Source organism: Lathyrus oleraceus, chromosome 1 (genome assembly GCF_024323335.1).
Source record: "Lathyrus oleraceus cultivar Zhongwan6 chromosome 1, CAAS_Psat_ZW6_1.0, whole genome shotgun sequence".
In the NCBI taxonomy this organism is placed as follows: Eukaryota; Viridiplantae; Streptophyta; class Magnoliopsida; order Fabales; family Fabaceae; genus Lathyrus; species Lathyrus oleraceus.
This window is the reverse complement of record NC_066579.1, coordinates 438240839-438312927: the sequence shown is the minus strand read 5'-3', so window position 1 is coordinate 438312927 and position 72089 is coordinate 438240839. Positions and strand designations below refer to the sequence as shown.

The 72089-nt window shown below is 37.1% G+C and overlaps 4 protein-coding genes across 4 annotated transcripts in view; 2 read left to right on the top strand and 2 right to left on the bottom strand.

Annotated features, from left to right (window-relative positions):
- The first annotated feature begins 18541 nt into the window (after positions 1-18541).
- LOC127115173 (ervatamin-B) lies at positions 18542-20299 on the top strand. The gene is made up of 4 exons (XM_051046779.1): positions 18542-19082; positions 19171-19400; positions 19504-19644; positions 19897-20299. The coding sequence occupies exons 1-4, from the start codon at positions 18542-18544 to the stop codon at positions 20119-20121; spliced, it is 1137 nt and encodes a 378-aa protein (XP_050902736.1). The 3' UTR covers positions 20122-20299.
- A 9991-nt stretch (positions 20300-30290) lies between these two features.
- Positions 30291-32103, top strand: LOC127080929 (ervatamin-B). The gene is made up of 4 exons (XM_051021219.1): positions 30291-30906; positions 30998-31227; positions 31320-31460; positions 31707-32103. The coding sequence occupies exons 1-4, from the start codon at positions 30378-30380 to the stop codon at positions 31929-31931; spliced, it is 1125 nt and encodes a 374-aa protein (XP_050877176.1). The 5' UTR covers positions 30291-30377; the 3' UTR covers positions 31932-32103.
- Positions 32104-39665: 7562 nt separating this feature from the next.
- Positions 39666-43081, bottom strand: LOC127115172 (uncharacterized mitochondrial protein AtMg00810-like). The gene is made up of 2 exons (XM_051046778.1): positions 42766-43081; positions 39666-40447 (listed from the first exon to the last, which is right to left on the bottom strand). Exons 1-2 carry the CDS (start codon positions 43079-43081, stop codon positions 39666-39668), a joined length of 1098 nt encoding a protein of 365 aa, XP_050902735.1.
- A 27686-nt stretch (positions 43082-70767) lies between these two features.
- LOC127080918 (zingipain-2) overlaps positions 70768-72089 on the bottom strand; it is a 2779-nt gene continuing 1457 nt past the window's right edge. The window contains exon 4 of the mRNA XM_051021210.1: positions 70768-71169. Coding sequence (XP_050877167.1) covers positions 70945-71169 — 225 coding nt within the window. The 3' untranslated portion in view covers positions 70768-70944. The remainder of the gene's footprint in view (positions 71170-72089) is intronic.

Sequence of the window (72089 nt, the reverse complement as noted above, 5' to 3'; positions counted from 1 at the left end):
CAGTTTGCTACTAATCTCACTCTCTAACAAATAATGTAGAAATCAAATAGATTCATACAATGTCTAACAATTAAAAATGGTACTGTGGAAGCATAAAGATCACTAAGGGCTTTTCGGTTGAAGCTTGGTTAGGTTAACAAACAAGGGTCATTTCTAAGGCCATTGAAACGAAAGTGCCGATGCAAAAGAGACATTCACAGTATTATTCACACTACTCGACTTTGTTTCATTTGTTTCTTATTTGAAACCTTCACAACACAAATTCCACAACTCAATTTTTATTTTTCACTATTTTTCTTCCAAGCAAGCACTCATTTTCATTTTTTTTCTATTTTTGTTCTTTTCTTTCACATCAAATATACAAAACAGATGTTTCTTTTCTATATTTTCTATACATATATTTTTCTATGCTTGCTCGGTTTTTCTTTTCTTTTTCAAGAGTTGTGGTACTTACCAATTCTTTTTCGTTCTCCCCAACTTATTTCTTCCACACCCTAAGTGAATGCTCTTAACTTTTTACGGCAAAAGAACAATAATCAAGATTTTCCGGGTTGTAAAAAAAAGATTTTTGAGATCTCGCTTTATTTCAAGCCGAGATTCAACTGTTTAGGCTCAAAGGGGTTAACAAATACTCTCTCTGCTCACAGGTAAGTTGTTTTTGGATGTAGTTGTGCTCGAAAGAAAACAAGTGCCTTGATCATTTCTAATTGCTTCCCCAATTTCACAATAATAAAAGACAAATAATGAATCACATGAATCAACAAAACTTATTAGAATCCAGCATTTAAGTGAACAATGGAGGTTTCCTCACAATTTGTGGTTTTAAGTTCTAGATGAAGCATTCATTCAATTATGTTGCAAAAAGACAATATTCAATTTACCAAAAAGAGTAAAGTTCCTAATGCATTCTAAAATTCTAGCCGACGGTAACCATGTACCTTAGCTTCATTCACTTGTTTATTCTTATCATTGCCATCCAAGCTCGGATGCACCTTCATTGGGTACTTCTTGAGGAGCAACCAATCTAGAAGGGTTTGCCACTCAATCAACCAAAAATTTATTAAACACACAACATTAAAACATAACTAAATAACATTAACTGAAAATATAAATTTGTTCATGGGGGACAAAACACCCCAATAGTACAACACCATGGTCAAAATACAAAATCCGAAGATACAAATAGAATTAACATAAAAACTGAAAAAATACAAAAACTTAACCCACTAAGGGCTCAGGACTCCTCCTCGCTACCGGCCTCAGAACCGGTAGCCTCATCATCATCATCAGCATCATCAGCATCAGCGTCCACCCCCTCACCATAGACTGGCCTGTCCACAGGCCAATTAGCGTTAAGCATAAACTGCTCACGCGCCAACAATGCTCGAGCACCGGAGGGGTCATTACCTTGCAGTTCCAACCTCTGCATACTGTTGTGCATATCAATCATAGCTCTCTAGGATGCCGCCATCCACTCAAAACTGTAGTCACACACCGCTCGTAGGTAGGGATCAAGCCCGGGAGTAGAAGCACTAGGACCATCAGAAGCCCGAGTACTTCCTGAGGCCGCATTGCCACCGGTAGTCTTTGGTCTACAATATTTAGCCACATACCGATCATCGATAGGTGCCGGGATCCTAACCTACCCACGAGACGGAAGTCTCACCCTTGCCTGAACGCATAAGCTCATGATCAAACACGGGAAAGCCAGGGGACAATTAACACGAGCCCCCGACTTAAGCCCGCTCTCGACCACCGTCTTCAGCTCATTGGCGATTATCCTCGCCACATCTATCTCAACATTTGTGAGGATGGAATGGACCAAATGTGCCACTGGGATCGGCACAGTAAAGGTGTATGATTTAGGCTGGATGTTGGTCAAAACCAAGAGCAGTATCATCTGAGCCATGGGAGTCATGTCCTCCCGGTGATACCTCACTGGAACCCCAGATGGGTTTGGCTCAACCGATTTCCCAGGTAAAAGCAGGTCGGCGGTAATGGCAGGGACATCTCGGTGAAGCCTTAGGTCGGTGTGGTATTGGTCTCTCTGGTCAGCTCCCAGCTGGAGCGGTTCCCCCAGGATTCGGTTGATAGCATCCCGGTCAAATGGAATTGCACGCCCGACAACTCTAGAAACCCAAGTAAAGGGCTCGTCGTCGTCGGGCAGTGCGTTAGCATAAAACTCCCGCACTGTCGCAATGTCGTAATGCTCTATGGGACTTATCAACCTATCCCACTTCTTTGCGTCTATCAACCTGGCGAAAGTTCTGTAAGTGCCCTGTGGGTTGATCAGAAATCGCTTCTCTGGAAGTATCTTTCGCTTCTCCAGAGCGATGTACCGTGCAGCCTGTTTTGGACCGACAAACTTGTCGGTATCGAATTGAATAGGCACGGTCCGGGAAGTAGCTGCTCCCTTTCTTTTCTTACCAGCTCCAGACCTTGACTCCATCTGCAAAATATACAAAGAAACAACACACACCAAACAACAGATTAGCCAACAAAGCATAATTTAAAATACTGCCTTGCTCGCTGCTGCTTCGCCTAGCGAAGTGGCAGCGAACGCTCGCCCCAGGTTCGCCTAGCGAGTGCTAGCGAACCTTACGGGTTTTGGGGTTTTCTGCATTTTCAAAGTTTTTTCCCCCAATACCCATACTCTAATGGTTCCCACATCAGAACCTAATGATTTCTCATGAAAATTAATCGTTCTATGCTATTGGGGATTGCCTAATTGCATGCAAAACCTAAAGTAACACTAAATCCCCAATTTGAAAACCTAAATCTCCAAAAATTGCAAACTCCAAAATACCACATGCAACCTAAATGTTCCCATACCACACTCATCTTATTTGCCATTCACATTTGGAAATTAAGAGTTCAAACAAAAAGAAAAATGTAGTAGGGCAAACCTTAGGTACACGGATTCGGAAATGTGAAGTGAGAAGAGTTCGCAATCGACCGAAACGAACAAGTGTTGGTGATAAAGATGCAAATGAAAGAGTTTGAGAAGCCTAGCACAAATTCCTCAGCAGAGCCGTTCAGAAATTTTTTTGAAGGTTTGGGGCAAAATGGCCCTGCTGAGATTTAAATAGTAAACAGTACTGCAGCGCTCGCTGCTGCCTCGCCTAGCGAGCTGCTAGCGAGCATGCTCGCTACTGTCTCGCCTAGCGAGCTGCAAGCGAGCATGACAGCAAGTGCATTGGCAAATGCAGCACTTGCAAGTCATCCAGCATGGGTTTAGCACAGTGTACTCAATACAACATAAAACATAAAGCAGTAAATACTTACAATGTTGGGGTGCCTCCCAACTAGCGCTTGTTTAACGTCGGCTAAGCTCGACGGTGCGATGCTCACAGAGGAGCATCGAGCGGCTGAGCACAACTCTCGCGATCCACATGACCGCCGAGATACACTTTCAATCGTTGACCATTCACGGTCCAACTATCTTTCTCGTCCATGTCTTCAATGACAATGGCCCCGTACTCTTTTACTTCTTTCACCTGAAATGGCCCTGACCATTTTGATTTCAACTTCCCGGGAAACAACTTCAACCGGGAGTTGAACAATAGGACCAATTGTCCGGGCACAAATTCTTTGTTACGGATCTTCTTGTCGTGATACTTCTTTGCTTTTTCCTTGTACAACCAACTTGAGTGGTATGCGGCATTGCGCATCTCCTCCAACTCAAGTAGTTGTACTTTCCTTTTGTTACCGGCCAACTCATGTTCAAAATTTAAAAACTTTAGGGCCCACAAGGCCTTGTGTTCCAATTCAACCGGCAAATGGCAAGTTTTACTAAATACCAATTGAAAGGGAGTTAGGCCAATTGGAGCTTTAAAGGCCGTACGGTAGGCCCATAATGCTTCGTCCAATTTTTGGGACCACTCTTTTTTAGAATTAGACACGGTTTTTTCTAGGATTCTCTTAATCTCTCGATTAGAGACCTCCGCTTGCCCGTTAGCCTGAGGGTGGTACGGAGTTGTCACCCTATGCGATACACCATAATGATTTAGAATTGTTTCCAAAGGTGCATTGCAAAAGTGTGACCCTCCGTCACTTATCAACACTCGGGGGGTTCCAAAACGGGAAAATATGTTTTTCTTTAAAAATTTTATCACCGTTTTGGCATCCGCCCGAGGTGAGGCAATCGCCTCAACCCACTTAGAGACATAATCAACAGCAACAAGCATGTACTCATTCCCATAAGAGGGTGGGAAAGGTCCTACGAAATCTATGCCCCAACAATCAAACACTTCCACTTCTTGGATATTTTGGAGAGGCATCTCATCTCTCTTACCTATCCCACCGCTTCTTTGGCAGCTGTCACAACTTTGCGCATGGATATGTGCGTCTTTGAAAATAGTTGGCCAATAAAATCCCGATTGAAGAATTTTAGTGGCCGTTCTAACCCCATTATAATGTCCGCCATAAGGCGAGTTGTGACAATGCCAAAGGATGCTCTGGGCTTCATCACCAGTTACGCATCTCCTTAACAGGTTATCGCTACCCAACTTAAACAAGTATGGGTCATCCCAAACATAATACTTCGCATCCGAAAGGAACTTCCTCTTTTGGTTCGAAGTTAGGTCGGCAGGCACAAAACCACTAGCCTTGTGGTTTGCAAAGTCTGCAAACCACGACCTAACTTGAACCTTAAACAGTTTTTCATCAGGAAATTCTTCCCGGATTTCCTTTTCAGATGCGGTAACCTCGACATTCACTAAGCGGGATAAATGATCCGCTACCAAGTTTTCCGACCCCTTCTTGTCTTTGATTTCGACATCGAATTCTTGTAACAAGAGGATCCAACAGATGAGCCTTTGCTTCGAATCCGACTTGGTTAGCAGATACTTAATCGCCGCATGGTCGGTATACACAAAGACTTTAGACCCTATAAGATAAGACCTAAACTTTTCTAGCGCATACACTATTGCGAGTAGTTCTTTTTCCGTTGTGGCATAATTTATTTGAGCCTCGTTAAGAACCTTACTCGCATAATGTATCGCATGAAAAGTTTTGTCTTTTCTTTGGCCAAGTACCGCTCCAACAGCATAGTCACTCGCGTCACACATTAGTTCAAAATTTTCATTCCAATCGGGAGCGACTATTATTGGAGCGGTAACCAATTTTTCTTTTAAAACCTTAAAAGCTTGCAAACAATCTTCGGTGAAGAGAAATACCTGGTCTTTGGCGAGCAAATTGCTCAAAGGTTTAGCCACCTTTGAGAAGTCCTTGATGAAGCGCCGGTAGAACCCCGCGTGCCCCAAAAAGCTACGGATGCCCTTCACATTCACCGGAGGGGGTAATTTTTCAATTACTTCAACCTTAGCTCTATCCACTTCAAGCCCCCTTTTAGAGACTTTGTGGCCTAGCACGATCCCCTCGGTCACCATGAAGTGACACTTTTCCCAATTTAGCACCAAATTGGTCTTCACACACCTTTCCAACACCGTCTTCAAATTTGCCAAGCATAGACTAAACGTCCCACCAAATACCGAGAAGTCATCCATGAAGACTTCCATTGTTTTCTCTATCAGATCGGCAAAAATGGCTTGGACACATCGTTGGAAGGTCACCGGTGCATTGCACAGCCCAAAGGGCATTTTTCTGTATGCGAACACTCCAAACGGACACGTGAAAGCCGTCTTCTCATGATCAACCGGGTCAACCGCAATTTGGTTGTACCCGGAGTAGCCGTCCAAAAAACAATAGTATTGTTGGCCTGATAGTCTTTCAAGCATTTGATCCATAAATGGGAGTGGGAAATGGTCCTTACGAGTCGCGGTATTCAACCGTCTATAATCTATACACATTCTCCACCCCGTGGCAACTTTAGTCGGGATCAATTCGTCTTTGTCATTTCGGATTACGGTCATTCCACCCTTCTTCGGAACCACGTGCACAGGACTAACCCACGGACTATCCGAGATCGGGTAAATCATTCCCGCATCCAATAGCTTCACCACTTCCTTTCTTACAACCTCCTTCATCGTAGGATTTAAGCGGCGTTGTAGTTGAGCCACCGGCTTAAAATCTTCCTCCATCAAAATCTTGTGCATACAATAGGATGGACTAATTCCTTTTAGATCGGAAAGAGTCCAACCCATAGCTTCTTGATTGGTTTTTAGCACAATGATTAGACGGGCTTCTTCTTCTTTTGTCAAGAGGTTGCTTATGATGACCGGCTTTGCCTCGGTCTCATCTAGAAACACATATTTCAAAGTCGAAGGTAACTCTTTTAATTCAATTGGCGCTTTCTCGTCAATGACCTCCTTCTTCAAGTTTTCTTCCTCTACTTCCCACGGTTGTATGTCTTCCAAACTATCAAGTTCCTTTAAGCATTCCTCAAGAGCTAGCTCCTCTTCAACAGTGAAAACCTCCAATGAGTCGTCAAGAGCTAACTCCATAGGAGATATCTCATGAATATGCTTTGAAACCTCTATAATAGCGTCTTCGATCACATCGATGCGAAAGCTATCATTTCTATCCTTGGAATGCTTCATCGCCTCGAATAGATCAAATGTGACTTCCTCATTTTGAACACGCACCTTCATTAAACCGTCATCAACATCTATCATCATTCTTGCGGTCTTCATGAATGGTCGGCCCAATATGAGCGGAGCATCATCATCTTCCTCCATATCAATTACAATAAAATCCACCGGGAAAAAGAATTTGTCGACCTTCACCAACACATCTTGGGCTACGCCATGAGGATGGGTCGTCGACTTATCCGCCAATTGCAATGTCATTCGGATGGACTTAATCTCAATGTTGCCAAGCCTCTTGATAATTGACAAAGGTATAAGATTAATGCTCGACCCCAAGTCAATAAGTCCCTTCCCGACATAAACGTCACCAATTTTAACCGGCAATGTAACTCTTCCCGGATCAACCTCTTTCTTAGGAAGCGTCCTTTGAATAATGGCACTACAGCTCGCATCAAGGACGATGGTCTCCGGTTCCGTATACCTCCGCTTTTTGGTTAGTATGTCCTTCATGAATTTGGCATACTTTGGCATTTGTTCCAAGGCTTCAGCAAACGGAATGTTGATTTGCAACTGTTTAAAAATATCCATGAACCGGGCGTAATGCCGTTCATTCTCCCTTTTGGAAGGAGCATGAGGATAAGGAAGATTTTGGACCGAAGTAGCGCTCACTACCTCCTTTCCCTTTGCAATTCTAGCACTTTTCCATCTAGGCTTCTTCACTACCTCCCTTATTACCTCATCACTTTTATTTTCCTCAATCTCCACACCTTTTTCTTTTTCAACTTCACCATTATTTTTATTCTTTTCAACTACTTCCTCATCACTCCACACTCCTATTTCACCATCAACATTTTCCTCCACTATTTCCTCCTCAATTTCTTTCTCTTTCTCTCTTTGTTCACTCTCAACTCTTTTTTCATTCTCACTACCCAACTCCCTCCCACTTCTCGTCATAATCGCCTTACAATGCTCCTTAGGATTTGTTTGCGTATTAGCCGAAAAAGAAGGACCGGTTTGTTGTTCAGCGAGTTGCTTGGCAAGTTGCCCAACTTGAGTTTCAAGATTTTTTATGGCCGCGTCATTACTCTTTTGATTGGCCATTGACATTTGCATGAATTGCGTCAATGTCTCTTCCAATTTAGAATTGACTACCGGCGGTTGTTGAGATTGATACGGATTTTGGGGAGGGTTTTGACGGCTAGAAGAACCACCCCCATAACCTTGGTTATGATAATAGTTGCTTCTAGGTTGGAACCCTTGGTTCCCTTGGAATTGTTGTTGTTGTTGTGGTAGAGGGTGCGGTTGATAAGGTTGTTGTTGTCTCGGTTGATAGTCCCGTTGATTGGCCATGTAGTTTACTTCGTCAAAACCGGGAGGTGGACAAAATCCGGTGTCATGTTCACCTTTACAAAGTTCACAACAAGCTATTTGTTTAGCTTTTGACGGTTCTCTTAACTCTTTGATTTGTTGCGTTAAGAGTTCCACTTGTTGTGAGATGAGCTTGTTTTGGGCAAGGATGGCATCATTCGTCCCTAACTCAAGCACTCCCACCTTCTTCAAAGAATTTCCACGACTTTGACTCTGAAGATCATTCAAAGCCATTCGATTGATAATGTTGGTTGCTTCTTCGGCACTTTTTGACATCAACGAGCCACCCGAAGTGGCATCCAACAACGTTTTGCAGTTTGGTTGAAGTCCATTTCTGAAGATATGGATTTGAGTTAATTCATCAAATCCATGCCCTTTACATTTCCTAAGCATGGACTTGAATCTCTCCCACGCTTCATTCAAAGATTCACTGGTTCCTTGAGAAAACACCGAGATGGCCGTCTTTGATTCCATGAATCGGTTATGGGAGAAAAATCTTTCAATGAATTTCTCTTCTAACACGTTCCAGTCTGTCATTACGGCTGGTGTTTGATCGAGATACCAATCCTTTGCTTTACCGAGCAAAGCGTGGGGAAATAATCGTCTGAACAACGGAAGCTCCTGAGCCTGATCCACTCCGGCAGCCAATGCTATCTCATAAAATTTTGTGAGAAAAGCAAATGGGTCTTCATGGTCCATTCCGGTGAATGGACTCCCATATAATAAATTCAGAGTTCCCGTCTTCATCTCAGCTTGCCTTCCTGTGTGGTTGGCAAACTGAGCGGTGTTCCTTGGACTATTGATACATGGAGTAGAAATAGGTGGTGGTGGTTGTGGCTCCATGTTTGGTATGAATGGGTGTGGATTTGTGGTTGAAGAACTTTCTCCTTGCTCTTGGCGTTGTCTAGCCTGTTGCCTCCTACGTCTCGTTTTGCTATTGAGCCTCCTTGCGGTTCTCTCGATCTCAGGATCAAAAAGAAGTTCGTCCACAGGGATTTGCCCTCGCATAAAACGTAAGCTGCACACTAAACCAAACAAATTACAAGCACAAGTCAAAAATTCACAAGCTAAAACTTAAACAACCATTGCGATGCTCGCAATATCAATTTACAATCCCCGGCAACGGCGCCATTTTGTTGAAATGTATATTTCGTGTCGGGTTTTTGTTATCGTATCCACAGGGATTGTAAGATATCACCGCCGTTCGATGGTTGTATTAATCTTAGCTCAATGTAACAATAGGGTTTTTGTTTTAATCAAGTTATCTTGCATAAAAAGTAATAAATTGCGGTAAAAGTTATGGTTTGATTAAATGAGAAATATTGTCAAAGTTAGGTTTCAATGATCACTTTGCATGTATTTGCTCGGTCAACAATCTTATAAACTCCTTTAGATGATAAATCATTTCACAAAGTCCTCTCAATATGTTTCTCTCGAACACATATTGTGAGTTTTGCCATTTTGATCCATTGTTTCTCTCGAACACAATCTATCAAAATGACAACTTTTTGGTTCAACCTTATGGTGAACAAAATCATTCGTTACTATCTCTAGCTAACAAACAAGTTTGGATGAAAACCTAGGTCAAGAGTCGGTAAACATCTCTCGATCATAAACCAACACAAAGAGTTTTAAATAGAAACAAAGTTTTCATCATATATTTACCGTTAAAGAGTTTACATATGAGGATCCTTACATTTACACACAAAGCTAGTAATCACCTACATCTAACCTTGACAAATGGATGACTTAGCTACTCATTTTCATGGTAGCTTGGTCGGCAAGTAAGGAAAGAAGGTTGATCAACATCCAAGTCGGATAATCGAAGTTGGATGGGAATCCACCTTCTTTTTGTAGAAGATGGTTCTAAGATGAAGAGAAATGAAAACTAGGGCATAAAAATCCCAAGAACAATGCTGCAAAAATATCTAGAAGAAAGTACAAAAGTGGAAAAAGTTGGTAAAAATGAGGTATGGTGCTCAAAAGTGGCACCTGCTACTTATAGACCACTGCTGGGCAGTCATGTTCGCTAGGCGAGCAGAATGGCTCGCCTAGCGAGGGTCTAAAATGTACACAAAAGGCCCCTGCGCCCAGAGAAAACAGGGCCTGTTGAACTGTCATGTTCGCCTAGCGAACATACCTTCGCCTAGCGAAGGACACGCTTCAACCTTCGCCCCAACGAGGTTGAGAGGTTTTGCTACTGGAATGCTCGCTGGGGACTCGCTAGAGCTTCGCCTAGCGAGTGAGTGCTGGCTGCGTTTTTCACCAAAACAGAATGAACTCGCTACCACCTTCGCCTAGAACTCGCCTAGCGAATTAATTTGACAATTTACTGGAGTTGTTCGCCTGGAACTCGCCTAGCGAACCAATGCTTCGCCACAGCCTCGCCTAGCGAGCAGGCTGATGAAATGCTTGTATTCTTTGGTTCCTTTGCCAATTTTCTTGTGTCTTCATTTTCAATTAGTTCATGTCTTTCCTGCACAATAACACACAAATCAAAGGCACCAAGCTTGTTTATCAATGTAATGCATTCCATGTAAAATAAATGTGGTTTTGACAGTTTTAGCAAGGAAAAAGAGTGAAAGATGCCCACATATGATAGCTCTAATAAGCACTTTTGGGCATCTAACATGGATATACTTTCTTTGAATTTTCCAGTGTCGTCAGGTTATGTATGAACTTGTTGATAAAACTCACTTTGATTTTTTCCAAGTTTCGTCAGGTCATGTTTGAACCTGTGAGTGAAAATTTATTTGAATATCCAAATGTTGAGGTCACATATGAACCTATTGATTAAAATTTCTTGGATTTTCTAATATTGTCAAGTCATGTCTAAACCTATTGTTGAAACGCTTTGAATTTTCCAATGATGTCAGGTCATGTATGAGCCTGTTGATGGAAATTTCTTTGTATGTTTTCCAGTATTGTCAGGTCATGTTTGAACCTATTTATGGAACCTTTTGAATCCCCCAGCATTGTCAAGTCGTGTTTGAACCTATTATTGAAACTCTTTATTCCACTGGTCAAGTCATGTATGAACCTATTGATAAAATTCTTTGATTTTTTCCAGTGTTTTCAGGTCATGTATGAACCTGTTGACTAAACTTCCCTTGATATTCAACCTGTCATCAGGTCATGTCTGAACCTCTTGTTCAAATTTCTTTGCATATTTCCCAGTTGTCTTTCCTCCAGCAGGATTATTATTCCTAGTTAATTTCTACCCTCATTTTCTATTTTATGTGGGCCACCTTTATTAAAGGCAATATTGGCATTAGAATAAAAATAAAACCCTACATATCTCACTATATATATTATGTAGTTGGCCAATGCAAAAGGCAGAAAAACCTAGCCAATCGATAGAGCTGGCGACACTCCCATATACCACGTCTCTCTCTCTCACTTTTTTTGTTTAAAAACACATTAGCCTCAGTTTGCTACTATTCAGGGATGTCACATCTCCTCTATTCATGTTCATACAAGAAAAGCCAATCTAACTCACTTCATTTCCTCTCAGTCACTTTCTAGCATTCATTCTACATGTAAAAACCATATAAAAATCACCAAATATATCCATCACCCCTTCAAAAATCATATACTTTATCACCATAAAAAAATTCATCTATGTTCCTCACACACAAACTCTAAACTTCATGATTTTTTTTTCTTTTCAAACACCATAGCCATCACATTGCAAGTATCACTAACATACTTCATCCTTATCTCACCATTTTTACTACTCCAACAACAATCACCAAGACAACTCTAGCAACACTCACCGGACCCTCACAACTCCGACAACCCCTTTTTCGATCTCAACTTGACCGTCGCTTTATATATATATATATATATATATATATATATTGTCGTAGCAGCTACAACAGAAGTATAAATTATTTTCTCTTTTTTGTTTGGATTTGAAGAGATTCATGGGCGGGCAAACGACGGGAATTGAACCCGCGCATGGTGGATTCACAATCCACTACCTTGATCCACTTGGCTACATTCGCCCTCTAACTATGTCTAAATTACATAACTTTTTATAGCTTTTCATTATTCTTTTCTTCTAATCTTCTAAAATATTAAAAAATAAGAAAACATTTATTTCTGTATATGTATACAGAAAAAGAATACTAACAAAAAGTAAGGGAGTAATATCCAAAATGTAGATATTACTCCTTTACAAAAAGTCGTATCTTTAAACCAAAATATTATCGACCCCATAGGTTTTCGCTATCGCGTCTCTCTAAAATTGCAGTCATGGTAAAATCTTGGGTTTATTGAAATTGAATTATCAGGGACTCCCAAGCACACGAATTCTCTATAACTATAGAATTAAGGGCTTGTTATAAAACAGTATAACATGACTTATATACGGGTGTCAACCAATACCAATATCCACCGTATCCTGTTATTGATCTAGATTCAGACAAATTTTATTTTTATACCTCATTTCACCATCCATTCAAAAAAAAAGAAAAAAAGTTTTCTATATTCTCTAGATATGACTTCGCTATGATATGTAATAGTGATCTATTCATTCTTTCGCTATATTAATTATAATATATAATTTATCTATTAATTAGACTGGGTTGCCCGGGACTCGAACCCATAAATAGTCGGATGGAGTAGAAAATTCCATGTTTAATCAAATAAAACAATAAAAAAAGAAGTGGGTATAGGAAGTCTTGTTGGCGAGATCTAGATCGTTCTAAATATACTTGATATTCCTTCATTTTCTAAATTCGATTTGGTCAAAGGATCAGAGATTCATTGGATTCTCAAATGATACATAGTGCGATACAGTCAAAACAAGGTATTCTATATTTATATATTCGAATTGAAATCAAAAACAAATATGAATAGATACCTAGAAAACGAGTTAAAACCGATTAATGGACTATCTCCTCTCGCTTGTTCCTTCTCATTTTAACAAGCTAGTTAGAAATCCTTTATTTTTTGGACCAATCGCTCTTTTGAATTTCGAAAAAAATATCTTTATCAATATACTCTTTCTTCTACATATTTCTTGCTATCCCATAACATAATGGGGTATAGCTAATAATTAGGACTCATAACAAAAATCCTTAATCCATTCGTGGGAAAAAGTTTTTCCACAGCAAACACTAATCTTTTTTTAACGTATAATTAGATGTGGTAATCATTCAAATAAAAAATGAAAGCTCGTTGCTTTTTGTTTCCCTATAATTGGAGCAGCTAAGCTCTATCCCTTTATTAATTCAACCCAACGTAATTCATTTGTTCCGAGTCAACAATTCAAAGAAAAATATTGGTCGGATCCAATATGAATGATTTTTTTTTAGAATTCACCGTTGATACGTCGTGGTCTTACAATCCATACCATCATATATATATATATATATATATATATATATATATATATATATATATATATATATATATATATATAATTTTGGGGCTTTTAATATATGTTCTTTAATTTTTTACAAGAATGTATAAATATCAAAATTTATTATATATTTTTTAATTTATTTTTAGTGCTTGTGTTAAATTCTTACAAAAGATTTAAATTTATTTTAGCATATTTCAACAAAATCCTTTTCAAATAAATTTGAAACTTGTGGCGGTTTATACAATGCTACTTTGACTAATATCATAAGTAAATTAGGACACTTAAAAATGGCGTAACTTGAAGATATTTGTTTATTATGTGAAACTTATGACGTTTAAAACCGCCAAAATTTTCAAATAAAGACCGCCAGGAGTATCATATGGAGGTTTGCACGACGTTTAAATATAAACTACCACTTTAAGGATACACGGGGTTTTAAAAAGGTCAGAATTGTTAATTATGGCGGTTTAAACCGCGACAATATTCTAGAATTAGCCACACAATTTACACACTTTTTTGTCGTGGAAAAAGGGGACGCATGTCATAGATGACCGCACAATGATTCTTCTTTCCCACTATGAATTTTTATCCTTCTTGGAACTGTAACCCACTTTAAGGATTATTTCTCTACGGAACTCTAACCTACTTTGAGGTTCACTTATTTATGACACTTTAACCCACTTTGAGGATACGAATCAATGACTCGTCTATCCCAGTAATTTACATATGAGTCAAACTCGTGATATACACATAAATTGTTTATTCCGAAATACTTATTTATTCGCGACAATCACTACGTGACTTAACTCATCAATTACTACGTGATTATACTCCTCAATCAGATTATCCAAATATGTTTCCACACATAACGCATTGACTCGCAACTAAAATATCATTCACCATCTATGATATTCGGACACTCTCTTAGATAGAACGATTCATATCAAGTGATTACTCGCTCATGTGTACACACCAAAATACCTTTCACAATCGAGCATCACAAGTTAAGTTATTTATCATAACCTAATTTTATCTTTTTTAATCATCATATAATACATCATACACCACCACCAAGAACAACGTAGTTCCATCACATGTTCACATGTAGGAATAATCATCAGACTGATATAAATCTATAACATTATAGCTTCATTTTAATGTTCATTAATGTGATATGATCTAGATCTATAAATATACTCCCTAAAAAGAAGTGGGTATAGGAAGTCTTGTTGGCGAGATCTAGATCGTTCTAAATATACTTGATATTCCTTAATTTTCTAAATTCGATTTGGTCAAAGGATCAGAGATTCATTAGATTCTCAAATGATACATAGTGCGATACAGTCAAAACAAGGTATTCTATATCTATATATTCGAATTGAAATCAAAAACAAATATGAATAGATACCTAGAAAACGAGTTAAAACCGATTAATGGACTATCTCCTCTCGCTTGTTCCTTCTCATTTTAACAAGCTAGTTAGAAATCCTTTATTTTTTGGACCAATCGCTCTTTTGAATTTCGAAAAAAATATCTTTATCAATATACTCTTTCTTCTACATATTTCTTGCTATCCCATAACATAATGGGGTATAGCTAATAATTAGGACTCATAACAAAAATCCTTAATCCATTCGTGGGAAAAAGTTTTTCCACAGCAAACACTAATATTTTTTTAACGTATAATTAGATGTGGTAATCATTCAAATAAAAAATAAAAGCTCGTTGCTTTTTGTTTCCCTATAATTGGAGCAACTAAGCTTTATCCCTTGATTAATTCAATCCAACGTAATTCATTTGTTCCCAGTCAACAATTCAAAGAAAAATATTGGTCGGATCCAATATGAATGAAATTTTTTTAGAATTCACCGTTGATACGTCATGGTCTTACAATCCATACCATCATATATATATATATATATATATATATATATATATATATATATATATATATATATATATATAATATATATAATATATATATATATATATATATATATATATATATATATATATAACTTTATATATATATATAATATATATATATATATATATATATATATATATATATATATATATATATATATATATATAAAACTTTTATATATATATATATATATATATATATATATATATATATATATATATATATATATATATATATATATATATATATATAGTATATATATAAAAGTTATATATATGTATATATATATATATATATATATATATATATATATATATATATATATATATATATATATAGTATTATTTTTGTATTTTATTTTTTTAGATTTATTTCAATCCTGTAGCAATGCGAATTTATCGTGGATAATATGTGTGTGTTGTGTTTAATTTTCTATTTTTTAATTATTTTGAGTTGATGTAAAGAAATGGTGATACTGTTATAATAATAATATATATTTTGTTGTTGTTATTATTTTATTTTGTTTTCATTACGTTGCGATCTCGGAGTTAAAATAGATTTTATTTTATTTCGCTTGGACGAATAGATTTTGTTGAATGACTTCTTATAGAGTGATTCCTACATGGATCCACTCTAAGTTAGCTTAGAACTAAATTCAGTCTGCTTTCGATTTCGATTGGCTTTCAGTCTCGTGGCTTACTCTTGAGCCTTCTTACAATGAACTCTTTTCTTTTTGCATGTTCGCATTCGCTTGTCTGCATTTCAATTACCCTTAAATCACTTCAAACCATTTTCATAACTAAATTTGAAGAAAAAGACTATTTGAATAAAATATCCAGTCGTAATCCCGAATATTAGACCCAAGTTGTAAGAGCTTGCAAGTCATAAGTATTCGTCTTCTCTTCAAAACGTTTCAATATTGAAATCATTTTCATAAGTAAGTTGGAAGAAAAAGATTACCTGGATAAAATATTTAGTCGTAATCCCGAATATTAGACCCAAGGTTTAAGAGTTTGCAAGCCATAAGTGTTCGTCTTCCCTAGAAACACTTGTAAATATTCAAACTTCTTTTCTCAATAAAATTGAAAGAAAAAAATTACCTAGGTGAAAGGTCCAGACGTAATCCTGAGTATTAGACCCAAGTTGTAAGAGCTTGCAAGTTATAAATACTCGTCTTTCAAGTCCAAAAATACATTCAACCAATCAAACTCTTTTTTCCACCGTGCGATTGATTAGGAAAACCTTTTCATAAACGAAAGACATTTTGTCTTAAGATGATGTAAAGCAATGCTTCGTCCACAATTGTTGAGTTGAGATAAGTGACGTTTTTCTGAATGTTGATTTGTAAATCCATTTGATGTGTGGTATACATCCGCTCCTCATCTGTTTTGGGTAAAATAATATTTTTCGTTAATTAATACAATATAGCTTTCGCTAAAATCGACCAACAAACAAACATTTTCTACCCAGAACTACGTAAGCCTTGAGTTCTCTATTGCACCCGGAGATACGTAGGAGCAGGATTTGAAAATCTTGTCCGACCCATTAATAAAAAACTTAGGTTTAGTCGCCTTTTTTACAAAATCCAAAAACATCTTCTCTTTCCTTTTGATCCTATTATTCTTTCCCTCATAATAACTTGAGAAGCCTAACATTTAAAGCTAACACTAACGTGCATAACTAACCTAACGGTTCCCGTTGAGTACAACGACCATAATCATTATCGTTCTTTCTTGGGTTTTATCGATATTTCCCATTTCCTTTTTAGGAATAAATAAAGTTCGGTGGCGACTCTGTTCAATCCATCATTGCGAGCGTACGATTGCGCTTCACTAGGTCGTGTTCTCATTTTTCGAGGTGCGACAATATCCATCGCACGTGCTGAGATGAATCACAAGCTGAATTCTGATGTTAAGGGTGATAATGTAGATGCTACAATTTTTAAACAATTGGTTGGTTCACTGAGATATATTTGTAACACTAGACCTGAAATTTGTTATGCAGTTGGAATGATAAGTATGTTTATGAACAAACCTAGTTTGTCACATTAACAAACGGTTGTCAGGATTATGAGGTATATTAAGGGGACTCTAAAATATGGAGTGTTACTTCCTTCTGGTGTTAAGTCTGAATCAGAATTGATGTGCTATTTAGATTCTGATTAGTGTGCAGACAGAGTTGACAAAAGAAGTACTTCTGGATATTTTTATAAGTATGTAGGAGGTCCAATCTCTTGGTGCTCCAAGAAGCAACTAATGGTTGCATTGTCAATCTATGAAGCCGAGTACATTGGAGGTGCTTTATCTACGTGTCAAGCTATTTGTCTTAGAAGTTATTGTAGGATCTAAATATCAAAGTGAACAAACCCGTAAAGTTGATGATTGACAACAAACCAGCCATAAGACTTGCCAAGAATCCATTGCTTCATGGAAGAAGCAAGCATATTGACATAGGTTCAGAATGGAGTGGTAGAAGTTGTACACTATATTACTCAGAAACAACTTGTAGATATGCTGACTAAAACTGTAAAGACTGAACAATTTATCCACCTGAGGGATGAAATTGGTGTTGTAGAGTTTATTAGCTGAATATGAAATAAGGGATGGTGTTAGAAGTAATCCATATTCGGCAGTTTTGTTAAACTTAACCTAGCTAGTGTAGGTTAACATTTCGCCTACGTGACAATATTGTTTGTGTATATACATCAAATATGTATCAAAATTTTATAATGAATCAATAGAGTTTCTCTCTCAAAAAAGTTAGTTAGATCTATTTTCTCTCTATTCTCTCGCTTCATCTTATGTTGTTACTGTTTAAGAAGTTATAAAAAAGATGGAAAAACCTAAATTTCTCTCCATAACGAGCTATTATGTCGTTACAATTATGCTATTACTATTTTATTTTTTAAAAATTAAATAAATTAAAGTATTTTAAAGAATAAAATGAATATGAAAATAAATCAGCACAAACTCCCCTATCCTTCTATCCTTCTTATCTATAGTTATGGATTATTATTATTATTATTATTATTATTATTATTATTATTATTATTATTATTATTATTATTATTATTATTTTATTATTATTATTATTATTATTATTATTATTATTATTATTAATTTAAAATGGAAAGAGGTGATCTTATGCTCTTTCTAATGTTCATATTATACAAATCCATTACTATATTCTATACATTACTTTTTTTCTTCCTGTTTTTATTAATTTTTTTACATTAGATCAATACATTGGCTAGCCATTGACTTTATGATACCAAAAAATATAATATGTGAAATAGAAGTTAACATCTCAACTTATATTCTATAAATATGTGGAACTGACATTTAAAGAATACACAAAGTTTTATCTTCAACTTACTTCTAACAAAAGATGAAGATTTCCTACACCTCAAACCGATTTCTCCTGTTCATCATCTTCACTGCATGCTTATGTTTATACTTTGCTATTCAAAAGAAAAATCCTGATGAAAATGAAGATATCTTAATTATACCTTCAAAATTTGAGATCCCAACGAGTAAGTACCCCACCACATCGGGTCTTATACTTGATAAGCTTCCTAATGAAGATGATGTTATAGAATTATTTCAAGTATGGAAGAAAGAAAATGGACGAGTCTACAAGGATCTAGCAGAGATGTCAAAGAAATTTGCGACTTTTGTTTCAAATTTGAAGTACATCGTAGAGAGTAATGCAGAGAGAGACTCACCTAATAGCGCTCATCTTGGTCTGACCAACTATGCTGATTTGAGCTCCACGGAGTTTGAAGAAACATACATGACCTTAAACACTGACGCCATGGATATTGTGAACGATGATGATGTTCAGGACGTAACATGTAGTGATCCACCTTTAACCTTGGACTGGAGGTCGAGTGGAGCTGTCTCTCCTGTTAATGCTCAAAACGGTTGTGGTAAGTTTGTTGTGTTTGCACGATATTTGTGTTTTATAATTCGCAGCACAATCTACTCTCACACTCAATAATAATTCCTTTTCCTTAGGTTGTTGCTGGGCATTCGCAGCTGTAGGCGCCATTGAAGGAATAGTTGCAATAAAGACAGGGAAGCTTACCCCCCTTTCAGTGCAAGAGGTTCTAGATTGTGAACCTTCTGGAAGTTGTTCTGGAGGATATTTGGAAAATGGATTCAGTTGGGTAAAAGGAAACAAAGGGATTGCAACACAAACATCTTATCGTTATACTGCAAAGAAGGGTGGTTGCAGATCCGCCAAGGTTCTTAATTTCTATTAAATTCATTACTATATAATTTCTATGATCACGCATTAAAAACTATTAATATTTCATCTCTTATTTTTTTTTTCTTCATGAAATGTAGATTAAAAACAGTGCAAATAGTGGTATTCATTCATATGAGGCCGCGGCGAGATCAGATAGGGGACTATTGTGTGCAGTTGCTAAGCAGCCTCTAGCTGTTATGATTTATGCCAGGTCACCAAAATTTCAACATTACAAGGGTGTAAGTGGTTATATAATGTAGAGTTATTAACTTATTCATTCACGTCCACTATTGACTTTGTTTAAACTCATTTAACACCTAACTATATCATCAAGATTTTAAAAAAGTTTTTGTTACCGCAAAATTGGCAACAACCGCAACGGCCGCATACACAACTGCGACCGCATCTGCAATTTAAGTATCTCCTACTCCTACAATTTTTTTGAAGTATTTTTACATTTGTTAATGGAGAACGTGTTTATCCATTGACAGAAAATATTTAAAGGTGAAGATTGCCCGTTGGATCCTATGAATGTAACTCACAGCATGCTAATAGTGGGTTATAATTCCGAAAACAATGAAGATTATTGGATTGTGAAGAACTCACATGGGACAAGATGGGGAATACATGGTTACATGTGGATCAAAAGGGACTATACTAAACAGTATGGAGTGTGTGCAATCAATAGACATGGTTATTTTCCAGTCAAAAATTAAAAGGCTACATTTGAAGAATAAGTTAAAGCAAGGTTTATGGTTTTCTTAGTCTAGACTTTGTTATGTGGTTATTCTTGATGTTGTTTTGAATATGTCAATTCTCTTGTTTATGATTGTTGTTTTTTTTTTTGTTGGTAATGTATGATTGTTATTCTTGATGTAACATAACAGTCATGATAATAAAATAGTTGGTATTTTGTGATTAGTAGTCTCTTGCTCCTTTACGGTGACTTAGAGAATTCTATTTACTTCGTTCTTCAAAAGAAAAGAGTCAGAGAATTCAATTCTCATCATTTTTGAAAATAAAATATTTGTGTCTTGTTGTTTATAAATAAATTATACTCACTACGCTAAAAATTGGAATAGACAGCGCACCTTAGAGGGCGCTTTATTACAAAAGCGCACTCTAAAGTGAAGCGAAAAAATAAGGAGCGAACAACTGGAATAGACAGCGCACTTTAGAGGGCGCTTTTGTAATAAAGCGCCCTCTAAGGTGAAGCGAAAAAATAAGGAGGAGATAGAGGGACAACAATACAGGGCGTTTTTTAGAAAGCGCCCTCTAAGGTTACCCTTAGAGGGTGCTTTTAAAAAAACGCTCTATAAGTCCATGTGCATTTCCAGTTTATAAAGCGCTTTTGGAAAGCCTTAGAGAGCGCTTTCATAAGCGCCCTCTTAGGCCCCCTTTAGAGGGCGCTTTTTTTCCACAAGCGCCCTCTAAGGTCCCCTTTAGTAAACATTAAAATTACAACATACTGCGCGTTTTGTTATTTCACTCTCTGTTATTTTCGTTCTTTTTCACGTTAGGGTTCTCACTGCTACGATTTTCGCTACTTCTAAGGCGTTCTCCTTCCACCTCTGTTAGATCTACGACGTTTCCTCCTTCTATTAATTCGTTGTTAGTTGTTCGATTTTGACACCATAGGTATTTTTCTAATCTTCATATTACTTGGTTTCTCTTCTGACGTTCGCTATTGTTCATTTTTGGTGTTGTTCAGGTTCGACCGAAAGGAAACTAAATTTGTAACGTTCCAAATTTATCAGACCATAATCTGAACAATATTTACATGTCATTTAGGTTCTTGCTACGATTTTAACTTTGTGGTTAGCAGACAAATCTGGTCACCGGCTTTTACTTATTGTGAGTCTGAGCTTTTTCGATAATTTTTGCATTCACATTACTATTTGTTTGGAGGGTAATAAGAGATTAATCAAAATCTCCTATTGCAGGTTTCTTCATCTGCAATGGCTTTGAGTCTTTTGGTTGTTTCAATATCATTCTACTTGAAGGTAATAATAATTTTTTTGTTTGTTATATTTTTTGAACATTTTTTTTTTTTATTTTTATATATACATAATACATTAACTAGATATTACACATGCATTCATGCATAAATGTTCAGAAATTTGTAACACAGATTCACAGGATTATATATCAGTAAATTCTTCTTTATATTTTTGGTTTTTTATATGGATAATATATTTTATGTTGAATTTGCTCTCAGGAATATATATCACCAGATTCTGATTTATATGCGACATTGAGCCTCGTATCGGTGGCTGGAGTTGTGGTGTGTAAATACAACTTTATTACACAAATGATGGTTTCTATTGTTTGTTTCCCTAACTTCATTATTATAAACTTTCAATTTCTTTCCGGTCATGGTTATTGCATTCTCTCTGGGATTAGGAGCAATGCCATGGATTATAATGTCTGAGGTACAATTTTCTTCAATAATAATATGCATGACAACCCTATATGAACAAACCTTTGTTGTAATATAATGTGATAGTTGATGTGTTGAATATATTTTACATAATAGATTCTTCCGATTAACATCAAAGGCCTAGCTGGAAGTTTTGCAACACTTGCCAATTGGTTCTTTTCCTGGTTGGTTACATTAACAGCAAATTTGCTCTTGGATTGGAGTTCGGGAGGTTTGTGTGCATTGCCTATGTTAATTTTCTATAAATATCTATTGTTTCTAACCAAAAGCTTTCTATGTTTTTATCAGGAACCTTCACAATATATACTGCAGTGTGTGTTTTCACAGCAGGATTTGTTGTCATTTGGGTCCCCGAGACAAAGGGAAAAACTCTTGAAGAAATACAACAGTTTTTTAGATGAAGTTTCCTTTCGAGTAGCACTTCAGCTAGTGTTCACTCATGTATTCACATTCATATTTTTTTTTCTGAATCAACTCAATTCATTTTTGTGCTCTTTGGTCTTGTTAAATATGAAAAATACCAAAACAGTGTGATTTTCTAATCTAGCAACATACTTGCATTTTTGTTGTAATTGATTGATTATAAACAAATAAATGAAAGAGAGTGGTTATTATACATTTCAATTAGAGTAGCAGTGGTTTCGGTTCATGACATTTCAAATAGCAAGAGGATCATATAAACAATAAGCATATATCAGTATTTGTATTTTAATATTATAAAAGCATAAAAAGAACCTTTAGTTGCTCTTGTGAATTATAACAAGCAGCTGTATGCCATTTTCTTCTGGTTACCTCTTGTGGCTGCAACATAACCTGAAATGAGAATATGGTCACAAAGACATGTGATGCATGTAAATGTTAAATAACCACCCACTTTAGAGGGCGCTTTCCAAAATAAGCGCCCTCTAAACCCTTTAAATTTCCACTTTAGAGGGCACTTTCCAGTAAAAGCGCCCTCTAAACCCTTAAAGGTTTCCACTTTAGAGGGCGCTTTCCAGTAAAAGCGCCCTCTAAACCCTTAAAAGTTTCCACTTTAGAGGGCGCTTTCTTTAAAAAGCGCCCTCTAAAGTGGCCCTTAAAGGGCTTAAAGAGCCACTTTAGAGAGCGCTTTCACCAGGAAAAAAAGCGCTGTCTTTACCTATGCCAGCGCCAGATTAGAGGGCGCTTTAAAGCGCTGTTATAGGCCAAAACAAGCGCTCTCTTTTCCCTTATTTGGCGTAGTGACTTTTAATTGAAACATTATTAATGAAAAATATTAGAGAGCCAAGCTCCAACCTCTCTCTAACTTTCATAAACCTAAAACCTAAAATCAAACACTAACCAATAACATCACTGATCAACACCGGTCTTCGACCAATTTCAACAAAACAATAAACAACAGGAATGGACATGAGTAATAAGAGAAAAACAAAATAAACATTACTACAAATAATGCATATATAAAATGTTTCACCTCCGCCAATAAACAAACGAGTTGTGAACCAAAGACACAACACATTTTTTATTTATTTTTTAAAATACACCTCACTCCCTTGATTGAGCTAAAGAGAGGGTGAAAATAATTATGAGACAGACATTCGAATTCCGAAAATTTTATTTTAGCAATTTTTATCTTATTTTAATATTTTTGTGTATGCTCTATTATCTCGTTTGAGCTGACAACCGAAGAAAAAAATATTCATGGGACACACATTTGAATCCTAAAAACTGTATTGCGGAGAATAATTTGATCCAAAATCACTTTGCTTCAAAGTATCTCCTAAGTTTTCATCAGAATAATTCAATCCAACATCACTTTAGTATAGGTGGAGGAACTGTATTACGGAGAATAATTCAATCCAAAATGCATATAAATAATTTGACCATTAGTCTCATCTTCTTAGATGTATTATGGACTTTCTCTCTAGCTAATCCTTTCGTCAAAGTATCTGCTAAGTTTTCATAGTGCGTACATGATCCACTCTTACAACTCCTTTAGAGATACAGTCTTTGATGGTGGTGTGCTTTCTTCTTATTTGACGTCTTTTACCATTATAATAACGGTTCTAATTTTTGAAATAGCCGCGGTACTATCGCAGTGGATCAACACAACCGTCATAGGTTTTTCCCATAAATGGATCACAACTAATAAGCATCTTAACCAACTTTCTTCTTCACTAGCTATGGCTAGTGTTATCGTCTCAGACTCCATTGTGGACTGAGCCAAGATAGTCTATTTCTTTGATTTCCAAGATACAATTCCTCCACCTATACTAAATATATAGCCACTAGTAGCTTTAGAATCATCCGATAAGATATTCCAATCGACATCATTGTACCCTTCTAGTACAACAAGAAATTTCTGATAATGTAGGCCGAGATCCATGGTTCTTTTAAGGTACGTACGTCATGAATCGCTCAATAGCTTGCCAGTGCTCTTACTCGGCCTACTCATAAACCTGCACAACAATCCTATGACATATGCAATGTCGGGTCTAGTACAATCAATGACATATCTAAGACTGCCAATGATGCTCGCATATTCTGTTTGTCTGAAACTTTCACCAGTGTTCTTAAACAATTTCACACTTGGATCATATGGTGTACACGTGGGTTTACAATCAAAGTATTTATATTTCTTTAACATCTTCTCCATATAATGTGATTGATTCAGAGAAATTCTTTGTTCGGATCTTGAGATCATGATACCAAGGATCACGCTTGCTTCTCCGGGATCTTTCATGTCAAAGTTGTTGCACAATATTGATTTCACATCATTAATGGTATGAATGTGTGATCCAAGTATGAGTATATTGTCAACATAGAGACATATGATAATGCATATGAGATTCTCAGATTTGTAATAAACGCATTTGTCACTTTAATTCACTTTGTACCCATTCGATATCATTAAGATATCAAGCTTTTCATGCCATTGCTTAGGAGCTTGTTTTAGTCCATACAGAGACTTGTCTAACTTACAGACCTTATTTTCTTGTCCATAGATCACAAACACTACTGGTTGTTCCATATAGATTTCTTCTTCTAAGTCACCATTTAAAAATTTTGTTTTAACATCCATTTGATGTACTATTAAGTTATAAATAACAACTATTGAAATAAGTAATCTAATGGATGTAATTCTAGTGACTGGAGAAAAGGTGTCAAAGAAATATTTTTTTTTCTCTTTGTCTAAAACCCTTGGCTATAAGGCGAGCCATGTATTTATTAATAGTTCCATCAGATTTTAATTTCTTTTTCAAAACCCATTTACAACCGATTCGTTTGAAATCAGGGGGCAAGTCTATTAAGTGTCAGGTCTTGTTAGTTTCTAGAGATTCTATCTCATTATTAATAGCCTCTTGCCATAAATCTGCATCCAAAGATGACAAGGCTTCTTGAATATTTATTGGATCTTCTTCTAAATTATAAGCCACATATTGGGCCCATAGTCTTTAGCAAGTCTTACTTTTTTCCTTCGTCGAAGTTCTGTTTCTATATTGTCGTTGCTTTCTGCGCTTCTAATCATGGGAATGTGACTCGATTGAATGCCCCATTATTTCTCGATTTGAAAGGAAATTTGTCTTCATAGAATTCACCATCATTTGATTCTATGATTACTTTTGCATTTAGGTCATAAAACCTATATGCCTTACTGTTTGCTGCATACCCAATGAATGCATATTCATAGGCTCTACTAGCGAGTTTAACTCGTTTTGGATCCGGAATTATGACATAAGCCAGACAACCCCAAGTTCTTAAATAAGACAAGTTTGGCTGTCTTTTCTTTAAAATCTCATAAGGAGAGATCTTACTTTTTGACTTGGGAACTTTATTCAGGACATAACAAACAGTCAATAAAATCTCCCCCCACCAATGAGGTGCAACACCAAAATTCATCATAATTGCAACAACAAGTTCAGTAAGATAATTCGCATATATCAAAGTGTATAAGATCTAGGGGATCAGGTTTTTAATAATTGAATTATGAGAAATATTAGTTATTTTAGCTTGACTAAAATATTCACATTTATTTGAATCATTGACATTTTATTTAGGGATTAGGCCTAAGTTGCTTGCATTAGAAATAATTCGCTTATTAACATGACAAAGTCTAGCATGCCAAATATTAAAATTACACAAAGAGTAAACAAAAGGAGAAAATTTATTCAATTCAACATTCAACTTAAACATGCCATTAGTGGCGTACACTTTCCTAACAAAAATACCATTCTTAGTGATGGTGTACAAATCGGCCCCAATAGATTGACTAAACCCTGCCTTATTCAAAAGAAAACTAGAAACAAGATTCTTCCTAATTTCAGGAGCATGCATGGCGTCCTACAAGATCAAAGTATTTCCTGAGGTGAAGTTCAACTCAACATCTCCAATTATAGCAACATCAGTGGTGTGAGCATCTCCCAACAACACTTTCTTATCTTCATCATTCGTGTATGTCTTGAACATAGAACGATCATAACAAACATGACGTGAGGCGCCTATGTCTATCCCCCAACCATCACTTCCACCAATCATGTTGATTTCAATGATATAACAATGAATCGCTCATCAGTCGGGTTAGCCTGTGCATTAGAGCCAACATGTTTAGGCCTGCTCTTACATTTTTTAGCCATATGACCTGGTTTTCCACAATTAAACCAAGTGAAAACCGGAGTGTGATTTCTCTAAGGTGGTGGTTGCTGTCTAGCAATCGGAGCATATGGGGCCCTTGAGGGATTCCAATTCTTTATTTCATTCATAACATTGTGGTTCTGATTCTTTAATGGTTTTCCCGTAGAATTCAGAACCTCACGGGAACTCTTTTTGTTGTTAGAAATAACTAAGACTTCATCTTTCTGATCTTGTCTCCTATCTTGGTTTTCAATTCACAGGTGTGTGATCAGACTCTTGATTGAAAACTCTTTTGTTTTGTGCCGAAGCAAATTTTTGAAATCTTTCCAACCAGGGGGCAGTTTGTCAATTATAACAACAATTTGAAATTGCTCATCGATGGGCATAGCTTCAGTTATGATTTCATGACGATATTTTGAATGTCGTGGCTTTGAGCTTCCACAGACCTTTCATCCACCATCTTATAGTTCAAGTATCGGCTGGCAACATATTTCTTTACACCTGCTTCTTCAGTATTATATTTCTTCTGTAGATCTTCCCATACATGTTTAGCAGTCTTATAATTAATGTAGTAATCATACATATCGTCAACAAGGTTGTTCAAAATGTGACTTTTGCATAGATAATCACTCTCATTCCATAAGGAGATTTCTTTCCTCAGTTGTAAATTATTCGCATTCATCCAATTGTAAATTACTCTCATTCCATTTTAGCAATTCTATATGAATCTGCCGAGTTCTTACCATTAGTTTGTTCGAGTGATCTAGAAAGAGAAACTGGGATATCCTCAGTCAGAACGTGGGAAACCTTCTTTAAACTTAACAAAAGTTTCATCTTAGCTTGCCAACTTTTGAAGTGAGAACCCTTAAACATGAATGGTTTGTCAGAGACAACAGCGGTCGCAGTAGTATCGATAATTTCCTAAGCAACTATGGCAGTTAAAGCAACGTCTTAAAATTGTTGTTTTTGGTTTTGAAAAATTTTCCAAAAGAAAATTATTGGGACGTGTCGCGTACTAGGTCGCTTTCTTTAAAATATTTCGTCGTACTGCCAATAATTATTCAATGCAGTTGAGTTTCGACGATATCTCTAGAATAAAATAGCCCGTTAAATGTAACGATTATCACTGACATTGTAATGAATCGGTCAAAGAATTACACCTTTAGATGGTGTTGAAACCACTCGCAGTATCTGGAAATAATCCAGTCGTAGATGGCGCGAAAAGCCACTAGAAAAAAAATCAAAAATGGAAAAATATACAAGATGAAGAGAATGAGAGGGAGAAGAGAGATTCCGAAATGTTCATGAATTTGAAGTGAGTTGTAAATGAAATCGATGAGCTCTATTTATAGGAAAATGACTCCACTGATTGGAGCGAAAAACGTGGGTGGGAGTTGAAAACGTCAGGCCTATTACTGGTCGTTTTAACTTGGTCAGCAAGTCAGTCTTTTACCCGATTTTGGAGGGAAAATCAAACTGAGTCAAAACTTAGGTTAAGACTAAGTTTTGATGAGTGACACGTCATAATTAATTAATTTTTACGAATTTTTACTATTAAAATTAATTAATTCGTAATTAATTAAATTCCACCAATTCTGATTCCAAAAAATTAATTCATCTAGACCGAACCGAACCGACCCGACCGGACATGGTTTATGTGTTGCAAATGTAGCGGATATATATATATATATATATATATATATATATATATATATATATATATATATATATATATATATATATATATATATATATATATATATATATATATATATATATATATATATATATATATATATATATATCACCACTAGTATCTAGTATTCTAAACCAACTAATTCATTTGAGAATTAATTTTGATATCAAGTGTTTCAAACCTCTTTTCAACTATAGTTGGGGGAAATGGAATCATAATTCTTCATATTAAATTTTACGTCAATCACCACATATGTGTGAAAAAAGAATCTGATCTTAACATATTTTTTTTCCATCTAAAATAAATAAATACAGTAATTACAAAATATAACATATAATAATACGTGATAAAATCAACCAATTTTATGCCAATTACGTAGTTTACAACTTGCGTACGTACGTCACATTTTAGCATTGTTCTTTTTGGAAGCTACCGTCTATTCGATTACAATGAACATTTATAGCATAATGAGTCACATTGACATTTAGAATAACAAATCAATGTTTGAATAAATTAAGATTTCTCAATAATCATCGTAAAATAAGACTACGCATTCTATTAGTAAAAAAAAAGACTATGCATTCTACATAAAAATAAATAAAAACGAGACTATGCAGAGGAAGCTCACTCCATACGTCTATTCTCTTGACTAGATTACCAAAAAATTATTTAAAAATTAGGGAATATAATTATTTATCCCAATGTAGTAGACAATATATAATTTTTAATGACAAATATGTATTGAAAATTAAAGGAAGATGCACTGGTAGCGGCCGTGTTCTAAACATAACATTAAAAAAAATCTAAAGCTTGGAATAAAAAACAACAACGGGATAGAATAATAGACAATACAAAAAGAACATAGAACACATTGACGATAACAAAAACCACCACTCTAAAAGGTAAATGAATTGGGAGTGCTTACGATTCCGTTCTGGAATTAGATGAATTTGCAATCTGCTGTGGTGGTTTAGAATTTCTAATACGTTGAAGAGATTGAAGATGGGGCTGATCTATAAGATTAATACTCTAACGTTTAAGTCAATAAGAGAGTGAGAAAAGATTTGAATACATCTGAAGTCACATATTTTTCTCTTTATAAAGGTGGAATGGTTGGTAATTACACGCATGGGGAACATCGTGGGATGTGGTCATTCATTTGATTCATTTAGAAGATTAGCATGGTATTCCCATGAGGGATACATCTGCGACACAGGAGAAAAAGGGTCTACTTGTCCTTCGTGAGGTAACTTCTTGCATCATAACCAGGCTTTCGTGAGGTAACTTCTTGCATTATAACCGGACATTCACCTCCTAGGTCTTACGAATGATCCATAACAGTTTCCCCCAAACCCTTGTCTCTATTTTGGAGGGAGAGGGTTTATGACACGCATTTTTATCCAACCACGAGAGATGTTAGAAGTCGCCACCGTTGATAGATCTAATGAAGGAGAGTTTGAATATGAACTTTGATAGAATTGATCAAGAAATAGAGATTTGTGCTTTGATCGAAGGATATTAAACCATTAGAACAAGATGACTATGTCTCTAAAAAAATCACGACATCTAAAAATTTCAAAATATCATAATTTCACAAATTCATTCTTTAAATTTAAATTCTAAACATAGTGATCACACACAATAAAATAGTATAAAATACAAATCCAAATAGATTTTGAACAAAGTTTAATTAAAATATAAACTGAATAATAAAATAAATGCACGGTCTAATAAATTTAATTTTAAAGACGAGAAGTTGTTCCTAATAAGTTTTGAATAAAATCTACTTATATTTTAATTTTATTTTTTAATAAGAATATCTAAAAGATGTCGTTTTATCTTAGAAAAAAAACAAATATTTAATCCGTTGATTTTTACCGATTTTAGTCGGTTCCCATTTATTCAATTGCTTATTCGGCCCAACAATTGGACTAGAACAATGACTCTTTCGATTCGATTTTTAAAACACGGGTCATAATTGTCATTGCGGACCATTCTTAATAATTTTAATAAAATATTAATCTTTTATTTTTTTTATTTTTTTTATTTAAAATGGTAAGAGGGCCCTTGGAATTATTTTATAAAGTCCATAATAAACAAATCCCACATGTTTATTTTATACTTTTTCGCATCTCAACTCATTCTATAAATACGTGGAACAATTTTGTAAGGAATACTCATCTTTTAATACAAAGTTTTTATCTTCAAGTTAGTTTTAATAAAAGATGAAGATTTCATACAACTCAAACCCATTTCGCTTCTTCGTCATCTTCACTGCTTGCTTATGTATATACTTTGCATTTCAGAAAAAGAAACCTGCACATTTAAATATATCCTCCAATTTTGAGATCCAGCCCAATAACTATTCCCCTATATCAGAGCCTATACTTGATAAGCTTCCGAATCAAGATGAAGTTTTAAGACTATTCCAACAATGGAAGAAAGAACATGGACGAGTCTACCATGATCTTGAAGAGATGTCAAAGAAATTTGCCACTTTTGTTTCAAATTTGAAATATATCACAGAGACTAATGCAAAGAGAGACTCACCTAATAGCGCTTTTCTTGGTCTGACCAACTATGCTGATTTGAGCTCCACGGAGTTCAGAGAAACATACATGACCTTAAACACCGACGCCATGGATTTTGCGAACGATGATGATGTTCAGGACGTAACATGTAGTGATCCACCTTCAACCTTGGACTGGAGGACAAGTGGAGCTGTTACTCCTGTCAAGGCTCAAAACGGTTGTGGTAAGTTTGTTGTATTTGCAAGATATTTGTGTTTTTATAATTCACATCACAATCTACTCTCACTCGCTAAATAATACTTCCATTTCCTTAGGTTGTTGTTGGGCATTCTCAGCTGTTGCCGCTATTGAAGGAATAGTTGCAATAAAGACAGGGACGCTTATTAGCCTTTCAGAGCAAGAGCTTCTAGATTGTGTACCAACTGGAAGTTGTTCTGGAGGACGTGTGTCCGACGCAATAAATTGGGTAATACGAAACAAAGGGATTGCATCACGAGCTGATTATCCTTATACGGCTAGCAAGGGTGATTGCAGAGCCTCCCAGGTTCTTAATTTCTATCAAATTCATTATTATATAGTTTCTATCATCACATTATAAACTATTAATATTTCATATCCTTTTTTCATGAAATGTAGATTCAAAACAGTGCAAATAGTAGTATTGATTCACGTCAGCCCGTGCAGAGATCAGACAGGGCACTATTGTGTGCAGTTGCTAAGCAGCCTGTTAGTGTTATTATTTATGCAGAGTCACCAAAATTTCAAAGTTACAAGGGTGTAAGTGGTTATATAATGTAGAGTTCTTAACTTATTCATTCATGTCCACTATTGGCTTTGTTTAAACTCATTTAACACCTAGCTATCTGATCAAGTTTTTAAAAAAGTTTTTGTTACCGCAAAAATGACTACAACCGCAATGATCGCATACACAACTGCGACCGCAACTGCAATTTAAGAATCTCCTACAGTTTTTTTAAAGTATTTTTACATTTGTTAATGAAGAACCTATTTATCCATTAACAGGGGTTATTTAAAGGTGAAGATTGTCCGGTGGATCCTAAGAACGTAACTCACGGCATGCTAGTAGTGGGTTATAATTCCTTAAACGGTGAAGATTACTGGATTGTGAAGAACTCACATGCGACAACATGGGGAATACAGGGTTATATGTGGATCAAAAGGGACTATAATAAACAGTATGGAGTGTGTGGAATCAATAGCTTTGCTTCTTATCCAGTCAAAAATTAAAAGGCTACGTTTGAAGAATATGTTAAAGCAAAGGTTTATAGTTTTGTGACTCTAGAGTTTGTTGTGTGGTTATTGTTGATGTTGTTTTAAACATGTCAATTCTCTTGTTCCTGATTGTTATTCCTCATGTAACATAGCAGTCATGATAATAAAAATAGTTGGTATTTACGGTGACTTAGAGAATTCAATTTTCCTCGTCTAGTAAGACAGAAATATGAATTTATATCCGTTTTTATACCTTTAACATTCATTATTAGAGAGTGTGACTTCAAAGAGTGAGAGATATCCGACGAATTTACACCCATTTTAAAATGGATGTAAATAAAAGGTATATTACACTGTTTTTTAACATGTGTAAATATTTACTATATTACACTCTATTTTATAAAAAACGGATGTAAATGGTTACATATAAATATTTAAATTAAACAAATTTACACTCTATTTGATAAAAATCGGATGTAAAATGAATAATATTTACTAAAAATGATGACAAATTTACATCCTATGTTCTTTAAATAAAGTATAAAAATATGATATATTACATCCTATTTTAATTATCACTTAAAGCATTTCATAATTATATTATCTTTAATTTCAACCTATAACATTCAGACTTATCAAATAGAAAATATATTAAGCTATAGCTGTATAGCATACTAAAGTTTAACAAACTATTATTCCACATGACATAATTAAATATGAAGACTTATTAAATAACTGTCATAACAATACTATAGGTCTGTAGTCGTTGGATAATAGGCCAAGTTGGACGGTTTTGGCCCAAAAACCTCATCCAACCCAACCTGCGATTGAGTCAATTTATGATCTATAGGTTCCCCTTCAAGGTACAAAGTAAGTTTAAAAGCAGTAAGCCTACACTAGATAAAGCCTCTAATCATTTTAGCTTCTCAAAAATGAACATGATATTGGCCTACACTTGAATAAGTAACAGCTAACAAATATTTAGATTTGAAAACTCAAGAAACACCTCACCGATTCAGTCATCAAATGAGTGAATCTAACACCAAACACAATGCTTACCTCAATTTCAAGTGTTAATTGTCATGAGAAAAACTCTAAAATTAACTGAATACGTTTATATATTAGATACGAATGTGATTCAAATAAGTGAAATGTGAAACTTAAAAAGAAGTGGAGCATGCTCCATCTACAACAACTCATTTTCTATGATAATTATTATGGATAGTTCCATGCTCCCAAATAATGCAATGAGGAACCACCATTATGGTACTATCTTATAAGTCGTGAGTCTACCATGCACATCCAATTTTATATTACTCATTGTTGTTCTGCTTTGTCTCAATATGTTTCTGCGAGCCAACAGGAAACTATGTCAGTGAGTTTCATGATAAGTCGAAAATAAATAAATCTATTATAAAGGCTTTGAGAGCAGCCTACCTTCCCTTAAACAATGCTACATGAGTGAGGGTTGTCGTGAACCTTGCGAAACCTGATACAATAGATAATGTTTAGAGTTTTGATCGATGAGTATTTAGGTTTTGGAGAGAACGAACGTGCGATGAGAGGATAATGAACTATGGAGATCTGGGTTTCAGAGAGAATGATGTGCAATGAGAGGATGAGAACAATTGTATTTTCATCAATGGAAATAAATTGTGGTAATTTGTTAATGTGTTTTTTTGATTATTTTATTTACGCAATATTAACTTAATAAATTTACACCCATTAATTTATTAGATTTTATTAGATTTAATTCATATTTAAATTGTATTATTTTCTTAGCCCCTAAGTTTGTTAGAGGGTATTTTAGTATTTTATCCTATTATAGTAACCCTAGTTTTAGCTTATAAATAGGGTGTCAATCATTGTAACTTTTAATCCTTTTTGTAGCCGTCATTCTCTTAATAGAATATTCATCTTTTATTCTACCTTTGCACCAACAATTGGTATCTAGAGCTCCGGTTCGGATTCATTGGGAAACACGGGAAACACGAGTGAACGTGAGGTCTTGTGTGCTTGATTTTGATTCTTAGATTCGTGTTGAATTTTGAACAAAATCTGATCAGAATTTTAATTCTGTGGGTTGGGAAACACTGTGTGAGAAATCTGAGTGTACTGTGCAAGGTAGAAAGATGAACGGAAACGGCAACATGAACACCAAACTTCCAGTATTTGACGGCAAAAACTGGAATCGTTGGATGATCCAAATGCGTGTACTGTTCGGTGCTCAAGATGTTCTAGATCTTGTCACTGATGGTTATGTTCAGGTAGCAGCAGATGCGACGGATGAACAGAAAAACGCACAGAAGGAAGTAAGGAAGAAGGATCAGAAAGCATTGTTCTTCATTCATCAATGTGTTGATGTAAATGTGTTTGAGAAGATTGCAGATTCAACGACAGCAAAGGCTGCGTGGGACACACTGGTTAGATGTTATGGTGGTGACGCATCAGTGAAGAAGGTGAAGCTTCAGTCCTTGAGAAAGCAATATGAGAATCTCAACATGAAGAATAATGAGAAAGTTTCTGAATACATCTCCAGAGTGATTCTGATCACTAATGAGATGAAAGCGTGTGGAGAAACTCTTTCTGAAGAAACAATCATGGAGAAGGTATTGAGATCCCTTACCTCTCAATTTGATTACATTGTGGTAGCAATAGAACATTCCAAAGATCTGAGCACCATGAGAATTGAAGAGCTGCAGAGCAGTCTAGAAGCGCAAGAGTTGCGTTTGACTGAGAGAACTTCTGAAAGGGAAGTAGAGCAGCAGGCTCTGAAAGCAACTTCTGATAGGAGGTATCAGAAGCAGTCAGAAGCCAGGAGAAGATCTGATGGTGGTCAGAAGTCAGAAAGCTCAACCTCTGATAGACAAAAGAATGCTCAGAAGGGAAAAGAGAAATATGACAAGAAGAAAATCCAATGTTACTGCTGTAAGAAGTTTGGTCACTTTGCTAGAGATTGTTGGTCAAACAAGGAGAGAAAATCAGAAGAAGCAAATATAGCCAGAAGTTCTGATGACGAATCTGTGCTATTGATGGCCTCTGAATCTGATAATATGAATCTGATAGACTGGTGGTATATGGACACTGGCTGTTCAAATCATCTTACTGGAAACAAGAAATGGCTGGTTGACTTTGACTCTGAAAAGAGGACAAAGATCAGATGTGCTGATGACAAATATCTTAATGCAGAAGGTATGGGAAATGTCAGAGTGACTCTGAACAATGGGAAAACAGCATTGATTCAGAACGTGTGGTATGTACCTGGCATCAGAAGCAATCTGATGAGTGTGGGACAATTAATTGAGAAAGGTTTTTCAGTTACCATGAAGGACAATCTTCTGAAGCTGTATGACTGCAATCAGAAGTTGATTATGGAGTCAGAACAGGGAAGGAATAGAACATTCAAGGTGAATGTCAGAACTGCAGACTCAGAATGTCTTAGTGCAACAAGTGCTGAGAAGGAGAGTGAGCTGTGGCACAGAAGATTTGGTCATTTGAATTTCAGAAGCTTAAAACATTTGAATTCAAAGAAGTTGGTACATGGAATTCCTGCAATTAAGAAGCCTGAAAAGTCATGCAAAGTTTGCATGGAAGGAAAACAACCACGATTGCCATTTGCGTCAGAAACTGCTCCAAGAGCAAAACATGCCTTGGGAGTTGTACATTCTGATGTGTGTGGTCCATTTCCAGTAGCATCGATTGGAGGGAATAAATACTTTGTGTTATTTGTTGATGAATTCACAAGAATGACATGGGTATCCCTTATTAAGTTTAAACACGAGGTGTTTGATGAATTCAAGAAGTTCAGAATGAAGGCTGAGAATCAGAGTGGTCAGAAGTTGAAGATTCTTAGAACTGACGGTGGAGGTGAGTATAACTCCAAAGAGTTCCAGAAGTTCTGTGAGGAGAATGGAATTGAGCATGAGGTTACTGCTCCTTATACCCCTCAACACAATGGTCTTGCTGAAAGAAGAAACCGCACTTTGCTTGATATGGTGAGAAGCATGCTAAAGGAGAAGAAGCTTCCTCAGAAGCTCTGGGGAGAAGCTGTTGCCACCGCAACGTATGTACTCAACCGATGTCCTACGAAGAAGTTGAAGGAAATAGTTCCAATACAGAAGTGGACTGGAGATAAGCAAAGTGTTAGTCATCTGAAGGTGTTTGGTTCTGTTTGCTATAAACATGTTCCAGAAGCCAAAAGACAGAAGCTGGATGATAGAAGCAAAGTGATGATTCTGATAGGGTACCACAGTACAGGTGCATACAAGCTCTATTGTCCAGAAACCAATAAAATTGAATTCAGCAGAGATGTGATTGTGAAGGAATCAGAAGTTTGGAATTGGGATAAGTCTCAATCTGATTCTGATGTTAGAACTTCTGAAGAAAGGTCAGAGTTCAGAATTTCTGAGGTTGGAGTAAACTCTGACGTTGATTCTGACTCTGATAGTGATCCAGAATCTGATGTTCCAGACTCTGATGTTTCAGACTCTGATGATCCAGACTCTGATGATCCAGACTCTGATGACCCAGACTCTGATGGTAATCCAAATTCTGGTGGCAATTCAGACTCTGGAAATATGCCAGAACCTTCAGATGGTCAAAGCTCTGGAGGAAGTCAACCATCTGAAGGTAGAAACTCTGAAGTTGAAGACTCTGAACAAGTTCAGAGACCACAAAGAGTCAGAAACATCCCCAGAAGATATGCAGAATTTGACATGCTGCAAGACACTGAAGTAGACTCTGAAGGAGAAGTTATTCAGTGTGCCATGTTAGTAGACTCTGAACCCATAAGTACAGAAGAGGCTCTTAAGCAGAAGCTCTGGCTGAAGGCCATGAAAGAAGAACTTGATGCTATAGAGAGGAACAAGACTTGGAAGCTGACAGAACTTCCAAAAGACAAGAAAGCCATCAGCGTCAGATGGGTTTTCAAGCAGAAGTTAAAGCCAGATGGTTCAATTGGCAAACATAAAGCAAGGTTGGTAGCCAGAGGATTTCTACAGAAACCTGGGTTGGATTACTCTGAAGTGTTTGCACCTGTAGCAAGACATGAAACAATCAGAATGGTGATTGCAATAGCTGCTAACAGGAATTGGCCTCTGATGCATTTAGATGTAAAATCTGCATTTCTGAACGGTCCATTAGAAGAAGAAGTTTACGTGTCACAACCTCCTGGATTTGTGAAAAAGAATCAGGAAGGGATGGTGTACAGATTATACAAAGCTCTATATGGATTGAAACAAGCGCCCAGAGCTTGGAATAAGAAGATTGATTCTTTTTTCAAGAAGCAAGGCTTTCAGAAATGTGAGATGGAGTACGGTGTCTATGTTCAGCATACTTCTGAAGGAAATATGACTCTGGTATGTTTATATGTTGATGATATACTGCTGACTGGAAGTTCTGAACAGGAGATAGCCAAGTTCAAGAAAGTTCTGATGAATGAATTCGAAATGACTGATCTAGGCAAAATGACATACTTTCTAGGGATGGAGTTCAGATACTCTGAGAAAGGTATTATTTTGCATCAACTCAAGTATGAATTAGAACTTCTGAAGAGATTTGAATTGAAGAATTGTAAGATTGCTGTCACACCTTCTGATACAAATCAGAAGCTGGACTCTGACTCTGATGGAAAGGATGTGGACGCTACAATCTTCAAACAGTTGGTTGGTTCTCTGAGGTATTTGTGCAATACCAGACCTGATATTTGTTATTCAGTTGGGATGGTTAGTAGGTTCATGAGTAAACCTAAGTGGTCCCATTACCAAGCTGCAGTCAGGATTCTGAGGTATATCAAGGGAACTCTGAAGTATGGAGTATTATTTCCCTCTGGAAGAAAGGATGAGTCAGAACTTCTGAGTTATTCAGATTCTGATTGGTGTGGAGACAGAGTTGACAGAAGAAGTACGTCTGGGTACTTATTCAAATTTCTGGGAGGTCCCATTTCTTGGTGTTCCAAGAAGCAACCTGTTGTGGCGCTGTCAACTTGTGAAGCTGAATACATTGCAGGTGCTGTTACTGCATGCCAAGCTGTGTGGATTCTGAATCTATTGCAGGATCTGAAGATTAAAGTAAACAAACCTCTGAAGCTGATGATTGACAACAAGTCTGCAATCAATCTTGCCAGAAACCCAGTGTTGCATGGGAGAAGCAAGCACATTGAGACCAAGTATCATTTTCTAAGACATCAAGTTCAGAGGGGAGTGTTAGAAGTTGTACACTGTAGCACTCAGAAGCAGTTGGCAGATGTTCTGACGAAAGCTATCAAGACTGACCAATTTATCAGATTAAGGGATGGAATTGGTGTTATAAGTTTTGATGGAATATGAATTAAGGGATGGTATTAGATTTTATTAGATTTAATTCATATTTAAATTGTATTATTTTCTTAGCCCCTAAGTTTGTTAGAGGGTATTTTAGTATTTTATCCTATTATAGTAACCCTAGTTTTAGCTTATAAATAGGGTGTCAATCATTGTAACTTTTAATCCTTTTTGTAGCCGTCATTCTCTTAATAGAATATTCATCTTTTATTCTACCTTTGCACCAACATAATTCACTTGATTAGACAAGTAACCTTTAATAAAATAGATTGTGGTTTGTTAACGTATAAACAATTTTTTCAATCTATCTAATTTCACATCCGTTTTAAATTTAATAGGAGTAAGGGATATTTGATTATAATGGTATTTTTAATTTATATATATTTTTTTTAAAAATAGGATGTCTATTGTCACATGTTAATATTTAAAATATCAATTTATTAATAAATTTACGATTGTATTTCTAAGATTTGATACAACAAAGGTATCCTTCAAAAATTACGAGTTGGATGCATAAATTTGAGATTTCTATATGAGAGAGACGAGTGATAGAGATATTAGGATTTTATTTTGAGAAAGACAAGTGAAAGAGATGTTACAGTTTTATTTTGAGAGAGACGACTATAATACGAACCGTGACGAAATTATTGAAACTAGAGATGGAAGAAATATCTGGTTGGGAGTTGCTTGTAATCAAAACAAGTGCAATTTTTTCTTTTAAAAAATAAGCTTACTGTTATTAAATTGAATAAATTTTTAAAAATTTAATTAGTAAACAAATGTAGTTTTTATCCAAAAATTAATACAATAAATTTTTAATATTTAAAGGTTTGATTGTAAAAAAATAACTAATATTTAATTTCTTAATGTAATATTTAAATAATGTAGTTTTTTTCATAAATATTGTAACAATTTAAAATTATTCAACGATATTTAAGGGTACAATGAGAGATGAAATATGTTGTGTTTTAATTGATGAGAATTTATGTTTTGATTGATTAAAATAAAATATTTATGTCAAAGATAAGTACTAAAAAAAATATGAGAATCAAAACAATTATTTATTTAGTTTAATATATATTGTGTTCATAAAATTTATAGACATTATTTTTGTAAACCACTATTTTAATTGTGTATATTATTCTAATTTTTAAATTTAAAATACATGTAAATTTAAAAAGTTAGTTTTAGTAAAAGATGAAGATTTCATACAACTCAAACCCATTTCGCTTCTTCATCATCTTCACTGCTTGCTTATGTATTTACTTTGCATTTCAAAAGAAAAAAACTAATGAAGATGACATTAATTCAAGCATATTCCTTAGTTTCACGAAAGTTTTTAATTTGAGTGACTTGATGAAAATATCAGCAGCTTGATCTCTAGACATCACATACTTCAATTTCACCTCCTTCTTCTCGCTGCATTCTCTTATGAGTGGTAACGGGTGTCGATGTGCTTACTTCTTTCATGAAATACAGGATTCTTTGCCAAAGGAAGTGTTGATTTATTATCAACACATATTTCGACATGATCTTCTTGTGGCATTTTTAATTCTTTTAACAAATTCCTCAGATAAATTGCATGATAAACACATGATGTGGCGACATTATACTCAGCTTCACAAGTTGATAGTGTGACGATAGATTGCTTATTTGACATCCAAGTGAAAGTAGTATCTCCCATAAAGAACATAAAACCAGTAGTGCTCTTCCTATCATCTAAGTCTCCACTCCAATCGCTATCACTATAGTCAATAATCTCATAATTATTATAAGAGTAATAGTGCAAGTCAAAGTTTGTTATACCTTTGATGTATCGAATGATTCTTTTTTCCGCCTTGAAGTGAGTTGTTGTTGGAGCTTCCATGTAGCGACTTACGAATCCTACAACATAGAGAATATTTGGCCTTGTACTTGTCAAGTAACGCAGACTTCCAACCAAACTTTTGTAAAGAGTTGGATCCATGATCTCTCCATTTTCATGCTTACTCAACTTGCTGCCACATTCCATTGGGGTGCCAACTAGATTGGTATCATCCATCTTGAACTTCTTAAGGACTTCTTTGGCATAGCCTTCTTGGGTGATAAAAATTCCTCTGTCTTCTTGCTTTACTTCGATGCCGAGATAATATGCCATGATCCCCATATCTGTCATCTCAAATTCATTTGAAATGTCTTTCTTGAACTCTTCAGACATGCTTAAATTGTTCCCTGTAAAGATCAAGTCATCAACATATAAGTACACAATCAAAATATCTCCATTTTATGTTATAATATAGAGTGCATGCTCATATGGACGCTTGATGAAGTTCTTGTCTTGAAAGTACTTGTCGATTCGAACATTCCAAGCTCTCGGTGCTTGCTTGAGTCCCTACAATGCCTTCTTCAACTTCAAGACTTTTTCTTCTTGCCCTTTTACTTCATAGCCCTGTGGTTGCTTGATATAAACTTCTTCTTTGAGAAAACCATTCAAGAAGGCCGACTTCACATCCATTTGATAGATCTTTCATTCATTTTGGGCTTCCAAATAAATTATCAGTCTAATGGTTTCAAGACGAGTAACGGGGGAAAATACCTCATCATAGTCAATTCCTTGTCTTTGACTATAGCCTTTCGCCACCAATCTTGCTTTGTATCTCTCCACATCTCCTTTTGCATTCTTCTTCGCCTTGTACACCCATCTTACTTCAATTTCTTTGTGTCCTCGTGGAAGTGTAGTAAGTTCCCATGTATTATTCTTCGTGATTGACTTGATTTCTTCTTCCATGGCATCTCTCCACTTTACTTTTCAACTGCTTCTTGATATCTTAAAGGCTCGCAATCACGCAAAAGACAAAAGAGGTTAATGTCGTTTCTGTTTTCGGTTACCTCATAAAGCTCTTCAGTACACCTTAGTCGTGGTGTCCTCTCACTTGAGCATGTTTCATCCAACCTTGGTATCGAGGAGGCCAGTGGTGTAATTTGTTCCTATATCATTGGTTGTTCCATTTCGTCTTCTTCTTCAAAGTAAGGAAGAAAATCGTACCTATCTTCTTGAACACTCCAATCCCAACAATCTTCTTCTTCGAACTCCACGTCATGACTTATGACGATCTTTCCACTATTTGTATTATAGAGCTTGTATCCTTTAGAGCTTGAGTCATAACCCACGAATACATACTTCTCACTTTTATCATCGAGCTTTGTTCTCCTTTCATCTGGAATGTGGATATATGCAATGCTTCCAAACCCTTTGAGGTGAGAGATCCTAGACTTCCTTCCATTTCATGCTTCTTGTGGTGTCTTCTCATGCATGTTTCTTGTTGTGGAACATTTTGTCAGGTAAACCGCACATACCACTACTTCAGCCCAAAACTCTTTAGGCATCTTCTTGCTCTTAAGCATGCTTCGCACCATGTTAAGTATGGTCCGATTCTTTCTCTCTGCTACTCCATTTTGTTGTGGAGATCTTGACACTGTTAGTGGGCGGCGGATTCCATGGTCTTTACAATATTTTTGGAACTCATTTGAAATGAACTCTCCTCCTCGGTCAGATCTCATGGCCTTAATGGAAATACCATTTTCTTTCTCCACAAGGGATTTGAACTTCTTAAAGTTTTCAAACACTTCTGACTTCTTCTTCAAGAAATAAACCTATGTTTTTCTAGAATAATCATCGATAAAGAGGAGAAAGTATTTACTCTTACCAAGAGAGTTTGGATTGATTGGTCCACAGACATCGGTGTGTAAAAGCTCTAGCAGTTTTGTCGCTCTTGACGTTGATTCCTTTCCGGAATTGCTTCCCAACTAGACATCCTTCACATATTTGTCTGAGTGGTTTATACTAGGCAAGCCTCTCACCATCTCCTTCTTTAACAAACATTTTAGACTGTCGAAGTTGAGATGTCTGAATCGTAGATTCCATAGCTACGAAGAGTCGGTATAGAAAGTCTTGAGACATTTTGCAATATCATTTTGAATGTTCAATAGGAATATTCTATTGTTTGACATATGCACCTTAGCAATCAAGTTATGTCTACAATCTCTTAAGAAAACACTATGTTCTTTCAAGTGGATGTCATAGCCTTTCTCTAATAATTGTCCCAAGCTCAAAATATTATTCTTCATGTTAGGAACATAGTAGATATTGGATATGAATTGATGACTCTCATTCTTTAAGCGTATAAGAATTTTACCTTTTCCTTTTACTAGTATCTTTGAGTCATATCCAAATGAGACATTACCAGTTGACGCTTCATTGATCTCTATGAACATGCTTCGATCGCCGTACATGTGATTGCTTGTGCCTGTGTTGTGGTACCATTTGTTTCTTTTCTCTTCAACTTGGTTTAGGCATGCGAGCAACAAAGTTTCATCTTCTCCGCCTTTTCCTTCTACAAAGTTATCTTTCTCCACAACCTTCTTCTAGAATCTACACTCAAATGCATAGTGACTGATCTTGTTGCAGTTGAAGCACTTGATTTGTGATTTGTCACACCTCAACCATGAATTTCCTCTTCCACGACCTCTTGTTTCTTATGGATTCCAACTTTTTTCTCCATTGTTAAAGTAGTTGTTGTAACATCCTTTTCCTTCTCCTCCATGTCCTCGTCCACACCCACGATCTCGGCCACGACCTCGTCCTCTTTGGCTATTGTAATTCGGATAATTTGTTTCCTTTACGTTGAGTTGTAGTAGTTGATCCATATCCTCCTTTTGTTTAATTTTTCTCTTTGGTTTTTCTTCGTATGCTTGTAGGGAACCCATGAGTTTCTCAATAGTCATGGTCCTTAAATCCCTATTTTCTTCAATGTTGGTAACAATGAAGTCAAAACTTGGAGAGAAAGTGCGAAGTATTTTCTCCATGACTTTCACCTCATCAACATATTTGCCATTTGTTTTAAGTTGATTGACTATGGCCAATACTCGAGAAAATAATCATAAATTGACTCAGACTCGTCCATAAATAAACGTTGAAAATCACCTCTAAGAGTTTGAAGACGAATCTTTTTCACCTGTTCCACTCCTTTTTGCAAGTTTGAAGTTTGTCCCATGCTTATTTGGTCATCGTTGTGTTTGAGATCTTCTCAAATGTATCTTCATCCACCGATTGATAAATAAGGAAGAGCACTTTCTTGCCTCTCTTTCTTGACTCATTCAATGTCTCCTTTACACCTTGGCTTCACGAGACATCATCTTTCTCCTTTCTCAATGATATCTCACACATCTTGAGCTTCTAGTAACGCCTTCATCTTGATACTCCAATTGTCATAGTTGTTCTTTGTGAGCATCGACATTTGAAAAGGGAAACCTCCATTCACCATTTTTGAGGACCTTGAAGCTCTGATGCCACTTTGTTGGAAATAAACCTTTTTTGTGTTTAGGGAAAGTGTATGGGAATATTAGAGGCTTGAATAGAAACTTGATAGGTAGGAGAATCATTTATGGAAAAGAGAACTTTGTATTTTTGCTTGATACAAAAGTGTAGGATTACATATCTATTTATAGTACTCTAAGGATAACTCTAGACACACTAATTCTAGAGATTTCTCAACTCTAAACATTCAAAGAGTATTCTAGAAAATATTACAATCTTAAGAAAATCTAGACACTCCAAATATTACAAGACTTTTCTAGAAACATTACCCAAAATAAACTAAGCCCAAAATAGTTAAGCCCAAAAATCAAATAATAACGTTAGGTCCAAATCAAGTTTAATATTTCAACAGTAATATAACATTCATGATAATAAAGTGGTTGGTGTTGTTCCTATCATAGAATAATAATGTACCAAATAATTTATTCTTCTTTTTATGCTTTCCACTAATTCATGTGTGTGGGGTGAATGCATCCTTCTTGGAAGCCAATCATAAGTCTCCTTTGGTACTGGTGATTTCTTCTTCGGAGTTAGAGATGGTGGAATCTCCATATGAAGGTGTCGTAACCTGAAAAATACAGTGTGCGAAAAAAACAACCGGCGAAAGAGAATGACAGAAGAGTCGCCACCGTGCGTTATTCATCCCAAAGGAGGGAAAGGAAATGCTCGAAGTAAACCTGAAAAAGGAAAGGACAAGACGGGGTCTCGCAACCAAATCTTGGGTTCGGGAGTCGGTTATGCGAAGGGAAGGTATTAGCACCCCTACGCATCCATAGTACTCTACGGGATCCACTTTTGTAGTTTTTGTCTAAAGGGTGTGGGTTTACCTAACGTGTTTATTTACTAAAAAGGTTAAGAGAAATGACTCGCGCGGATGTCGCATCCACTGCATACGTATCTCATCTGAATATGAGAATCAGAGTCTTCGTAGCTCGGCTGACCTATGAGTTGGGGGGATGTGTGCTCGCTAAGACATCGCGTCTTATGCCTACGTATCTCATCTGGAATGAGAATCAGAGCAAGCCGTAGTTCGGCTAACTACGGGGTTATGGATTGGGTTTTGGACGAACAACGTTACTACGCAATCTACCGGATGCTCGACCTTTGGAGACTTACTCGCCTGTAGTAGAAGGAGTAAACGTGTTGCTTTGGGTTTTAGGGTTTGGGATGCTCGAGGGCAAAAAGGCAGTCCTTGACGAAGGAACCGCGCTACCTGCAGGGATATGAATACAAAACACAAAACATGTATCTCAAAGTAAAATGCCACCAAGGGGCTCAAACATTGCCTCCTATCGAGGTCTTCCAGCTAAGAAAGCGATAAAGTATGAGAAAGAGAAAAAATTACCACATGGATAAAGATCCGAAGCTATAGCAGTTAAAGGGGCAAGAAACCCTGAAATGTCTCCAGCTGGACCGTCAAAGGAAATCAGTCAACACGAATAATCAGAATAAAACTCCAGGGGGTATCCCACAAATAAAGTGGGAAACCACGCGAGTGTCTCTGCGAAAGCCATGTGAGCCCTCACAAAACTCGACAAAGGGTTAGAGTAGTAGGATGAAATCAAGAGAAAACAATGCCATGGAAACACAAGACAGGTTAGAATAAACAAAATAGGGTAACCCAGAGTTGCCCCTAAATCAAAATGTAACCACATGAATAATTCCATCAAAATTCACAAAAGGCTCACAAAAAGGTATCAAATTCACCCATAATACCTCATACATTTAGAGCATTCAAATAAAAGGCATAAAGATGATGGATATAGGGCAAACCTGATTGGAGAGCTTGATTGAGTTGCGCCCGTGAGGTTTACAAGTTGAGTTCCTTTCAGGGTTTGGAGGTTGCTCTGAACTCTGTTGGCTTTTCTCTCACTATCTTTTCCTCAGGGTTTTGCTTCTCTTCCTTCTTTCTCCAGTGAATCTCCCAGTGTAACTCCAAGTGTGTTTTCCTCTACTGAAACTTCAGTATTTATAGACTGATTTTCGTGGGTAATAGGCTCAAATGAGGGAGACCCAAGTCCAAAATAATTTGTTATATTTTATTTATTTATTTTATTTATTTATTTAATTAATTAATTAATTATTTAATTAATTAATTAAATTATTTTATTTTATTTTTTTTATTTTTTTATTTTTATTTTTCCAGGAAAAATGAAGGGTAAATTTTGGGGTATTACAGCTGCCCCTATTAAATCAACTGGAGACCCGGAAAGAAGATGGCAGCTGCTTTCGTACTTTCGAGGTATCAAGGGATTGAATACAATAAAAGCCCAAAAATTTGCACTGAAGTGAAGTGAAGTAACAATGTCTGTCAGAATCAGCAAAGAGGTGGTCTTGAAAGAAGAATTCCTCTGGTACGGTGAGAGTCAGTTTGAATATCGAAAAAGAATGTTAAACTGGATACCAAAATAAATGGTAACACAGAAATAACCATGGCTTGAATGCCGCTCATCAGTCTGAATACTGGAAAGGATTTCGATCTGAACATCGGAAAATGGGTCTGAATGCCACAAGTCGCATCGACCTGAACGTCGGAAACTTCTTCGATCTGAACATCGGAAAATTGGCCTGAATGCCACTTCGATCTGAATATCGGAAAATTGGCCTGAATGCCACTTCGATCTGAATACCGGAAAACTGGCCTGAATGCCACAAGTTGCATCGACCTGAACGTCGGAAACTTCTTCGATCTGAACATCGGAACACTGGCCTGAATGCCACTTCGGTCTGGATACCGGAAAACTGGCCTGAATGCCACTTCGGTCTGGATACCGGAAAACTGGCCTGAATGCCACTTCGGTCTGGATACCGGGAAAACTGGCCTGAACGCCACTTCGGTCTGGATACCGGTAAAACTTCATGCCTGTCAGCATTGGCAGAAATAGGGAATGATAATAGAGGCGGCGCATGGGCCAATGACACTTGCTGGGGATAACAAAGGTAAGTCATGAACAATCTTCAGTCTGAGTACTGGAAACAACTTCTAGCTTATCACTTGGGATACCGAGAATGTTTTATGCTTACATGCGTATGTTTGAATTTTTCAATGGCGTAATGCTCCATAAAAATGGAAATGCTACGCGATTTGGAAGGATGCAATGCAATATGATTCTACATGCAGGGATGCGAAATGCTGGGTAGAATGCCAAGCCGAGGCAAGGGGATCTGCTGGGGAAATGATTACCATCCTCTGGGCTCTGGCCAGGCTGTTGGAGATGCACAGCGCAAAGAACTCTGTGGGGAGATGACTAGCCATGCGGTGTTCTGGCCATACCGAGACTATGATCGGGGAAAGAATGGCATTGGAAGCCTGCTGCTGAGGAAAGCTATAATGGTTCTGGCAATCACGATTTGCGAGAGATGACTCAGCAGGGGTAGCAAACACTGATACGGTACCGAGGTTCTGCTTCAAGGAAAGAAACCATGGATCTGGCATTGGGATTATCGATCTGGCATCGAACTCTAAGGAGCAGCCACTTCTGCTGGGAAGATACAGTCTGGCACTGTCAACTCCGCTGGGGATATGTAGTCTGGCACTGTCAACTCTACTGGGGAGTGTATGTCCTGAAACAACCGCTTGGGGAAGTACGGTGGTGAGAAACTGCTGGGGATTGAAGAATCCAACGCTCTGATCAGCTCTGCAGGGTCAAGACACTGAATTCGTCTGTTGGCGACTTCACTGGGGAAAATATTCACGACCATCTGCAGGAGATTTTAAGGAAATGCCCCGAGGGTATCTGTTCTGAATAGACGATCCAAAGCACTTAAAATTTACAGCAATTTTAAATGTTTATTAAGCCTGTACCTGTAAAGCCCTTATGTGTCATGATGCAATGTTTATCAAAAATTCGAACGTCATTTTTGCAAACAAAACAGTAAAATGAAAATGAAAGCAGAGATATACTGAATAACATGATTTTATTGATTGAATGGCCTCTAAATAGGCATTTACATTAGGAAGCAATCCCTGGAAAGAGGTAATCGCACAATAGATAAAAACAGAAATTAATCTAATGGCAATGTGAAATGGATTTCTATTGGGTTCCAATTCTGCTATGACTTGCTCGTCTTCAAGATCCTCCAGATAATCAGCCTTCTGAAAGAGTGATTGGACTGTTTCCTATCCTTCAAAAATTTCTAGTCATTGGCACGAGATGAGATTTAGAACTACTCAGAACGCAGTCATTCGCTTAATCCCTAACTTTTGCCTGGATCGCCCTTTTCGGGTTTTCAATCCACTGGGATACCCATTTTTGCCTAAGTTGCCTTTTCAGGTTTTCAACTTACCGGGTGTACGATCTTTTCATTTTTAATCCCTAATTTTTGCCCGAACCTTTTCATTTTCTTGGTTCGTCGGGATGCCCATTTTTGCCTGGACTACTCTTTTTACTGTCCAGCGGGTCTATTTTATGCGAAGTATTTTTTAACTGCGTCTGAGTTCACAGGGGAAGTGAAGTTTTCACCATCCATAGTTGCAAGCATTAAAGCCCCACCATCAAAAACCTTGGTGACAATATACGGTCCATCATAGTTAGGAGTCCACTTGCCCCTGTGATCTGTCTGAGGAGGAAGGATCCTTTTCAACACTAAATCTCCGACTTGGAAACAACGAGGATGCACTTTCTGATCAAAGGCTCTCTTCATCCGACTCTGATACAACTGCCCATGACAAATGGCTGCCATTCGCTTCTCTTCGATAAGACTCAACTCATTGAACCTTGTCCGAATCCATTCAGCTTCGTCTAGCTTGATATCCAACAAGACTCTTAGAGAAGGGATCTCCACTTCAACAGGTAGGACTGCTTCCATACCATACACAAGGGAGTAGGGGGTTGCCCCGGTCGATGTACGTACTGAAGTACGGTACCCATGCAAGGCGAAAGGTAGCATCTCATGCCAATCTCTGTACGTGACGACCATCTTCTGCACAATCTTCTTTATGTTCTTATTTGCCGCCTCAACAGCGTCGTTCATCTTAGGGCGGTAAGGGGAAGAGTTGTGATGCTGAATGTTGAAGTTCTGACACAACTCCTTCATCATTTTGTTGTTGAGATTAGAACCATTATCAGTAATGATTCTTTCGGGAATCCCATAGCGACAAATGATTTCTTTCTTGATGAAACGGGCAACCACATGTCTGGTGACATTCGCGAACGACGCTGCCTCGACCCACTTGGTGAAATAGTCGATGGCAACAAGGATGAAGTGATGCCCATTGGAAGCAGTCGGCTCAATCTTTCCAATCATGTCAATGCCCCACATGGCAAACGGCCACGGCGAAGACATCACATTCAGAGGATTCGGCGGTACATGCACCTTATCAGCATAAATCTGGCACTTATGACACTTCCGAGCATACTTGAAACAATCTGATTCCATGGTCATCCAATAATAACCCGCTCTCAACAATTTCTTAGCCATTGCATGTCCGCCGGCATGAGTACCGAAGGAACCTTCATGAACTTCCTGCATTAACATGTCCGCCTCGTGTCTGTCCACGCATCTGAGCAAAACCATGTCGAAGTTCCTCTTATACAGCACATCGTCTTTGTTCAAGAAGAAACTGCCTGCCAATCTTCTCAAAGTCTTTCTGTCATTGTTGGATGCCCCTGCAGGTTACTCTTGATTCTTCAGAAAGCACTTGATATCGTGATACCAGGGCTTGTCATCGACTACCAGTTCAGCAGCAAACACATACGCGGCCCTGTCAAGGCGCATCACATCGATCCTGGGAGCATGGTTCCAACGAATTACCTTGAGCATGGAGGATAGAGTAGCAAGTGCGTCTGCCATCTGGTTCTCATCACGAGGTATATGATACATCTTTACCGTTGTGAAGAAAGTCAAAAGTCTTCTCGTGTAATCTCTGTAGGGGACCAGAGTGGGTTGGAGAGTATTCCAATCATCATTCACTTGATTGATCACCAAAGTTGAATCTCCGAAGATGTCCAAAGTCTTGATTCTCAAATCAATGGCTTGCTCAATACCCAAGATACAGGCCTCGTACTCAGCTTCATTATTTGTGCACTCAAAAGTCAAACGAGCGGTGAAAGGCATGTGGGCACCTTTCGGAGTTGTAATGACAGCACCAATTCCACTTCCTCTAGCATTGACAACCCCATCAAACAACAAAGTCCACTTTTCGTTTGGATCAGGTCCCTCCTCAACAACTGGCTCTTCACAGTCTTTCATCTTGAGGAACATGATGTCTTCATCAGGGAATTCAAACTTCATTGGCTCATAATCATCAATCGGTTGCTCGGCAAGGTAGTCTGACAGAATACTCCCTTTGATGGCCTTCTGTGACGTGTACTGGATATCATACTCTGTTAAAATCATCTGCCAACGGGCAACACGTCCGGTGAGAGCCGGCTTCTCAAAGATGTACTTCACTGGATCCATCTTAGAAATCAACAAGGTAGTATGGTTCAACATATACTGCCTCAGTCGGCGAGCAGCCCAGGCCAAAGCACAACAAGTTTTCTCAAGCTGCGAATATTTGACTTCACAGTCGGTAAACTTTTTGCTAAGGTAGTATATGGCATGCTCTTTTCGACCAGACTCGTCATGCTGTCCCAATACACACCCCATCGAGTTCTCAGTCACTGATAGGTACATTATCAGAGGTCTCCCAGGAACTGGAGGTATAAGGATCGGAGGTTTCTGTAGATACTCTTTTATCTTCTCAAAAGCCCTTTGACAATCTCCATTCCACCTGATAGCCTGATCTTTCCTCAGCAATTTGAAAATTGGCTCACACGTGGTTGTTAGGTGAGAGATGAACCTTGCAATGTAGTTCAACCTCCCTAAGAAACTACGGACTTGCTTCTCTGTTCTTGGCTCAGGCATTTCCTGTATTGCTTTCACTTTGTCAGGATCCACCTCAATCCCTTTTTCACTAACAATAAAACCCAACAGTTTTCCAGATCTCACCCCGAAAGTGCACTTGTTCGGGTTAAGTCTCAGTTTGAATTTCCTTAAACGCTCAAACAGTTTCTGCAAATTCAACAAATGTTCTTCTTCTGTCTGAGATTTGGCAATCATATCGTCCACATAAACCTCGATTTCATGATGAATCATAGCATGGAACAGAGTCACCATTGCTCGCTGATATGTTGCTCCGGCATTTTTCAGACCAAACGGCATCACCTTGTAGCAGAAGGTGCCCCATGGGGTTATGAAAGTTGTCTTTTCCATGTCTTCTGGTGCCATCTTGATTTGGTTATAGCCAGAAAAGCCATCCATGAAGGAGAATACCGAGAACTGAGCTGTATTATCCACCAAAACGTCGATGTGAGGTAATGGGAAATCATCTTTAGGGCTAGCTCTGTTCAGATCCCGGTAGTCGACACACATCCGTACCTTTCCGTCCTTCTTAGGTACTGGGACGATGTTTGCAACCCATGGCAGATAATTGGTGACTGCTAGAAACCCTGCATCCAACTGCTTTTGCACTTCTTCCTTTATCTTGACAGCCATCTCTGGTCTTGTTCTTCTGAGCTTCTGCTTGACCGGAGGACAACCTTCTTTGAGAGGCAAGCGGTGCACCACGATGTCTGTGTCCAGCCCAGGCATGTCCTGATAAGACCAGGCGAAGATGTCAACATATTCTTGCAGCAATTCAATCAGCCCTTTCTTCACATTGTCTTCTAAAGCAGCCCCTATCTTGATTTCTCTCTTGGCGTCCTCGGTGCCGAGATTAATCACTTCAACAGACTCTTGATGCGGTTGAATGACCCTTTCTTCCTGTTCTAATAACCTGGTAAGTTCTTTAGGGAGTTCACAGTCTTCATCACCCTCTTCTTCAGCTTGAAAGATTGGATTTTCAAAGTCGAAGCGAGCCATAGCAGAACCGTTATCAATAGGATCCGGTGTTGTGCATCTGCATGAGTGATGGTATGTGCTTATGAGTGTGAACAAGAAGTGAAAACTAAACAAAACATTGCCATTTTTTTTATTTTGAAAAACTGCAAAAATAGAAAGACAGGGAACAAAATATTTGAATGCAAAAATACGTCCTTTATTTATGATAAAAAATGCAAGTGTCACATAGATGGGCCCTACAATGAGTCATTACGCCCTGGGCGGAACGTAAGACTTGGATATGCATGAATAAACAAAGAAAATTACTCTTCAAGAAGAGTCACTTGGATAATCTCCTCAGAAGACCAATTGTTGATGACTTCACCCGGGATCTTCGGACGCACCCAATTGTCAATGTCACAATCACTATCCCCCTCTTCTTCGTTGACTGCAGAGACTTGACCATACTGAATGATGCCAGCACTGGAGAAAGTGATCGGCCCCTGATGAGTCTGAAGTGTTGAAGTTGTAGAAGTTAGAGCTGGCTGATACCCAATCCCGAACTTATCTTCTTTCACTGGTAATTCCAACAGACGCCCCCAACCGGGAGCAATACCTGAATCCACCACGGCTCGTGCCTGCTTAAAGGATGAGATAGAGGCACCCGCTTTAACCTCTTCCACAGACTCTTGGACAGACAATTCTTCAACCTGGAGGATACCTTTGTCGAGCAAGGCCTGGATACCCTGCTGTAGCTTCAAACAACCTCCGCCCTGAGTAGCACAATCCAAACAACCCTTCCCACAACCGGGGAAGACATCGGCCTTCAGCAAGCATCCTTTGATATCCAACAATGGAGTCTTCAACTTCAGCACATCCTTAATGGACTCGGCTTTTCCTTCCATCATATTAACATTCGCACCACCATGCTGGGGCATGGGATTATTAACGCCATTCGGAGCTGGTGCAAGGTCGATGGCCTTTGAATCTATGAGATCCTGAACTACGTGCTTAAAAGCTTTGTAGTTCTCAATATTGTGGCCAGGTGCCCCAGAGTGGAAGCTACACCTAGCGTTGGCGTCGTAACCCACCGGAAGTCTACCAACAGGAGGAGCCAGAGTGCGCAGTTGCACAAGCTGTAGTTGTTGAAGACTAGAAAGCATCTGAGCGTACGACATTGGAAGGGTGTCGAAACGCCGGTCCATCATCCTTTGCCTCTGTTGATAAGCGGGTCTGTTACCCGGTTGTTGTTGCTGTTGATACTGAGCTGGTTGACGTTGTGATTGTTGTTGTTGTAGTGGTGCTGCAGCTGGAATGGTCACAGCCGCAACATACGGTTGCTGATGATAATTCTGAAAATTATTCCTCCGGTTATCCCTGTTATGATAAGAAGATATGGCACTTGCATCCCCTTCTCTCCTCTTCTGTCCCTGAATGAGCGGCTTCTTCACCCCTGATGAGGATCCAATGTCTTTAGGTAATTCTCCACCCTTTCTCCGGTAGAGACCACATCAGCAAAGTTGGAAGCATTGCACCCCACCAGACGCTCCAGATAAGGTCCAGGCAGCGTATTCATGAACATGTTGGCCATTTCCTTTTCCAACATAGGAGGCTGAACACGGGAAGCTGTATCCCTCCAGCGTTGAGCGTATTCCCTGAAGCACTCATTGCTTTTAAGAGACAGATTCTGAAGTTGAGTTCTGTCCGGAGCCATGTCTGCATTATACTGGTACTGCTTCACGAAAGCCTCCGCCAAATCCCTCCAGCAACGGATGTGGGCTCTGTCCAGCCTCATATACCATTCCAAGGATGCCCCAGCCAGGCTGTCCTGGAAGAAGTACATAAGTAGCTTCTCGTCGTCAGAGTATGCAACCATTTTACGGAAATAGGTTTGCACGTGAGTTTTGGGGCAAGAGCTGCCATTGTATTTGTCAAATATCGGGACCTTGAATTTCGGTGGCACTCGCACACCTGGGACCAGCCCCAAGTCAGCAACATCTACTCCCAGAAGATTCTGTCCTTCCACTGCTTTCAACCTCTCTTCCAATCTTTTAAACATGGGGTCCATGCCAAAGTCTTCCTGAAGCAAAGGGAACTGATCATCCTGACCATCCTGAATGGGTTGTTGATCTAGGTTGATACGCGGGATCGGGATAGGCCCTGGTCCATTGGGACCATTAGCCTTTCCAGCTGGAGGATCAACCAACGTCTCCGGTTGAGTAATAGGGGGATCCCTCTGTACCAACAATCTAAGCTCCTGCTGTCCTTGAGCCACCCCTTGAACCAAATCCATGAATTGATTCATGCGAATCTTCATCTCGGCGAGCTCTGCTTGTAGGCTCTCCATTGCTCTCTGTTGATTCCTTCGGGTACCGTATCGATGAATGCCTGAGTCAGCTATCCTGCTAGTGGGACACCAAACAAACTGAGAACATTGTGGCGGTACCTGTTATGCAAGACATGCGGATGACTATGCAAATGCAATGACATGTTTATCAATTCCAAAAGGTATTCTACCTCCTTGATTCCAGTCTCACATTTGATAAACAGTGTAAGAAGAAAACCCCGACTAGAATCAAGAAGAAGATTTAAACCCCCTTGAAAAGGATAAACATGTGTTATGTGATGTGAATGCAAATAATGTGATGATGTGAATGCAATGCAGTGACATGTCAATCAGGATTGCTGTATCTGCTTGAACATCTGTCAGGTTGTACTGTCTGGAGAGAAATTAAGAGCACACCAAACAAAGGTCATGGGATGGATCATGTTATCCTTAATATCAACCACCCATTTTGGCGGATTATGGTTTACACCTTATCAACACCCGAGTTTCATTGATATTAAGGATACCTGATCGGATCAACCATGAATCAAGGGTTTGTCGCAAGTCACGAGCATGGAGTTTAGGTTAAGAACCACCCAAAAGGAGTGTACTAAGGTTTAAACCTGCCAAACATGTTCTACAAAAAGGTTCCCATAGTCATAATCCCATCTTTCGGATATTATTAGAGGAACGACTACTCGTATTCCAACAATATTCTCAAGAGAGACTCTTATGAGTGTAGTATCACGTAACAATCGTATCAAATCTTACACTTGAACGACTTTCGCACTACGTCCTACGAATAGGCCAAGATGGGTTTGGTAAACTAAGGTCCTTGGCTTCTTAGGTCTATATTGGAACAAGTAATGTCTAGCCACAACTTACTTATGTGACATTATTGATCTCAACATGACCTCCACCAAGTGAATGGGCTTGCAAGTCAACTCGCTAAGGAATACTCCACACAAGTTGACAGGACTATGCCATTCTCCTATCTTAAGTGCACTCGAGTTCGGGTATAGAACTCATCTCACAAAGATCACCAAGCAGCCAGCCAACAGAAACAGATACAACAATGATATGTACACAATGTAATAAGGTAAAGCAGGTAAATAAATAACTGTACAAAAGCATGAACACCCAATAAACAAACAAACTACAAAAGCTAGGAGGGACTCGCTTAGGGAAGATGGACCAGCAAGAGGTCAACTTCTTAAAGTCCCCAGCAGAGTCGCCAGCTGTCGCAACCTGAAAAATACAGTGTGCGAAAAAAACAACCGGCGAAAGAGAATGACAGAAGAGTCGCCACCGTGCGTTATTCATCCCAAAGGAGGGAAAGGAAACGCTCGAAGTAAACCTGAAAAAGGAAAGGACAAGACGGGGTCTCGCAACCAAATCTTGGGTTCGGGAGTCGGTTATGCGAAGGGAAGGTATTAGCACCCCTACGCATCCATAGTACTCTACGGGATCCACTTTTGTAGTTTTTGTCTAAAGGGTGTGGGTTTACCTAACGTGTTTATTTACTAAAAAGGTTAAGAGAAATGACTCGCGCGGATGTCGCATCCACTGCATACGTATCTCATCTGAATATGAGAATCAGAGTCTTCGTAGCTCGGCTGACCTATGAGTTGGGGGGATGTGTGCTCGCTAAGACATCGCGTCTTATGCCTACGTATCTCATCTGGAATGAGAATCAGAGCAAGCCGTAGTTCGGCTAACTACGGGGTTATGGATTGGGTTTTGGACGAACAACGTTACTACGCAATCTACCGGATGCTCGACCTTTGGAGACTTACTCGCCTGTAGTAGAAGGAGTAAACGTGTTGCTTTGGGTTTTAGGGTTTGGGATGCTCGAGGGCAAAAAGGCAGTCCTTGACGAAGGAACCGCGCTACCTGCAGGGATATGAATACAAAACACAAAACATGTATCTCAAAGTAAAATGTCACCAAGGGGCTCAAACATTGCCTCCTATCGAGGTCTTCCAGCTAAGAAAGCGATAAAGTATGAGAAAGGGAAAAAATTACCACACGGATAAAGATCCGAAGCTATAGCAGTTAAAGGGGCAAGAAACCCTGAAATGTCTCCAGCTGGACCGTCAAAGGAAATCAGTCAACACGAATAATCAGAATAAAACTCCAGGGGGTATCCCACAAATAAAGTGGGAAACCACGCGAGTGTCTCTGCGAAAGCCATGTGAGCCCTCACAAAACTCGACAAAGGGTTAGAGTAGTAGGATGAAATCAAGAGAAAACAATGCCATGGAAACACAAGACAGGTTAGAATAAACAAAATAGGGTAACCCAGAGTTGCCCCTAAATCAAAATGTAACCACATGAATAATTCCATCAAAATTCACAAAAGGCTCACAAAAAGGTATCAAATTCACCCATAATACCTCATACATTTAGAGCATTCAAATAAAAGGCATAAAGATGATGGATATAGGGCAAACCTGATTGGAGAGCTTGATTGAGTTGCGCCCGTGAGGTTTACAAGTTGAGTTCCTTTCAGGGTTTGGAGGTTGCTCTGAACTCTGTTGGCTTTTCTCTCACTATCTTTTCCTCAGGGTTTTGCTTCTCTTCCTTCTTTCTCCAGTGAATCTCCCAGTGTAACTCCAAGTGTGTTTTCCTCTACTGAAACTTCAGTATTTATAGACTGATTTTCGTGGGTAATGGGCTCAAATGAGGGAGACCCAAGTCCAAAATAATTTGTTATATTTTATTTATTTATTTTATTTAATTAGTTAATTAATTAATTAATTAATTAATTAATTAATTAATTAATTAATTAATTAATTAATTAATTAATTAATTAATTAATTAATTAATTTTTTTTTTTTTCATTTTTTTTTTCGTTTTTTTTTTTGTTTTTTTTGGCAAACAGCACAAGATAAACCCACACCCTTTAGACAAGAACTACAAAAGTGGATCCCGTAGAGTACTATGGATGCGTAGGGGTGCTAGTACCTTCCCTTCGCATAACCGACTCCCGAACCCAAGATTTGGTTGCGAGACCCCGTCTTGTCCTTTCCTTTTTCAGGTTTACTTCGAGCGTTTCCTTTCCCTCCTTTGGGATGAATAACGCACGGTGGCGACTCTTCTGTCATTCTCTTTCGCCGGTTGTTTTTTTCGCACACTGTATTTTTCAGGTTGCGACAGAAGGGACGACATTAAACTTTCCTTTTGGATTTGTCTCAGAGCATCAACCCAAAGACCTTTCCACTCCCCACTTGAATTTAGGTAACGTTAGTTCTCTAACTTCTATTTGTTTTTGTAGGGAGGATAATGTTCTCTGGCCTATTCCTGAGGAGGGCTAGAGTTCACAAGAGCTTAACTTGTATATATGTCTAGATGATGCTACTTTTCCTCGTCTTTCTTGTTTCCCAAGCCCTATTCGTTTATCTTATGAGTTTTTCAAATTGTACGATAGTACGAAAGCGACATTGGTGCTCAAAGTTACTAATTAAATAGGTTGCACTTACCTTCTAAGTGATGAGGCGGAGATTAAGATATTTTGGGTCTAGAAGATAGAGATATACAATTGAGAGCTGCTATATTATCTTAGTTGTGTTTGATGTTGATAGGTTCTTTTAATATTTGTGGGTTGAGAAGTAGGATTAATAAGGATAAGGTGAGAGATCTCATTATCTATAAGTCTCTAGAGTTTCTTGCAATTTAGGAGACTAAACATTTTGAGGTTTCTACTTCTCTAGTCCATTCTTTTGTGGGGGAATCCATTTTGTGATTGGAGCTTCTCCCCGTCATTCGGGAGAAAGTGTGGCCAACTTTTAATTTGGTGTAGTTCGAAAGGGTCCTCTATTTTCTCCTTTGTAGGCTTTGGATATCTTGGCGTTTGTCTTGAGTGGGGGGATTCCAAATGCAGTCCTAGAGACAAGAAGGCTATGTGGATAGATCTTATTCGGAGGAGGACTTTGATTGATGGGAATGTTTTGTGTGTTTTGGGCAATTTTAATTCTACATGTTCTTCTTCTGAGAGGATTGGTTGTGAATCGTCCGGGCACAGAGTTGGGGACACACTTTTTGTTGAATTCAACAATTTCATCTCCCATATGGAGTTGTCATACCCCAATTTTGTCCGACCATATTTAAATTTTCATAGAATTGATTTCATTTTTATTTTTTGCATCATATGCATAGCATGACATACATTGCATCATGAATAAGGCCTAGAACGTCAGTCGGAATGAATTTATTTGAGAATACAGACAAATCGGTTGAATCATTAAAATTTAAAGAAACGTTGTATTTCCTCAATAAACACATTTTGTGCTGATCGTCGTAGTACATTAAGCTTAATTTTTCGATCATTTTTTGGCATTCATTTTTTATTATTCAATCTAATTCTTATTTACTTATTTAATTACTTTTTCTTTGATTTGTTGTCAAAAAAATCAGCATACACTACGCCAAAAACTGGAATAGACAGCGCCCCTTAGAGGGCGCTTTATTACAAAAGCGCACTCTAAAGTGAAGAGAAAAAATAAGGAGCATACTATTGGAATAGACAGCGCACTTTAGAGGGCGCTTTTGTAACAAAGCGCACTCTAAAGTGAAGCGAAAAAATAATGAGGAAATGGAGGGACACCAATAGAGGACGCTTTATTGAAAGCGCCCTCTAAGGGTAACCTTAGAGGGCGCTTTTTAAAAAGCGCTCTCTATGTACATGTACATTTCCAGTTTATAAGGCGCTTTTGGAAAGCCTTAGAGAGCGCTTTTAGAAGCGCCCTCTTAGGCCCCCTTTAGAGGGTGCTTTTGTAACAAAGCGCCCTCTAAAGTGAAGCCAAAAAAAATAATGAGGAAATGGAGGGACAACAATAGAGGGCGCTTTAGTGAAAGCGCCCTCTAAGGTTACCCTTAGAGGGCGCTTTTAAAAAAGCGCTCTCTAAGTCCATGTACATTTCCAGTTTAGAAGGCGCTTTTGGAAAGCCTTAGAGAGCGCTTTCAGAAGCGCCCTCTTAGGCCCCCTTTAGAGGGCGCTTTTTTTTACAAAAGCGCCCTCTAAGGTCCCCTTTAGTAAACATTAAAATTATAACATATACTGCATGTCTCTTTATTTTCCCTCTCTATAAGCTATTTCGTTTACGTAACTGGGTTTTCTCTCTACTGCGATTACTCTCTACTGCGATTACTCTCGTCCTCCGTTCGTTCTCCCTCCCTCACCGTCATCGTCGCCGTCGCCTTTTTCTGCTGCTGCGTTCACGTTCACTGAGTTATCTGCGTCCACCGTCACTGTTCACTTTCTTCTCCATCGTTACCGTCACCTTGAAGGTATTTCTCTTCTCCATCGTTACCGTTCACTTTCTTCATGTGTTTGATTAGGGCATTTTCTAAACTTAGTTTTACATTTTGTGCATTATGTTGATTAATGTTGTTTAGGGAAAACTGAGTTTTTTATTTCTGATTGAAAACTGATATCATTTGAAGTGTGTTTGAGCTTGTGCTTGGAAGTTTGATGATTATGGATGCAAGTTTGTTCATGTTCCAAACACCATAAGTTTGCATTGGTCTTTTGCATGCAGTAGGTGTGTGTGAGTTTGTATTCAATAATGATAAAAAAAAGAGTTTAGATTGTTGTAACATGAGAGAAATGGAAGGTATATGAATGTGTTCACGTATTGAATCATTGTCTTACTTGGGTCTTATTGAATCATTTCTATATTACAGATAAAATGGCTAACCAAGACGATACCCATGACGCGAATGGATCACGTAACAATGTTGAAAAAGAAATCAAACGAGGATTGACTGTTATGAAGTCAATCATTCGTGCAAAAGACAAGGGTGTAAATTTGAAGTACATTGGAGTGCTGAAGACCAACTAATTGAGCCTAACGGTTCAATGTTGGCAAGTTACATTGGTTTCCTTGTTCGACAACATATTCCGATTACATGTGATAATTGGAGAAGTCCGGACTTGAAGGTTGGCAAAGAAAAAATATGGTCGGAGATACAGGTACTTACCATATATTGTTATATGTTTTTTTTGTTGACTATTTGTTGACCATATATTGTTATAATATTACTTTATAATAACACACTCCATCTGTATGTTTTTTAGAGATCCTTTCACATCGATGAAAGCCGGCAAAAATATTGTATTCAATTGACCGGAAAAAGACTCCGAGGATTTCGATCCTTTTTGTCCAACAAATTTCTCAAGGATGAGGAAGGAAAATTTGTTGAAGCAGAACGGCCAATGAAGTATGCCGAGATTATTTCAGCCGATGAATGGGATAACTTTGTCGCCAAACGAAGAAACGAAAAATTCCATGTAATGTCTATTAATTATGGTATTATACAATTGTTAAGTTACTTGGTTCTAATATGCCTTAAACTTTTTTATCCAGGAAGTAAGCGACAAAAATCGGAAAAGGGCATCAAAACCCGCGTATCCGTACAAAAAAGGGCGTACGGGATATGCACGGTTACAACAAAGAATTGTGAGTATATTCAAATGCTATGAGCTTATACATTGTCACAATATGTTATAATTGATGATCTTATAATTTAATTCAATGTGTAGCTAGCCGAGGAGAAAAGTGACGCAACATCTCTTCCGGAGCACGTATTATGGAAGGCTGCTCGGGTTGGGAAGGATGGGGTTGTCGTTGAAGCGGTCCAAAATGTTTATGACGAATGTGTAAGTATATGTAACATTATTTCTTTAATTATATCAAAAAATTTGTTAGACATATAATTCATTTTTAATCTCCTCTAATAATATTTCAGGAGACTTTATCCCAAACCTTACCTTCAACCGAGGTCCAGGATTGCAGGAGCGTACTTAGTCGAGTACTAAATGTTCCTGAGTATTCCGGTCGTGTGAGGGGTAAGGGTTTTGGTGTGACTCCGTCGTCATTTTATAAAAAACCAAAACAAAAAATCCTACCAACAAAGAGGTGATGGAGACCTTGGCGGAGTTAAGGGCACAAGTACTCCAACTGCAAAACAAGAATGCAAGGTATAGAGAGGAAAGGTGCGCTTCCGAGGCAAAAGATACTAGTGACTGAGCTAGTATCAATTGTCAACCGAAATTTCCCGAGGTAATTATATATGTTATTATGAAATTAAAATAGCACTTTTTTACTGGACACATATACACGTTAACAATAACATTTATTATTGGTTTAGGGCATTTCACCTTGTCAGCTGTATCTATCGTCACCAACTTATCGCATAGTTGGCAAGGGAAAAGTGCACAATACTTCGGGTGAATTACTTCACCATAATCCCCTCCCGGTGGGATATATGAAAGTTTCGGTTGACCTTGTATTAGATACGAACGCCCTTCTACCATTACCTGACGTTGTTTCAAAGACAACGTTGATGCGAGATGCAGTCGGATCCTTTGTTGGTTGGCCGTCAGATCTAATTTTCCCTGATGCCGAGGTATATATGTTCTAAATGATTATGAATATTTAGTATTCACATTTCAATTCAGCTACAATTATGATATTTAATCAATCCTTATTACATGGTAATGTTAGACTCCTACAAGACCCACACATAAAGTTGGTAAAGGGATTTCAAGACGCATCGAGTCGGTTGCATCTCAAAAAGAGGTACAAATATATATACCCATTGAATTATATACGCAACGATTCTGTTGCATCACAAAAAGTCATGATTTATTTTATATGAATTTTTAGGTTCCCGGTCGAAAGTTGAAAAGCGCGGCTAAGGATATTCCAACGACGTCCGGGACAAAATCTCAAATTATGATGCGTCTTGAGAAAATGGTGGATGAGTCCGATATTATGCACGGGGCCATTCGTAGTATAGATTTTGATGAAGGTGTTTTCGGAGCTGCTCATTTCGAAATAATTGCAAAGGAGGACATGCAACAACTTTTTGAACACGACGAATTGGGCATCGTTGTCATTTATACATACATATGGTACTCCGATCAATCTATAATTTACTTAGTTGAACAATTTATTTACACATTTCAATGAGTACTCTAATGTTTATTATGTTTCTATTTAAGGTATATGTATGTAACATTGATGCGGAGAACTGAATTGTGTAACCGTTTCAATTTTATTGCTGCTTCCCGTATCAACGCAACGTTAATAACGAAAAATCCAACATCCGTAAAGAATGATCTAGTCGATAGATTCATGGCGGCCGGCGATAATACTACACCCAGTTTGTATTTTTTACCGTTTAATTCTGGCAATGGGTTAGATTTTCTTTCTAATAATTTCATTCTAATCTATGTATATCTTTTACGTAGAAAATTTTCATTCATCTAAATTTTTGTTTTATTTTACAGTGGTCACTGGGTGTTGGTTGCTATGGATCTTTCGAGACTAATAGTGTATTATCTCGATTCGTTATCGGGTGATTGGAGTAAATATCCGAGTATGAAGAAGACGGTTGACGCGTAAGTGAAATTCCCCTAAATATTCGTGTGTATTTGTATATTTAATTATGTCTGTCAGATTGATCTCAATATACGTTTTTATTTTGTTAGGGCAATAATAAAATTTAGATCGAAAAAGAATTATCGTAATAGGAAGGACATTACCTGGGTCAGAGTTCAGGTATATATTAAGTATCTTATTTTTGCTTATAATAGTGTTTGTTTTTTTGCTTATAATAGTGTTTGTAAGAAATTAACTATATATATATTGTTTGTTTTTCTGTGTAGTGTCCTCAGCAAAATAATTCGGTCGATTGCGGATTTTTTGTATTGAGATTTATGAGAGATATCATTGCGTTGAATCGTATAGACATCCCAAAAATGGTATGGAATAATAACTTAGGGTTTATTTTAATATTATCGGATATTTCATCTAATTTGTTACTAAATCATGAATATGTTTTATTCTCTTAATTGTAGTACTTTGAGGAATACAAATCTTACTCAAGAGCTCATTTGAATGAAATGAAGGATGAATTGTGTCAATTCATTGTTGATCAAAGAATCATATAGCTACGTTGTATATTGTTGTACATATATGTATGGAATGTTGTTGTTGTATGCTGTTGTTGTATATATGTTGTATATTGTTGTTGTACTTTTACTAAATCATGAATATGTTGTTGTATATTGTTGATCAAAGAATCATATATTAATGTTGTATATATGGAGGATTAATGTTGTATATAAATGGATTCATGTTGTATATATCAATGGATTAATGGTGTATAACATTGGATTAAAGGATGAAATCAATATGAATTTTACACTTTTGCAGCATGCGAACAGGTTATCAATTAAATATCCACTGTTTTTCAAACAAATTTTTTTAAAATAACTAACACTTTAGAGAGCGCTTTGTCCAGAAAGCGCCCTCTAAACACTTTACATTGACAACTTTAGAGGACGCTTTTTCCTGAAAGCGCCCTCTAAACACTTTACATTGACAACTTTAGAGGGCGCTTTTTCCTGAAAGCACCCTCTAAACACTTTACATTGACAACTTTAGAGGGCACTTTTTCCATAAAGCGCCCTCTAAGGTGTCCCTTTATGGACCACTCCAGAGGGCGCTTTTTTCTGAAAGCGCACTATAATGTGGCCACTTTAGACAGCGCTTTCTCCAGGAAAACAAAGCGGTGTCTTTACCTATGCCAGCGCCACTTTAGAGGGTGCTTAAAAGCGTTGTTATAGGCCAAAATAAGCGCCCTCTTTTCCCTTATTTGGCGTAGTGATACTTAAATAGGGTTTATTTAAATATCTAGTTTAAATTTATTTTTGTGTATTAATGTTCAAAAATATAAAAAATATAATAACAAAAAGAAAAATAAAAAAAATAATAGAAACTCTAATGTCTCTCTTCCACCTGTCACTCACTATCTCTCTCCACTCCCAACAAACTCTCCACGCGTCTCACACTCACATCCTCACCAAAATCTCTCAGAATCCCTCATATACCTCGCTCCCTCACACACTCAGTAAACCCTTTCCTCTTCCCTCACTCTCACACTCACTATTGATTCTCTCAAGAAAAAACTTCCTCACACAAAAAATCCTCCTCACAAATCCCTCTTCAAACCCTAAATCCGCCGTCATCTTCCTCATCCATAAACCCTTCTCGCACTATTACCCTGATTACACTCTGAGAACAAGAGAAAAATTAATAAAAGAATTTCTTCTTCTTCTTTCCAACAGAAATCCTCACGATCCCTTCACCTTCTTCATCTCCAACCACCTTCAACCACCAAACATCACATTCTTCAACCATCGCTTCACCTTCAAAACCCTAAACCACCGTCTTCACCTTCTTCAAACTCAACCATCAAAATCTCCCCCACCGATCCACACAACCTTCACCGCTTCACATCGTCTCCACCCTTCAAAACCTCCACCGCACAACCTTACAAAGAACAACAACCCTAGGCAGGAGATTGATGTATCTTCGCGAGCACACTAATAAAAAAACCTCCCATTTCCCTCCTAAGGTATTTATCCATATCTACCATCAATTCTAATCACTCGGAACAAGCAAGTAACAGTCAATTAACAGTCAAATAGCAAAATTAGACTAAAAGGTTCCCGTTGAGTACAACGGACGTGAGGGGTGCTAATACCTTCCCCTTGCGTAATCGACTCACGAACCCGAATATGGTTGCGACGACCATTATTCTTATTTCTAAAGGTTTTCTCGATATTTTCCTATTCCTTCATTGGAATAAATAAAGTTCGGTGGCGACTCTGTTCGAACTAACATTTTTCCGCGTTCCATCGCGAGGGATCGCATTTTTTCGAGGTGCGACGGGAGTTATTAGATCTCCCCCTATTAGGTTGGAGTTTTACTTGGTTCCAGCCGAATGGTATAGTTGTTAGCCGCCGGGATAGGATCCTTATTTCTGATGAGTGATGTGTTCTGTGGGGGTGTGCTTCCTAATGGACTTTTCCTAGAGATGTTTCAGATCAATCTTATCATTCTTGGGTACTCTTATTAGTTGTGGGGCCCCAAGCCTTTCCGATTCAACAACCACTGGCTTACTCACTCTCGGTTACCTGAGGTGGTCCTTGATAGTTGGTATAGTTCTTTGTCATATAGGTGGAAAGACTTTGTTCTAACATAAAAGCTCAAAGTCCTTAAAGGGGCTCAGAAGTCTTGTAACCATCTAGTGTTTGGAATTCTTGACGTACAGATAATGTGTGTTAGGGAGGTTGGGAGTACTCTTGATTTGAGAGTTGAAGAGGGTGATATGTCTGTGGGGGAGTTGGATTTGAGGAGGAAGGCTTTCTTGGATCTCTGGTCCCTTCTTCGATTCAAAGATGCCCAACTTTTCTAGAGATCTATAATGAAATGGATCAAGGAGGGTGATCACAACACATGTTTTATCCATGTATGTGTAAAGAGTAGGAACAAAAAGAATACTATAGTAGCTCTTTAGGTAGGGGGTGTTTGGGTTGAATGGGTCTCTAAGATTCTCCAGGCTATGGTTGACCATTTTTCTATTCACTTCAAAGAGACCCATGATGACCGTCATAGATCAGACGAGGTTTCTTTTCGTTCTCTCTTAGAAGAGGATGATGCTAACATTACTGCACCTTTCCTGATATTTGAGATTGATCGAGGGGTTGTTGTTTGTGATGGTAATAAGAGTACTAGTCCCGATGGATTCAATTTCTCTTTCTTCAAGAAGTTTTGGCCCCTTCTTATAGATGATATGAGTGTCATGTTTTACTTATTTCATCAGTTTGCTACTCCCCTATGAAGCTTCTCCTCTTTCTTTGTTACCTTGATTCCAAAGGTTAACTCCCATTCTCAGTTAGGGAATTTTTGATCCATTTATTTAATTGTATCTCTTTATAAGATCTTTACCAAAGTCTTGGTGTCTAGGCTTTATGGTGTTATGGATAAGCTCATCTCCTCCAACGAGTCAGTCTTTCTTAAAGGTTAAGTCTTAGTTAATTGGGTGGTTATTATGAATGAGCTTATGCGTCTAGCTAAGAAGAGTAGAAAACCATATCTCATCTTTAAAGTTGATTTTGAGAAAGCCTATGATTCTGTCAGTTGGTCTTTCTTGACTATATGCTCTCCATATTTGGGATTAATGAAAAATGGAGGAGTTGGATTCGGGCTTGTGTGTTTTCTTCAAATTTTATGGTCTTGGTTAATGGTTGCCCGACCCAAGAGATTAGTATCCAAAGGGGGTTGAATCTAGGAGACCCCCTAGCACTTTTCCTTTTCCTCTTGGTAGCTGAAGGCATAAGTGATATGGTTACTAAGGCAATAAAGTTTTAGCTTTTATTAGGTATTAGAGTGGGGTCTTTCGACTTGGTGATCCTCCATGTTTAGTATGTGGATGACACAATTATGCCCGCTAACGCCTCTATGGGGAATCTTTTAACCATTAAGGTTATTATTTTTTGTTTGAGCTTGCCTCGGGCCTTCGTGTGAATTTTTCCAAAAGTTCTCTCGTTGGGTTGAATGTTGACCAAGCTTTCTTAGACCTTTCCTATGAGTTTCTCCATTACAAGAAGGAATATATCCCCTTCAAGTACCTTGGACTCTCGGTGGGATCCAACCCCCATCTAGCATCAACGTGAGTTCCTCTTGTTAATCTTTCATATGGAAGGTTCCTTTCATGGAAGCATATGTATGTCTCCCTGAGAAGGAGAGTGATCCTCTTTCATTATATTCGTAATGTCATTCCTATCTTTTTCTTATATTTTTTGAAGATGTCTATTAAGGTTCAAAGAAGATAGTGAAGATTCAGAGGAGGTTTCTATAGGGAGATGTGAAAGGGAATTCTAAGATAGCCTGGGTCAAATGGGTGGATGCTTATAAGCCTAAGAAGTTAGGCGGATTTGGTGACTGTGACCTTCGGCTGGCCAACTTGGGCCGCTTGGGTAAGTGGAGGTAGCACCTACTTTCGGGGGCTTCAGGTATCTGGCATGACATTCTCAGGGCCAGATATGGTGACGCCCCTACTACTTCTATTCTGGGAGGGGGAGCTGGTGGTCTCCGTTCAACCTCGTCTTGGTGGAAATGGGTTTCCCTTATAAGAGATAAAGTTGATGACCCTTTTGAATGGTTTATGGATGGTCTTTTTCTAAAAGTTGGTTCTGCTCACCTTATTAGTTTTGGGAGTATCTTTGGGTTGGGAACTCTTCCCTTCATCTTATATTCCCTATAATTTTTTCGATCTTTAATCAGACTACTTAGTCTATATGAGACATTGGTAGATGGGAGGGGGAGAGATGTATTTAGGATCTCTAATCCACTTTCTCACATGAGTTAAAAATGAGCTATTAAAGGGATGGTATATAGAAGTTACACTCGATTCATATCACAAGCACTCTGAGTTAATTTAATCGAAAGTAATGAATGGGGTTTTTTCAAGGGTTCCTACTAATTTAAAGTAAAGAAAATCTAGATAAGATTATGATTAACAGATTATCCTAATGGTTCTATAATTTTTGACTTATCACTAGTTATTATATAACATATTCTCTAAGCCGATTCTATTCCTATTTTACTATACTATTGATTAAATAAGCATTATCAATACTATATGAATTATATTCCTAGTTGCTGCATATAAGCATGATGGTGAATGATAAAGCATAATTAACGAATAAGCTACGTTAAAAAGCTATTAGATTAAGGAATATGCATCGATCAAATTTAATCAATCATATTTTATTAAACTCGAATTAAGCAAGCAAGATATACAAAACAAGATTGGAAATGAATTGAACAAAGTTGGACAATATAATAACCTCAAAGTCTTGATAAAATAATGAAACAATAGATTAACCTTGTAGTTTAGCCGACTATGGAATTCTAGTGCTCTTCTATATTCCATAAAAGTTTTCTCCCTCTCCCTAATGCTATAAATTAACTTAAGTAATAACTAAAACTGCGCTCTAAGATCACCGGCCCAAAAAAATAAAAGTTTGATTCAAAACTAACTAATTTATTTTTATTAAGTTTGGAACCAAAAATGATTATTTTTATCTTCTTCGATCAGAATTGGCTTCTGAAATCAACATGAAACTTATAGATTTTTCTCTTAGTTTTCAAACGCATATTCACATGTCTAATTCGGATACTCGTAGCTCAGGTTTTGATATGCATAGTAAAAAGGTGACAAATTATGGCTTATTTTGAAAATAAGTAAAGGAAATAAAATAAAATCTTATTTAGATTTAATTTTGAAAACACACTAAAGGCAATAAAATTAACGCGAAAAATTCTAGAATTTTCGTAACAAAAAATAAAAGATGAAGAATTAAAATACACTAATAAAATTCCCCCACGCTTGATTTTTTGCACTCCGAGAAACACTCTAACTTCAAAATTTATAACAAAATAAAAATAAAAACAAAAACAAAAATAGAACATGCAATTTTAAAGATTTTCGATATTAACATCAGGGTAAGAATTTTTTTTATTATATTCAAGGAATATGGAGTTAGCGAATAACTTCTGGTGATAATCAAAGCAAATAAGAGGATAATTTACTAAATAATTCATCATAAGTGACAAGATCCTCAAAGGATATACAAAATTCTCTTTACTCTCAAGTGTTTAGGTTATCTGTTTACATTGAAAGTGTATCATGAAAGTTAACACTACCGTAAAATTAAATAATCTAGCACCGACAGTTGAAATACATGCACATAAAGATCAAAAGGGTGTTATTCATAATGTAATGTAGCCAAAATAAGGGTGGGACAAATCCTAAGGGGTATTAGACTAAAAATTAAAGGGATAAAACAAAATTGAAAGGAAGTGCGGGAGTTGAACTAATCATACGACTTGTTTGCTCTAACTCCTGTCTTCTTTCCCAAAAACAACTTAGTTTTCATAAGTCTTGTCTTTTAATATGTTAATAATCACCAAAGAGTAAAGAATAAAAAACATGTTAAATAGATGTACATCTATTTAATCATTGAGTTTTCAAGACACAGATTGTACAACTTGATCGTTTTGAATCTCATATTTTTTATAACAAGATTGGTTTATAAAGAGATTAACTAGATATGCATCATTTTATCCTCAAATATGAGAAGATGGGTTGTACTGCTTGTTAGTTTGAATACTTGTCTTACTCATAAAAGTGATCCCAACCAACGTTTAACTTTCTTTTCGACTTAGCGCAATAAACATGTTTATTTAAAATCAACCAACGCACAAGATTTTTCTTCATAGAATTACGTAACTTTGAATTCTCTATCATATTGGGAGATATGTAGGAGTAAGAGTAAAATCTTATCAAACACTTTAATAAAAAAAATTCTTCGCTTTCTTTTAAATATGTCATAATAATAAGGAAAAATCAATTTCATTAGGATTAACACTATTCTTTACACAAAATTAATTAGAGATAATAGTTATTTAAAACAAACATCGTAAAGTGCTATCACTTTTCCTTTACTTAATAGACTTTTGAATTTAAATTTGGTTACAATGACTATAGTTTTGTTCTATGGAGTTTTATCAAAGTTTTTCATTTTAAAATAAATTTTGGTGGGGATTTCATTACTTTCAAGCGTATTCGCACTCAGGTATTATTTTGCACCGTAACAAAAACAACCTAGACACAAATATTTTCTTTTCATAGCAACTAACATTTTCAACTCTTTATTATCAACTCTTTATTAATTAGATAACTAAAGTTTGACAACCATTATTCTAACTATCTATATTCCTCTAACATGATTAAAGTATCACAAAGCGAAAGCTTACAAATTAAAATTTTTTGACAATTTTTCAAACAAGTAAATAAAAGTAAATAAAATCAACCAAATTCATAAAACAATTTGTTTTCTTTAAAAAAATAAAAATACAAAAAAAATGCGGTTAAATAGACGTAGGTCAATCTTAATCGTCGAGTTTTCAAGACTCAAATTGTATATCTTAACTATTTTGAATCTCATTTTTTTTATAAAATAAAAGGATTAATTGGACGTTCGTCCTCTTTTTCCTTGAGTGTTCAGATAAAGTTATATATCTTACTTTTCAAATGCATGTCTTCCTTCTCAAATGCAACTTGGATGTTCTAAGTCTCGCCTTAAAAGTCACAGCGTATAAAAATCAATTAAGAAGATGTACATATATTTTAATCATCGATAGTTCTAGATATAAGTTGCACAACTTGATTGTTTTGAATCTCATGAACAAAACTTGGATTAAAAAATGAATTCATCAGATGTACTTCATTTTATCTTCGAGGGCTCAGACACAAGTCATACGACTTAGTTTGTTCTAACTCCCGTTTTCTTTCTCCAAAACAACTTAGTTTTCCTAAGTCTTGTCTTTTAGTACGTTAATAATCACCAAAGTGTAAAGAATAAAAAGCATGTTAAATATAAATAGATGTATATCTATTTTAATAGTTGAGTTTCAAGACACAAGTTGTACAACTTGATTGTTTTAAATCTCAACTTTTTTATAACAAGATTGGGTTATAAACAGATTTACTAGATATGCCTCCTTTTATCCTCATATATGTGAAGATAAGTTGCACTGCTTGTTAGTTTGAATACTAGTTTTTCTCATAAAAGTGATTCCAACCAACGAATAACTTTCTTTTTGCCTTACCGCAATCAACACTTTTATTTAAAATCAACCAATGCACAAGACTTTTTTTATAAAATTACGTAACTTTGAATTCTCTATCACACTGGTAGATATGTAGAAGTAAGAGTAAAATCTTGTTAAACACGTTAATAAAATAAAAATTTCGCTTTCTTATAAATGTGTCGTAATAATTAAAAAAAATCAATTAAATTAGGATTAACACTATTCTTTACACAAAATTAATTAGACATAACATTTATTTAAAATAACCATCATAGAGTGATATCACTTTTCGTATACATAATCGACTTCCGAATTTAAATTTCGTTATAATAACTATAGTTTTGTTCTATAGAATTTTATCAAAGTTTTTCCTTTTAAAATAAATTTTGATGGGGATTTCATTACTTTCCAACTTATTCGCACTCAGGTATTATTTTGCAGCGCAACAAAAACAACCTAGACACAAATATTTTCTTTTCGAGAACAAAGAAAGTTTAAATGCTCTAACTCACCGTACAGGAGCAATAGGTTACTAATAAATATATACCAACTATTTTATTATCATGACGGCTATGATACATTAAGAATAAAAACCATTAACAAGAGTATTGACATGTTCAGAACAACATCAACAATAACCACGCAACAAACTCTAGACTCACAAAACCGTAAATCTTGTTTTAACTTATTCTTCAAATTTAGACTTTTATTGTTTGACTGGATTAAAAGCATATGCATTGATTGCACACACTCCATACATTTTAGTGGTGTTCCTTTTGATCCACATATACCCCTCCATTCCCCATCCTGTCCCTTGTGAATTCTTCACAATCCAATAATCTTCATTGTTTACCGAATTATAACCCACTATTACCATGGAGTGAGTTACATTTTTAGAATCCAACGGGCAATCTTCACCTTTAAATACTCCCTGTCAATGAGTAAATATGTTCTTCATTCACAAATGTAAGAATACTTTAAAAACTATTTGAATTAAGTGATTTATTTTAGAAATGACATAAATTTTTTACTGAGTATAAAACTATACTCCATTCATCCACTAATCAATCAAATTTTATCTCACCGTAAAAACAACATTAAGATAAAATTACTACTTTCTGATCTTAAAGTCAAATACAAAGTATTAAATAACGGTCGCGATCATGTAAAGATTTTTTTCTCAATTTCAGCATTAGTTTGCTTTGTTGATTACGGTCGTCACAGTGTGAATTAATCTCAATATTTCTATTAAATATTTTCAATGATTTATACTAATATATATGATTTTAAATTGCATTCACGATTATGTGTGCGGCCATTGCAGTTGTTACAATAAGAATCTTGATAAGATGATGCTTGAAATACACTGTTGAGAGACCGTTAAAGTTAACATGTTTCATTACATCAGATAAAATTTGAGATTAAGAGTTCTAAAGTTTTGATTTTTGGTGAGAAGATAGAACGAACCTAACAAAAATGTGTGATGCGGTTTCTAATGCAAGTTGCAAAAGTGATTTTAAATCACACAACAATTGCGGATCAATGTAATTGCAAAGGCTATCGGATAAACAGTATTGCAGCCGTAACTGCGGATGCCGACTACAATTTAAAATCATACTTATATATTTTGATTTTGAAAATTTTCCTTCCATTATAGTTCGGTAACGGTGTTTAATGGCCATAACAATATTTCACGTTTGTAACGGCGTTTGCCGCGATCATAATGGTTTTTCGACTGTGATTTTGTACTCAAAATAAAAATGATATCAACACATTTCGATATTATTTTGTCACGACCATTTTGCGGTAATTAACACTTTTTCTAAAACCATGATCATATAGCTAGGTGTT

Coding starts and splice junctions, on each gene's coding strand:
- LOC127115173 (XM_051046779.1), top strand. CDS start 18,542: ATGAAGATTTCCTACACCTCAAACCGATTTCTCCTGTTCATCATCTTC. Junction 19,401..19,503: donor GTGGTTGCAGATCCGCCAAG/GTTCTTAATTTC, acceptor CATGAAATGTAG/ATTAAAAACAGTGCAAATAG. Junction 19,645..19,896: donor AATTTCAACATTACAAGGGT/GTAAGTGGTTAT, acceptor ATCCATTGACAG/AAAATATTTAAAGGTGAAGA.
- LOC127115172 (XM_051046778.1), bottom strand. CDS start 43,081: ATGGAGAAAATACTTCGCACTTTCTCTCCAAGTTTTGACTTCATTGTT. Junction 40,448..42,765: donor CTTTAACAATGGAGAAAAAA/GTTGGAATCCAT, acceptor TGATCTTTACAG/GGAACAATTTAAGCATGTCT.
- LOC127080929 (XM_051021219.1), top strand. CDS start 30,378: ATGAAGATTTCATACAACTCAAACCCATTTCGCTTCTTCGTCATCTTC. Junction 30,907..30,997: donor CAAGGCTCAAAACGGTTGTG/GTAAGTTTGTTG, acceptor CCATTTCCTTAG/GTTGTTGTTGGGCATTCTCA. Junction 31,228..31,319: donor GTGATTGCAGAGCCTCCCAG/GTTCTTAATTTC, acceptor CATGAAATGTAG/ATTCAAAACAGTGCAAATAG.